This window comes from Ranitomeya variabilis, chromosome 4 (genome assembly GCF_051348905.1).
Source record: "Ranitomeya variabilis isolate aRanVar5 chromosome 4, aRanVar5.hap1, whole genome shotgun sequence".
In the NCBI taxonomy this organism is placed as follows: Eukaryota; Metazoa; Chordata; class Amphibia; order Anura; family Dendrobatidae; genus Ranitomeya; species Ranitomeya variabilis.
In genome coordinates, this window is record NC_135235.1 from 485032061 (window position 1) to 485104149 (window position 72089).

A 72089-nucleotide genomic window follows, 5' to 3' on the forward strand; every position below is an offset into this window, starting at 1 on the left:
AAAACAGGCTGCAAAGGAAAAAAAATGGCTCAGAACTTTTTTTTCCCCTCTTTTGAGATGCATTCAACACATTGCGGGCCAGCTGTACTGTTATGACCTGGTGGTTAAGGAGCAACACTGATATGATCTGGTGGTTAGAGAGCAACATGGGACGAGCTCTGAGGAGGTGGTATCTTTACTGACCGCAGTTCCTAATCCTAACACCAACACTAGTAATAGCCGTGGGATGTTCCTGTCACTCCCTAGACACCTCGTCACAGCCCGAGAACTAACTACCCCTAAAGATGGAAACAGAAAGCTATCTTGCCTCAGAGAAAACCGCCAAAGGAAAGATAGCCCCCCACAAATATTGACTGTGAGTGGAGAGGGAAATGACATGCACAGAAATGAAAACAGAATTCAGCAAAGGAGGCCAATACTAATCTAGATAGACAGAATAGGAAAGGTTACTGTGCGGTCAGTATTAAAAACTAAAAATCCACGCAGAGTTTACAAAAATGATCTCCACACCGACTCACGGTGTGGAGGGCAAATCTGCTTCCCCAGAGCTTCCAGCTAGCCTGAATATATCATGATGACAAGCTGGACAAAAAGAAACATAACATGGGCTGAGAAATAAAGTCCACAGCAAATGGACAACCAAAGAACTAGCAGAAACTTATCTTTTGCTGAAATGGACCGGCCATAGGAGAAATCCAAGGAGAGATCTGAATCCAACCCTGAAACATTGACAGCTGGCATGAACTGAAGACCAGAGCCAGGTTAAATAGCAAAGCCAGGAGAGACGATCAGTGAAAGCAGCTGCTACAGCTAAACTCAAAGAGCAGCAGTTCCACTCAAACCACCAGAGGGAGCCCAAGGGCAGAACTCACAAAAGTACCATTCACAACCACAGGAGGGAGCCCAAGAACGGAATTCACAACAGTGGAGGTTTGAGGGGCGGCACCTTACACTACTGAGTGTGGAGGTCTGAGGGGCGGCACCTTACACTACTGAGTGTGGAGGTCTGAGGGGCGGCACCTTACACTACTGAGTGTGGAGGTCTGAGGGGTGGCACCTTACACTGTGTTCCAAATTATTATGCAAATTGGATTTAAGTGTCATAAAGATTTAATTGTTTTGTTTTTCAAATAAACTCATGGATGGTATTGTGTCTCAGGGCTCAATGGATCACTGAAATCAATCTTAAACACATGTGATAATTGGTTTTCCAGGTGATTCTAATTAAAGGAAAACTACTTAAAAATGATGTTCCACATTATTAAGCAGGTCACAGTTTTTAAGTAACATGGGAAAGAAAAAGGATGTCTCTGCTGCTGAAAAGCATCAAATAGTGCATTGCCTTGGTGAAGGGATAAAAACATTAGAAATTTTCCAAAAACATAAGCGTGATCATCGTACTGTTAAGAGATTTGTGGCTGTATCTGAGCACAAATGTGTTTGTGCTGATAAAGGCATAATGAGGAAGATTTCTGCCAGGCAAGTTCATCGGATTAAGAGAGCAGCTGCTAAAAAGCCATTACAAAGCAGCAAACAGATATTTGAAGCTGCTGGTGCCTCTGGAGTCCCTCGAACCTCAAGGTGTAGGCTCCTTCAAAGGCTTGCTGTGGTGCATAAACCTACTATTCGGCCACCCTTAAACAGTGTTCACAAGCAGAAAGGGTTGTATTGGGCCCACACATACATGAAGACTAATTTCCAAACAGTCTTGTTTACTGATAAGTGTTGAGCAACCCTGGATGGTCCAGATGGATGGAGTAGTGGATGGTTGGTTGATGGCCACCATGTCCCAACAAGGCTGCAACGTCAGCGAGGAGGTGGAGGAGTCATGTTTTGGGCCAGAATCATGGGAAACAGCTGGTAAGGCCCTTTAAGGTTCCTGAAGGTGTGAAAATGACCTCTGCAAAGTATATAGAGTTTCTGACTGACAACTTTCTTCTATGGTCTAAAAAGCAGAAACGTGCCTTCAGGAGCAAAATCATCTTCATGCTGACAATGCCCCATCTCATGCTGCAAAGAATACCTCTGAGTCATTGGCTGCTATGGGCATAAAAGGAGATAAACTCATTGTGTGGCCACCATCTTCCCCTGACCTCAACCCTATAGAGAACCTTTAGAGGATCATCAAACAAAAGATCTATGAGGGTGGGAGGCAGTTCACATCCAAACAGTGGCTCTGGGAGGCTATTCCAACTTCATGCAAGGAAATACAAGCAGAAACTCTCAAAAAACTCACAAGTTCAATGGATGCAAGAATTGTGAAGGTGACATCAAAGAAGGGTCCTATGTTAACATGTAACTTGGCCTGTTGGGATGTTTTGGCGTTAAATAGCTTTTTTGTTCAGTGAATGTGACCTCCTAATGCTGCAAATTCCACATTCTACATTACTGCGGGGGTCTGAGGGGCGGCACCTTACATTACTGCGGGGGTCTGAGGGGCGGAATCTTACATTACTGCGGGGGTCTGAGGGGCAGCACCTTACATTACTGCGGGGGTCTGAGGGGCGGCACCTTACATTACTGCGGGGGTCTGAGGGGCGGCACCTTATGTTACTGGGTGGTCTGAGGGGCAGCACCTTACATTACTGCGGGAGTCTGAGGGGCGGCACCTTACATTACTGCGGGGGTCTGAGGGGTGGCACCTTACATTACTGGGGGGTCTGAGGGGCGGCACCTTACGTTACTGGGTGGTCTGAGGGGCGGCACCTTACATTACTGCGGGGGTCTGAGGGGCGGCACCTTACATTACTGCGGGGTCTGAGGGGCGGCACCTTACGTTACTGGGTGGTCTGAGGGGCGGCACCTTACATTACTGCGGGGGTCTGAGGGGCGGCACCTTACATTACTGCGGGGGTCTGAGGGGCGGAATCTTACATTACTGTGGGGGTCTGAGGGGCAGCACCTTACATAACTACGGGGGTCTGAGGGGCGGAACCTTACATTACTGCGGGGGTCTGAGGGGCGGAATCTTACATTACTGCGGGGGTCTGAGGGGCAGCACCTTACATTACTGCGGGGGTCTGAGGGGCGGCACCTTACATTACTGCGGGGGGGTGAGGGGCTGCACCTTACAATTACTAGGGGGGGTCTGAGGGGCGGCACCTTACATTACTGGGGGGGTCTGAGGGGCGGCACATTACATTACTGCGGGGGTCTGAGGGGCGGCACCTTACATTACTGCGGGGGTCTGAGGGGCGGCTCCTTACATTACTGCGGGGGTCTGAGGGGCGGCACCTTACATTACTGCGGGGGTCTGAGGGGCGGCACCTTACACTACTGCGGGGGTCTGAGGGGCGGAACCTTACATTACTGTGGGGGTCTGAGGGGTGGCACCTTACGTTACTGGGTGGTCTGAGGGGCGGCACCTTACATTACTGCGGGAGTCTGAGGGGTGGCACCTTACATTACTGCAGGGGTCTGAGGGGTGGCACCTTACATTACTGGGGGGGTCTGAGGGGCGGCACCTTACATTACTGCGGGGTCTGAGGGGCAGCACCTTACATTACTGCGGGGGTCTGAGGGGCAGAATCTTACATTACTGTGGGGGTCTGAGGGGCAGCACCTTACATTGCTACGGGGGTCTGAGGGGCGGCACCTTACATTACTGCGGGGGTCTGAGGGGCGGAATCTTACATTACTGCGGGGGTCTGAGGGGCAGCACCTTACATTACTGCGGGGGTCTGAGGGGCGGCACCTTACATTACTGCGGGGGGGTGAGGGGCGGCACCTTACAATTACTAGGGGGGTCTGAGGGGCGGCACCTTACATTACTGGGGGGGTCTGAGGGGCGGCACATTACATTACTGCGGGGGTTTGAGGGGCGGCACCTTACATTACTGCGGGGGTCTGAGGGGCGGCTCCTTACATCTCTGCGGGGGTCTGAGGGGCGGCACCTTACATTACTGCGGGGGTCTGAGGGGCGGCACCTTACACTACTGCGGGGGTCTGAGGGGCGGAACCTTACATTACTGTGGGGGTCTCAGGGGCGGCACCTTACATTACTGCTGGGGTCTTAGTGGCAGCGCCTTACATTACTGTGGGGGTCTGCGGGGTGGCAACCTACATTACTTTGGAGTGCTGTCAGCTCTCCTGTACTGCACCTCTCCATATTGGCTGCTTGAGATGGAATCTACTGCAAATGGCCTTGTAATGAGACAAGCTTTACTACTGCGCTGTATTCTAATCTCACTTAGGCCAGGTTCACACTGCGCTGCGTTGCAGGCGTCCGTTAGACGGACTACGTTACACTGTGGCATAACGCGGTGTAACGCAGTCCGTTAACGCCGCCATTAATTCCTATGTCGGATGCATTGCTAGCGCACGCCCACAATGGGCGTGCGCTAGCGATGTGCCTTCATTGAGTGATGGACCCTGGGACGCGGGCTGCAGCGTTTCCGGGTCCTTCACTGCTAGTGCAGATATAGCATCTGCTAGCTCTATCTGCGCTAGCCCGCTGACATACTGGCACTTGCGTTAACAGCAGCCCGTTAACGCATGTGTTGAACGGGCTGCTGTTAACGCAGTGTGAACCTGGCCTTACTGATGGGTCTTGCGTGACCAATCTGAGACAAAGATCCGCTTCCTGCTGGAAATGACGGGATCCAACACCCCACTGAGAGCCAGTGAATTCTCTGAATATCTCTCATTGGGCATAAAATGATGTTGATTGCCCTCTAGTGATGAGCGAGCACTAAAATACTCAAATTATACGCAATTGTACGCAAATCGTAATGCTCAACCCAAGTAACAGGTATAATGAAAGTTAATGGGAAAGTCAAGCGTTTTTCGGTGCCCCTCCTCCTAGGAGCTTTGCAGTGGGTCTAACAATTGCTGAAAACAATGGAAACAGTACTGAAATGGGATGGAAACAGCAAGGGGAAGACCCCTGGAAGCATCTCTGAAGTAACTGCGGGAACAGTGTTGTCAAGAGTATTATGCCACTTTTACAGACTGACAATAAAACGTACAAAACCGCGGTTAAATTGGATTTGACTTAGAAAAAATGCTAAGACACATTCTTCGTAGAATAATGACTTGTATAATAAAAAGTGAAAAAAATGCTCCTACACACCTTGGGCTACGTTCACATGCAGTGTTTTTGCACATTTGCAATGCTTTCAATGGTGAACAAAATATTCAAGAAATATAATTTTATCATTTTTATACCTTATCTGGCCATGTAGTGTATGAGACTTGATTAGAGACATCCTGTTTCATTTATGTAGGGACTCTGAAAGGCACAATTTTTTTTTCAGGGCCGTCAGGCAGCCATCGCTATTTGTATAGGGCCATCAGCTGGCCCTTACTATTGTTACAGGACCAGCAGGTAGCCCCCACTATTGTAAGGGGGCCATCAGGCGGCCCTCATTCTAATTTTAGAGGGCCAGCAGCCAGCCCTTCCTAAGCATTTTTGGAAGGCCTGCAAATGGCATTTTTTTTTCATGTTAATACTGTAAAGTTTGAAACTTGGAGGGCAAGCAGGTGGCCCTCACAAATTATAGAAGGCCAGCAGGCGTCTTGTGGACAGATAAGACCAAGATAGAGTTTTTTGGTGAAGCACATCATTTTACTGTTTACTGTAAATGGAATGAGGCCTACAAATAAAATAACACAGTAGTTTCAGTCAAATATGGTGGAGGTTCAAACAAATTGTGGGGTTTACTGCCTGTGGCCTTGGGTGCCTTGACTGTGTGCAAGGCATCATGAAATGTGAAGATTCTCAAGGGATTTTGGGTCGCAATGTAGTTCCCGGGGTCAAAAAGCTGGGTTTGCAGTCTAGGTCATGGGTTTTCCAGCAGAACCACCCAGAAAAAGATGGAAAAAAATCGCTGGAGAGTTCAGAAGTGGTAATTCCAGCTCCGGTAGCGTAAAGTCTCCCACCACTACCTCTTACATACAGTTCAGATGCTACAGAGAAACTGCGAATGGACACATTAAATCAGTAAATTTTGCCTGCTTTGATGAATTTCTGAGTACATATCACCGTAAAAAACATGAATCTGTCAATGAGTGCATGGACAAAAGCAGCAGCAAGGATTAGAATTTTTGGGGAAAGGATATTTTCTGATGATTCATAAAGGGCTACCCAGAGTCCTAATCAAGAGTGAAAACTTTAATGTTACATTTTTTTTAGTTTCAAGGATTTTTATTAAGTTTTCAATTAAACGGTTGGGGAGTACAGAGAAAAAAAGGGGAGGAAGTAAGGGGTAGGATACAAGGGAGGAAAAGGACCAGGGGGATGGCATCACTAGTTAACATTCGCATACATAATATTCCACAATGAAAACATTTTCAAAAAATCACTATATTTAACACAAATTGAGGGATTACACTGGCGGTCTATCCATGGATACCATATATTAAAAAATTGTTCAAAGCTGTCAGTTCTTGTAGCTTCTATACGTTCATACAACATTAATGCGTTTACTCTATTTATAACCTCAGAAAAGGATAGTATTGAAGCCCTCTATTTAGAAGTTATGTGTATCCATGAGGCCATAGATATGAAGCTAATGAGCCTATTAGTTTTAATATTAGTGGAATATTGAAGTATTCCCCCAAAGTATATATTCAAATTGCCTCTTCAGAGAGGAAGAGGACTTGAACTCTATAGCGCCACCTATTAGAAGTAGCGATCCTACAAGTCACAATCAACCCTTTAATGAGTCTTGCAATATGACTTAGGATAAGAGCCAAATCAGTATCTCAATTTGCAGACACGGTGTTTCGGGCTGTTGGCCCTCATCAGTGCGAAGCATGAGAACTAATTTGGCTAGGTGAGAGGCTCTGGACTGAGGTCTAAGGGGTAAGGTTTCTCCTTATGGAGAGTGACATACCAGCTCTGGCTTGTCAAGGTAAGAAGGCTTATTCGCCCTGTAAAGCTCCTCTAGGAAATTTAACCCCTTCATGACCCAGCCTATTTTGACCTTAATGACCTGGCCGTTTTTTGCAATTCTGACCAGTGTCCCTTTATGAGGTAATAACTCCAGAACGCTTCAACGGATCCTAGCGATTCTGAGATTGTTTTTTTTTTACATATTGGGCTTCATGTTAGTGGTAAATTTAGGTCGATAATTTCTGCGTTTATTTGTGAAAAAAACAGAAATTTGGCGAAAATTTTGAAAATTTTACAATTTTCACATTTTGAATTTTTATTCTGTTAAACCAGAGAGTTATGTAACACAGAATAGTTAATAAATAACATTTCCTACATGTCTACTTTACATCAGCACAATTTTGTAAACAAAATTTTTTTTTGCTAGGAAGTTATAAGGGTTAAAATTTTACCAGTGATTTCTCATTTTTACAACAAAATTTACAAAACCATTTTTTTTAGGGACCACCTCACATTTGAAGTCAGTTTGAGGGTTCTATATGGCTGAAAATACCCAAAAGTGACACCATTCTAAAAACTGCACCCCTCAAGGTGCTCAAAACCACATTCAAGAAGTTTATTAACCCTTCAGGTGTTTCACAGCAGCAGAAGCAACATGGAAGGAAAAAGTGAACATTTAACTTTTTAGTCACAAAAATGATCTTTTAGCAACAATTTTTTTATTTTCCCAAGGGTAAAAGAAGAAACTGGACCACAAACGTTGTTGTCCAATTTGTCCTGAGTACGCTGATACCTCATATGTGGGGGTAAACCACTGTTTGGGGGCACGGCAGGGCTCGGAAGCAAAGGAGCGCCATTTGACTTTTTGAATGAAAAATTGGCTCCAATCTTTAGCGGACACCATGTTGCGTTTGGAGAGCCCCCGTGTGCCTAAACATTGGAGCTCCCCCACAAGTGACCCCATTTTGGAAACTAGACGCCCCAAGGAACTTATCTAGATGCATAGTGAGCACTTTAATCCCCCAGGTGCTTCACAAATTGATCCTTAAAAATGAAAAAGTACTTTTTTTTTCACAAAAAATTTCTTTTAGCCTCAATTTTTTCATTTTCACATGGGCAACAGGATAAAATGGATCCTAAAATTTGTTGGGCAATTTGTCCTGAGTACGCCGATACCTCATATGTGGGGGTAAACCACTTTTTGGGTGCACGGCAAGGCTCGGAAGGGAAGGCGCGCCATTTGACTTTTTGAATGAAAAATTATCTCCATCGTTAGCGGACACCATGTTGCGTTTGGAGAGACCCTGTGTTCCTAAACATTGAAGCTCCCCCACATGTGACCCCATTTTGGAAACTAGACCCCCCAAGGAACTTATCTAGATGCAAAGTGAGCACTTTAAACTCTCAGGTGCTTCACAAATTGATCCGTAAAAAATGAAAAAGTACTTTTTTTTCACAAAAAAATTCTTTTAGCCTCAATTTTTTCATTTTCACATGGGCAGCAGGATAAAATGGATCCTAAAATTTGTTGGGCAATTTCTCCTGAGTACGCCGATACCTCATATGTGGGGGTAAACCACTTTTTGGGTGCACGGCCAGGCTCAGAAGGGAAGGCGCGCCATTTGACTTTTTGAATGGAAAATTAGCTCCAATCGTTAGCGGACACCATGTCGCATTTGGAGAGCCCCTGTGTGCCTAAACATTGGAGCTCCCCCACAAGTGACCCCATTTTGGAACCTAGACCCCCCAATGAACTTATCTAGATGCATAGTGAGCACTAAACCCCAGCTGCTTCACAGAAGTTTATAACGCAGAGCCGTGAAAATAAAAAATAATTTTTCTTTCCTCAAAAATGATTTTTAGCCCGGAATTTTTTATTTTCCCAAGGGTAACAGGAGAAATTGGAACCTAAATGTTATTATCCAGTTTCTCCTGAGTACGCTGATAATTCATATGTGGGGGTAAACCACTGTTTGGGCGCACGGCAGGGCTCGGAAGGGAAGGCACGCCATTTGGCTTTTTGAATGGAAAATTAGCTCCAATCATTAGCGGACACCATGTCGCGTTTGGAGAGCACCTGTGTGCCTAAACATTGGAGCTCCCCTACAAGTGACCCCATTTTGGAAACTAGACCCCCCAAGGAACTTATCTAGATGCATAGTGAGCACTTTAAACCCCCAGCTGCTTCACAGAAGTTTATAACGCAGAGCCATGAAAATAAAAAATAATTTTTCTTTTCTCAAAAAATGATTTTAGCCCCCAATTTTTTATTTTCCCAAGGGTAACAGGAGAAATTTGACCCCAAAAGTTGTGGTCCAGTTTCTCCTGAGTACGCTGGTACCCCATATGTGGGGGTAAACCACTGTTTGGGCACATGCCGGGGCTCGGAAGGGAAGTAGTGACGTTTTGGAATGCAGACTTTGATGGAATGGTCTGCGGGCATCATGTTACGTTTGCAGAGCCCCTGATGTGCCTAAACAGTAGAAACCCCCCACAAGTGACCCCATTTTGGAAACTAGACCCCCCAAGGAACTTATCTAGTTGTGTGGTGAGCACGTTCAACCCCCAAGTGCTTCACAGAAGTTTACAACGCAGAGCCATGAAAATAAAAAATCATTTTTCTTTCCTCAAAAAAGATGTTTTAGCAAGCAATTTTTTATTTTCCCAAGAGTAACAGGAGAAATTTGACCCCAAAAGTTGTTGTCCAGTTTCTCCTGAGTACGCTGATACCCCATATGTGGGGATAAACCACTGTTTGGGCGCACGTCAGGGCTCGGAAGGGAAGTAGTGACATTTTGAAATGCAGACTTTGATGGAAGCTCTGCGGGCATCACGTTGCGTTTGCAGAGCCCCTGATGTGCCTAAACAGTAGAAACTCCCCACAAGTGACCCCATTTTGGAAACTAGACCTCCCAAAGGAACTAATCTAGATGTGTGGTGAGCACTTTGAACCCCCAAGTGCTTCACAGAAGTTTATAACGCAGAGCCGTGAAAATAAAAAATCATTTTTCTTTCCTCAAAAATAATTTTTTAGCCTGCAATTTTTTATTTTCCCAAGGGTTACAGGAGAAATTGGACCCCAAAAGTTGTTGTCCAGTTTCTCCTGAGTACGCTGGTACCCCATATGTGGGGGTAAACCACTGTTTGGGCACACGTCGGGGCTCGGAAGGGAGAGAGCACCATTTGACTTTTTCAACGCAAGATTGGCTGGAATCAATGGTGGCGCCATGTCGCATTTGGAGACCCCCTGATGTGCCTAAACAGTGGAAACCCCTCAATTCTAACTCCAACACTAACCCCAACACACTCCTAACTCTAATCCCAACCCTAACCCCAACACACCCCTAACCCTAGTCTTAACCCTAATTCCAACCCTAACTCTAATTCCAACCCTAACCCTAAGGCTATGTGCCCACGTTGCGGATTTTTGAAAAATCCGTAGGTAAAACGCACTGCGCTTTACCTGCTGATTTACCGCAGATTCCCAGTGTTTTTTTGTGTGGATTTCACCTGCGGATTCCTATTATGGAGCAGGTGTAAAACGCTGCGAAATCCGCACAAAAAATTGACATGCTGCGGAAAATACAACGCAGTGTTTCCGCGCTGTATTTTCCGCACCATGGGCACAGCGGATTTGGTTTTCCATAGGTTTACGTGGTACTGTAAACGTGATGGAAAACTGCTACGAATCCGCAGTGACCAATCCGCTGCGGATCCGCAGCCAAATCTGCACCATGTTCACATAGCCTAATTCTAACCCTAATTCCAACCCTAGCCCTAAGTGCAACCCTATCCCTAAGTGCAACCCTAAGTGCAACCCTAAGTGCAGCCCTATCCCTAAGTGCAGCCCTATCCCTAAGTGCAGCCCTATCCCTAAGTGCAGCCCTATCCCTAAGTGCATCCCTAAGTGCAACCCTAAGTGCATCCCTAAGTGCATCCCTAAGTGCAACCCTAAGTGCATCCCTAAGTGCATCCCTAAGTGCATCCCCAAGTGCATCCCTAAGTGCATCCCTAAGTGCAACCCTAAGTGCATCCCTAAGTGCAACCCTAAGTGCAACCCTAAGTGCAACCCTAAGTGCATCCCTAAGTGCATCCCTAAGTGCAACCCTAAGTGCATCCCTAAGTGCATCCCTAAGTGCATCCCTAAGTGCAACCCTAAGTGCATCCCTAAGTGCATCCCTAAGTGCAACCCTATCCCTAAGTGCAACCCTATCCCTAAGTGCAACCCTAAGTGCATCCCTAAGTGCAACCCTAAGAGCATCCCTTAGTGCAACCCTAAGTGCATCCCTAAGTGCATCCCTAAGTGCAACCCTAAGTGCAACCCTAAGTGCATCCCTAAGTGCATCCCTAAGTGCAACCCTAAGTGCATCCCTAAGTGCAACCCTAAGTGCATCCCTAAGTGCATCCCTAAGTGCATCCCTAAGTGCAACCCTAAGTGCATACCTAAGTGCATCACTAAGTGAAACCCTAAGTGCAACCCTAAGTGCAACCCTAAGTGCAACCCTAAGTGCAACCCTAGCCCTAAGTGCAACCCTAGCCCTAAGTGCAACCCTAAGTGCAACCCTACCCCTAACCCTACCCCTAACCCTAACCCTAATGGAAAAACAAAAATAATTATATTTTCTGTATTTTATTATTGTCCCTACCTATGGGGGTGATAAAGGGGGGGAGTTATTTACTATTTTTTTTATTTTGATCGCTGTGATAGAACTTATCACAGCGACCAAAATGTGCAGGAACGAATCTGCCGGCTGGCAGATTCGGCGGGCGCACTGCGCATGCGCCCGCCATTTTCCAAGATGGCGGCGCCCATGAAGAAGACGGCCGGACACCGGAAGGGACATTGGAGCTAGGTAAGTATGGGGTGGTGGGATCGGAACACGGGGGGGGGGATCGGAGGACCTGGGGAGCGGACAGGAGGGAGGAGGGGAGCGGAACGGAGATCGGGGCAAAAAGGACGACTGGGGAGGTGATCGGTGGGGTGGGGTGGGGGCAGATCGGGGTCTCCAGCCATGGCAGATGCTATTGCAGCATCGGCCATGGCTGGATTGTAATATTTCACCATTTTCATAGGTGAAATATTACAAATCGCTCTGATTGGCAGTTTCACTTTCAACAGCCAATCAGAGCGATCGTAGCCACGGGGGGGTGAAGCCACCCCCCCTGGGCTGAAGTACCACTCCCCCTGTCTCTGCAGATCGGGTAAAATGGGAGTTAACCCTTTCACCCGATCTGCAGGGACGCGATCATTCTGTGACGCGATCATTCTGTGACACAGCATATGCGTCACAGGTCGGATTGGCACCGACTTTCATGACGCATACGCTGTGTCACAGGTCGGGAAGGGGTTAATGTGCAAATTGCCTCTTCAGAGAAAAAGAGGACTTAAACTCTATAGCGCCACCTATTGGAAGCAGCGATCCTACAAGTCACAATCAACCCTTTAACGAGTCTTGCAATATGACTTAGGATAAAAGCCAAATCACTATCTCAATTTGCAGACACGGTGTTTCGGGCTATTGGCCCTCGTCAGTCCAAAAGTAGGAATGCAAGATCAAGTTGCAGAGATTTATTGAATGTATTGTTAATTAGGGTAATGATATTTTGTGAAGATATTTCACAAGTGGGCAGGTCCACCAAATATGCACTCTATCACTTGGAACATGGCAACCCCTAAAACATCTGTCTGATACATTATTAGAAATCTTATGCATTTTCGTGTGGACATAGTATGTTCTATGTAACATTTTGAGAGCTGTTTCGGTTAAAGAAGTTTGATTGCTGCCTCTCGATAGGTTTTCACAGCAACGTGACCAGGTCTCACTACCTAACACACAACCCAAATCTTCTTCCCATTGCATCATAAAATCCATTTTTTTATTCTTAGGCAGAGTGTTAAATATAGAGTAAAGTAAGGAAATGATCCCATACCCAAGCGGGTTGGGAAGACATTTAAGTACAAAAACTGTAGGGGTATGTCTGTTTGAGCTACTTGAGTTTTTTCTAGCAAAATATAAAACTTGATTGATATGCATCATTTCTGTTAAGGGTGGGCTGTATTTCTGAATAAATTCTGACCTAGTCATAACAGTATTAGTTGGTGACCAGAGATGTTTCAAGATTATAATCATTTTGGATAACCACCATTAACTTCTAACCCAGTGATAAACATAGGATTGTAGAACAGAGACAATAGAGGGGGGCTTTTGATTGTAAGCGAAATCAGAACGTCAATTTTTTCCATAAAATTAGTGAGTGGTGGGTATACGCAAGGCTGCCACTAGGAATTTTGGGGCCCCATACAGGCAAAATTTTCAGGCTCCATTGAGACTCCACCCCAGCTCCACCTCCAACCCTCGAACATTCCACATTCCCACTGCCCACTCATAGTAAAACTCCTCATCTGCGCCACAATCTCAACCAATCACACATTAACTCCACATCTGCACCACGTCCTCACCAATTACACATTATCAGTTCCAATCTAACACCAGATCACATGCAAAGACAGCAGCTTTTGTTTTGGCTAATAGATTTTTTTTAAGCCTCCACCACGACAAGCTAGACTCTTTTGGCCGGGCCCTACTCTACTCTAAATTATGAAACATTTGTTAAAATATCCTGTCCTCTTTTTAGGTATATTTTTATTTTTGTTTCTTTAAGAAAATGTGTTACATACACTTTTTTAAAATGAGCAATAATACCATCACACCATGACCAGACAGGTGAATATCTTACAAAGTCTACTGGATGAACAGACACAAACTAAACCAGAAAAATCCATCATCCCAACGTTTTCCATCCATTTCAATGAATCCGAACATTGAACTGTTCATTAAATGTGGTATTGTGGCCCACACTGCTGTATGAGAAAGAGGCAAAGCGTCTTCTATGTGATTCTGATTGGGAAAATTGTGGTAAATGTCTGCACTGCTGAATCAATAGAATTCCAGAATTATTAGTACATGTGGCTTTATAATAATAAAGAATAATAAAGCTACATGTACTAATAATTCTGGAATTCTAGTGATTCAGCAGCGCAGAAATGTAACACAATTTTCACAATCTGCATCTAACGGCTGGTCCTTTCTGGACTCGTGGTTCAGCTGCAGCAAATCCTTTTAATGCTTCAACTCAGCTACATCTGGTGAGTGCAATCCTATGGATTAACCTTTTAACCTTCTCAGATAAGACACTATTTGCGCTCTTTCCTTCAACAGTTTTCATAGGATTTCTATGTGATTCTGTCACATATAAAAATTAACATTTCACCCATTATCCAGTTATCCGTCTCAAATTCAATCAATTTTGTTCAGCGTTTAATTAATGGGAATTATTAATAAACAAGAAATGGAGTGTTTAAGAAAAATCCAAGAATAGCAACATTCTACCTACTACCCAAAATTCATAAGAACATGGAAAATGCACCTGGCAGACCTATCATTTCAGGTATTGATAACATTTGTGAGCCCATCTGTAGATTCATATACCATATTCTGAGACTATTAGTAGAAGCCTTACTGTCATATCTAAAAGATACCTTGGATATACTCCGAAAGATGGATGGTATACAAGTCAATGCTGATCTATAATGGCAATCTGTGCTGTTGAATCACTATATACCTCCATCAGACTTGATGACGGCATTAGATTGGTGATATTCTTATTGGAAATGTCCAATGTAGGGGAAGAAATTATCAAATTTATCCTTGAACATCTCCGGTTTACACTTACCCATAGTTTTTTCTTGTTTAGGGGTTCCTTCTTCCTACAGCTCCATGGAACAGCTATGGGGGTGTCCTGTGTGCCCTCATACACTAACCTTTTCCTGGGGCTGTGGGAGAGGGACATATTTTCATCTGACCATATACCCCAGACTGACAAAGTTCTGTGCTGGAGTTGTGTTGTGAGTTCCGTTCTCGAACTCCCTCCTGTGGTCATGAATGGTACTTCGGCGAGTTCTGTCTGTGAACTCCCTCTGGTGGCTGTGAGTGGAGCTACTAGCCATTGAGGTGCCTTCCTCACCTGCTCCTCATTTGTTGCTAGACTGCCTTCTCTATTTAACTCCACTCAGATCGTTAGTGTATGCCAGCTGTCGATGTCTTAGCCTTGGTTCAGATCTCTCTGGGACCTTTCTGAGGACCTGTCTATTCCAGCAGAAGCTAAGTTCCTGCTAGTTTATTAGTTGCTCATTGTTTTTCTTGCTTAATTTCTAATCCAGCTTGTTACCATGATATTGTCTTGCTAGCTGGAAGCTCTGGGAGTGCAGAGTGGCACCACCGCACCATGAGTCGGTGCGGGGTTTTTTTTGCTCACTCTGTGTGGTTATTTGTAGTTTTTTGTGTTGACCGCAAAGATTCCTTTTCTGTCCTCAATCTGTTTAGTTAGACTGGCCTCCTTTGCTGAAACCTATTTCATTCCTGTATTTGTGTATTCCTCTTAACTCACAGTCAATACTTGTGGGGGGCTGCCTTTACCTTTGGGGAATTTCTCTGAGGCAAGGTGAGGCTTTGTTTTCTATCTTTAGGGTTAGTTAGCTCTTAGGCTGTGAAGAGGCATCTAGGCAGAGTCAGGCACGCTCCACGGCTATTTCTAGTGTGTGTGATAGGAGTAGGGTTTGCGGTCAGCAGAGTTCCCACTTCCCAGAGCTAGTCCCGATTCCGTGTATAACTATCAGGTCATTCCGGGTGCACCTAACCACCAGGTCCATAACAGTACAGCTGGCCCACAAAGTGTTAATGCATCTCAATAGAGGGAAAAGAGAAGTTCTGAGACCATTTTTTTTTTCCTCTGCAGTGTGTTTTGTCTCTCTTTTCCCCTTAACCTCTGGGTGGTTCAGAACTGAGGTGCAGATATGGACATTCAGGGTCTGTCCTCTAGTGTGGATCAACTCACTGCAAGGGTACAAAGCATTCAAAATTATGTGGTTCAGAATCCGATGTTAGAGCCTAGAATACCAATTCCTGATTTGTTTGCTGGGGATAGATCTAAGTTTCTGAATTTCAAAAATAATTGTAAACTGTTTCTTGCTCTGAAACCCCGCTCTTCTGGTGATACCATTCAGCAAGTAAAAATCATTATTTCTTTGTTACGTGGCGACCCTCAAGACTGGGCATTCTCCCTGGCGCCAGGAGATCCTGCATTGTGTAATGTAGATGCGTTTTTTCTGGCGTTGGGATTACTTTATGATGAACCGAATTCTGTGGACTAGGCAGAGAAAATTTTGCTGGCTTTGAGTCAGGGTCAGGATGAAGCGGAGGTTTATTGCCAGAAGTTCAGAAAGTGGTCTGTGCTTACTCAATGGAATGAGTGTGCCCTGGCAGCAATTTTCAGAAAGGGTCTTTCTGAAGCCCTTAAGGATGTTATGGTGGGGTTCCCCACGCCTGCTGGTCTGAGTGAATCAATGTCCTTAGCCATACAGATCGATCGGCGTTTACGTGAGCGCAAAATTGTGCACCATTTGGCAGTATCCTCTGAGCAGAGGCCTGAGCCTATGCAATGTGATAGGACTTTGACCAGAGCTGAACGGCAAGAACACAGACGTCAGAATGGGCTGTGTTTTTACTGTGGTGACTCCACTCATGCTATCTCTGATTGTCCTAAGCGCACTAAGCGGTTCGCTAGGTCGGTCACCATTGGTACTGTACAGCCTAAATTTCCTTTGTCCGTTACTCTGATTTGCTCTTTGTCGTCCTACTCTGTTATGGCATTTGTGGATTCAGGCGCTGCCCTGAATTTGATGGACTTGGAGTTTGCCAGGCGCTGTGGTTTTTTCTTGGAGCCATTGCAGCATCCTATTACTTTGAGGGGAATTGATGCTACGCCTTTGGCCAGGAATAAGCCTCAGTACTGGACCCAGTTGACCATGTGCATGGCTCCTGCACATCAGGAGGATATTCGCTTTTTGGTGTTGCATAATCTGCATGATGTGGTCGTGTTGGGTTTGCCATGGCTACAGGTCCATAATCCAGTATTGGATTGGAAATCAATGTCTGTGTCCAGTTGGGGTTGTCAAGGGGTACATGGGGATGTTCCATCGTTGTCAATTTCTTCCTCCACTCCTTCTGAAGTCCCTGAGTTTTTGTTGGATTACCGGGATGTATTTGATGAGCCCAAGTCCAGTGCTCTACCTCCTCATAGGGATTGTGATTGTGCTATTAATTTGTTTCCTGGTAGCAAATTCCCTAAGGGACGACTTTTCAATTTGTCTGTACCAGAACATGCCGCTATGCGGAGTTATATAAAGGAGTCCTTGGAAAAAGGGCATATTTGCCCGTCGTCGTCACCATTGGGAGCAGGGTTCTTTTTTGTGGCCAAGAAGGATGGTTCTCTGAGACCTTGTATAGATTACCGCCTTCTCAATAAGATCACGGTCAAATTTCAGTACCCTTTGCCTCTACTGTCTGATTTGTTTGCTCGGATTAAGGGGGCTAGTTGGTTCACCAAGATAGATATTTGAGGGGCGTATAATCTGGTGCGTATTAAACAGGGCGATGAATGGAAAACAGCATTTAATACGCCCGAGGGCCATTTTGAGTACCTGGTAATGCCATTCGGGCTTTCTAATGCCCCCACTGTTTTTTCAGTCCTTTATGCATGACATCTTCTGAAAGTATCTGGATAGATTCATGATTGTATATTTGGATGATATTTTGGTCTTTTCGGATGATTGGGAGTCTCATGTGAAGCAGGTCAGAATGGTGTTCCAGGTCCTTCGTGCTAATGCCTTGTTCGTGAAGGGATCTAAATGTCTCTTTGGAGTTCAGAAGGTTTCCTTTTTGGGCTTCATTTTTTCCCCTTCTACTATCGAGATGGACCCTGTTAAAGTTCAGGCCATTTTTGATTGGACTCAGCCTACATCTGTGAAGAGCCTTCAGAAATTCCTGGGCTTTGCTAATTTTTACCGTCGCTTCATCGCTAATTTTTCTAGTGTTTTTAAACCGTTGACCGATTTGACCAAGAAGGGTTCTGATGTGGTGAATTGGTCCTCTGCGGCCGTTGAAGCTTTTCAGGAGTTGAAACGTCGTTTCTCTTCGGCTCCTGTGTTATGTCAGCCAGATATTTCGATCCCTTTTCAGGACGAGGTTGATGCTTCTGAGATTGGAGCAGGGGCTGTTCTGTCTCAGAGAAGTTCTGATGGCTCTGTAATGAAGCCATGTGCTTTCTTTTCTAGAAAGTTTTCGCCTGCTGAGCGTAATTATGATGTTGGCAATCGGGAGTTGTTGGCTATGAAGTGGGCATTCGAGGAGTGGCGACATTGGCTGGAAGGAGCCAAGCATCGCGTGGTGGTCTTGACGGATCACAAGAATCTGGCTTATCTCGAGTCTGCCAAGCGGTTGAATCCTAGACAGGCTCGTTGGTCGCTGTTTTTCTCCCGTTTCGATTTTGTGGTTTCATACCTTCCGGGTTCTAAGAATGTGAAGGCTGATGCCCTTTCAAGGAGTTTTTTGCCTGATTCTCCTGGAGTTCCTGAACCGGCTGGTATTCTTAGAGAAGGGGTAGTTCTGTCTGCCATCTCCCCTGATTTGCGGCGAGTGCTGCAGGAGTTCCAGGCTGATAGACCTGACCGTTGTCCAGCGGAGAAACTGTTTGTCCCTGATAAATGGACTAGTAGAGTTATCTCTGAGGTTCATTGTTCGGTGTTGGCTGGTCATCCTGGGATTTTTGGTACCAGAGATTTGGTGGCTAGGTCCTTTTGGTGGCCTTCCTTGTCGCGGGATGTGCGTTCTTTTGTGCAGTCTTGTGGGACTTGTGCTCGGGCTAAGCCCTGCTGTTCTCGTGCCAGTGGGTTACTTTTGCCCTTGCCGGTCCCGGAAAGGCCCTGGACGCATGTTTCCATGGATTTTATTTCAGATCTCCCTGTTTCTCAAAGGATGTCGGTCATCTGGGTGGTTTGTGATCGTTTCTCTAAAATGGTCCATTTGGTACCCTTGCCTAAGTTGCCTTCCTCCTCTGATTTGGTTCCATTGTTTTTCCAGCATGTGGTTCGTTTGCATGGCATTCCGGAGAACATCGTGTCTGACAGAGGTTCCCAGTTTGTTTCAAGGTTTTGGCGGTCCTTTTGTGCTAAGATGGGCATTGATTTGTCTTTTTCTTCGGCCTTCCATCCTCAGACAAATGGCCAAACCGAACGAACCAATCAGACTTTGGAAACATATCTGAGATGCTTTGTTTCTGCGGATCAGGATGATTGGGTGACCTTCTTGCCATTGGCTGAGTTCGCCCTTAATAATCGGGCCAGTTCGGCTACTTTGGTTTCGCCTTTTTTTTGTAATTCTGGTTTTCATCCTCGTTTTTCTTCAGGGCAGGTTGAGTCTTCGGACTGTCCTGGTGTGGATTCTGTGGTGGACAGGTTGCAACAGATTTGGACTCATGTGGTGGACAATTTGACCTTGTCCCAGGAGAAGGCTCAACGTTTCGCTAACCGCCGTCGCCGGGTTGGTCCCCGACTTCATGTTGGGGACTTGGTTTGGTTGTCATCTCGTCATGTTCCTATGAAGGTTTCTTCTCCTAAGTTTAAGCCTCGTTTCATTGGTCCGTATAAGATTTCTGAAATTCTCAATCCTGTGTCATTTCGTTTGGTTCTTCCTGCTTCTTTTGCCATCCATAATGTGTTCCATAGGTCGTTGCTGCGGAGATATATGGCGCCTATGGTTCCCTCCGTTGATCCTCCTGCTCCGGTGCTGGTCGAGGGGGAGTTGGAGTATGTGGTGGAGAAGATCTTGTATTCTCGTATTTCGAGACGGAAACTTCAGTACTTGGTCAAATGGAAGGGCTATGGTCAGGAGGATAATTCCTGGGTTGTTGCCTCTGATGTCCATGCTGCCGATTTAGTTCGTGCCTTTCATTTGGCTCGTCCTGATTGGCCTGGGGGCTCTGGTGAGGGTTCGGTGACCCCTCCTCAAGGGGGGGTACTGTTGTGAGTTCCGTTCTCGAACTCCCTCCTGTGGTCATGAATGGTACTTCGGCGAGTTCTGTCTGTGAACTCCCTCTGGTGGCTGTGAGTGGAGCTACTAGCCATTGAAGTGCCTTCCTCACCTGCTCCTCATTTGTTGCTAGACTGGCTTCTCTATTTAACTCCACTCAGATCGTTAGTGTATGCCAGCTGTCGATGTCTTAGCCTTGGTTCAGATCTCTCTGGGACCTTTCTGAGGACCTGTCTATTCCAGCAGAAGCTAAGTTCCTGCTAGTTTATTAGTTGCTCATTGTTTTTCTTGCTTAATTTCTAATCCAGCTTGTTACCATGATATTGTCTTGCTAGCTGGAAGCTCTGGGAGTGCAGAGTGGCACCACCGCACCGTGAGTCGGTGCGGGTTTTTTTTTGCTCACTCTGTGTGGTTATTTGTAGTTTTTTGTGTTGACCGCAAAGATTCCTTTTCTGTCCTCAATCTGTTTAGTTAGACTGGCCTCCTTTGCTGAAACCTATTTCATTCCTGTGTTTGTGTATTCCTCTTAACTCACAGTCAATACTTGTGGGGGGCTGCCTTTACCTTTGGGGAATTTCTCTGAGGCAAGGTGAGGCTTTGTTTTCTATCTTTAGGGGTAGTTAGCTCTTAGGCTGTGAAGAGGCGTCTAGGCAGAGTCAGGCACGCTCCACGGCTATTTCTAGTGTGTGTGATAGGAGTAGGGTTTGCGGTCAGCAGAGTTCCCACTTCCCAGAGCTAGTCCCGATTCCGTGTATAACTATCAGGTCATTCCGGGTGCACCTAACCACCAGGTCCATAACAGAGTTGCTTTATTGATTACATCTTTTTATGGCAGGGCACGAGTGAGGATCTCAAGTTTTATTGAAACACTTAACAACAATGATCTAAATATTAGACTTACATTTAAGTCTGGGAGACATAAGATCGATTTCTTGGATGTCCTTATCGACATTGATGATTCTGGCTTGATTCAGAATGATGTACATCGGAAACCCACTGCTGTTAACACCTTGCTTCATGTCGACTCATCTCATCCTAAAAACCTCATCGGCAGCATCCCAACAGGTCAGTTCTTTAGGATGCGCATGATATGGTCTAATGATGCCAACTTTGAACTATAAGCTGACAACCTTAGAGACAGATTTCTAAACAGAGGTTACTCTGAAAATATTGTTCAGAGAGGCTACCGCAGGGCCAAATTCTCTATGGCTATGTTCACACTGGGTGCTTTTGCTGCTTTTTTTTCTGCAGCAAAACGTGATTTCTTGGCAGGAAAGAAGCTGCGGCAAAAACACATTTTTGGTGCGTTTTTGTTGTGGTTTTGGTGCGTTTTTTCATGTGTTTTGGGGGCTAACTTGGGTCTCTTTGTGCATGCTAATAAAGTTGAGCGCCCCCAGAGAAAAAAACTACTTCCTGTAGAACCGTACCTCCTTTGAAAAGCTGTCAATTCAAGGGCCGCTACAGTAAAATCACACTGACAGTTTAGAATAGAATGGATAGAATAGATATATACACATAGAATACATATATATATATATAGATGTCAGTGACACACACATATATATGTATTTATATTGCAAATATAGATAGAAGAAAAGCCGGTAATACATCTGCCGGTTTCTGTAAAATCACTACAGGAGCCGACAGGATAGAAAAGATGGATTACATAAAGTATATACATATAGAATAGGTAGATACAGTGGGGCAAAAAAGTATTTAGTCAGTCAGCAATAGTGCAAGTTCCACCACTTAAAAAGATGAGAGGCGTCTGTAATTTACATCATAGGTAGACCTCAAGTATGGGAGACAAACTGAGAAAAAAAAATCCAGAAAATCACATTGTCTGTTTTTTTATCATTTTATTTGCATTTTATGGTGGAAAATAAGTATTTGGTCAGAAACAAAATTTCATCTCAATACTTTGTAATATATCCTTTGTTGGCAATGACAGAGGTCAAACGTTTTCTGTAAGTCTTCACAAGGTTGCCACACACTGTTGTTGGTATGTTGGCCCATTCCTCCATGCAGATCTCCTCTAGAGCAGTGATGTTTTTGGCTTTTCGCTTGGCAACACGGACTTTCAACTCCCTCCAAAGGTTTTTTGTAGGGTTGAGATCTGGAGACTGGCTAGGCCACTCCAGGACCTTGAAATGCTTCTTACGAAGCCACTCCTTCGTTGCCCTGGCGGTGTGCTTTGGATCATTGTCATGTTGAAAGACCCAGCCACTTTTCATCTTCAATGCCCTTGCTGACAGAAGGAGGTTTGCACTCAAAATCTCACGATACATGGCCCCATTCATTCTTTCATGTACCCGGATCAGTCGTCCTGGCCCCTTTGAAGAGAAACAGCCCCAAAGCATGATGTTTCCACCACCATGCTTTACAGTAGGTATGGTGTTTGATGGATGCAACTCAGTATTCTTTTTCCTCCAAACACGACAAGTTGTGTTTCTACCAAACAGTTCCAGTTTGGTTTCATCAGACCATAGGACATTCTCCCAAAACTCCTCTGGATCATCCAAATGCTCTCTAGCAAACTTCAGACGGGCCCGGACATGTACTGGCTTAAGCAGTGGGACACGTCTGGCACTGCAGGATCTGAGTCCATGGTGGCGTAGTGTGTTACTTATGGTAGGCCTTGTTACATTGGTCCCAGCTCTCTGCAGTTCATTCACTAGGTCCCCCCGCGTGGTTCTGGGATTTTTGCTCACCGTTCTTGTGATCATTCTGACCCCACGGGGTGGGATTTTGCGTGGAGCCCCAGATCGAGGGAGATTATCAGTGGTCTTGTATGTCTTCCATTTTCTAATTATTGCTCCCACTGTTGATTTCTTCACTCCAAGCTGGTTGGCTATTGCAGATTCAGTCTTCCCAGCCTGGTGCAGGGCTACAATTTTGTTTCTCGTGTCCTTTGACAGCTCTTTGGTCTTCACCATAGTGGAGTTTGGAGTCAGACTGTTTGAGGGTGTGCACAGGTGTCTTTTTATACTGATAACAAGTTTAAACAGGTGCCATTACTACAGGTAATGAGTGGAGGAAAGAGGAGACTCTTAAAGAAGTTACAGGTCTGTGAGAGCCAGAAATCTTGATTGTTTCTGACTAGTGTTGAGCGATACCGTCCGATACTTGAAAGTATCGGTATCGGAAAGTATCGGCCGATACCGGCAAAGTATCGGATCCAATCCGATACCGATACCCGATACCAATACAAGTCAATGGGACTCAAGTATCGGACGGTATCCCTGATGGTTCCCAGGGTCTGAAGGAGAGGAAACTCTCCTTCAGGCCCTGGGATCCATATTAATGTGTAAAAGAAAGAATTAAAATAAAAAATATTGCTATACTCACCTCTCCGACGCAGCCTGGACCTCACCGAGGGAACCGGCAGCGTTCTTTGCTTAAAATTCGCGCATTTACTTCATTCCGTGAAGTCCCGGCTTGTGATTGGTCGTGTGCCGCCCATGTGGCCGCGACGCGACCAATCACAGCAAGCCGTGACATAATTTCAGGTCCTTCAGGATTTTAAAATTACGTTCTGGCTTGTGATTGGTCGCATCGCGGTCACATGGGCGACGCGACCAATCACAAGCCGTGACGTCATGGGAGGCAGGACACGCGTGCATTTTAAAATACCTCTCTTTTTTCACTGTGAGGCAAGTTTAATTAAAGTCCCTGTTATATATTTTATATGTGCCATCCATATGTTGCCAGGAGACACACCTGTGGTATCATTAGTCTGAAAATTATTATGGAGTTCTTCCTTAATATGATTATTATTAATAGGGTCAGAGAGAAGGGATTAATTCAATTTCAATATAAATAACCTAGTTGTCATTGTATTAAAATGAAAAACTGTAAGATCAGAATCATGATCTGACCATGCAGAGGGAATATAGCGTGTATATACAGTAGAAGTGATGGTTGTTAGAATCAGATCTATCCTAGAATATGGGAAAAGTAAGTAAAGCCTCTATTAGTTCCATGTGATTCTCTCCAAGAGTCCGTAAGAAGGGGGTTTTTCAATAGATGTAATTTTTTTCCTATCTGATTTAGTGATATCTGATCTTCTTATTGCTGTGCTATCTGAATTGGGACATAATGTCATGTTGAAGTCACCACACCATATTAAACTACTAAAGGAGTATTCTGATAGCTTAGTAAGTATGGCTTAGTCTCCTGTAAACATAATATATTGGGCGACACATACAAATATCTCTCTTGTTAAAGAAGTTGTCCACTACTATAACCTTTTTTTTTTTCTTTCATAAATCTTGCTATTATGTGCCACTGAAAACATCTACTGTGTTTATTTTAGCAATATTACCTTTTATCATGCTGTAGCAGCACATTTTAGTGCTGGATTCAGCTCTCATGGAGTTAATCGACAACTTCCTTTCTCCTGAGTCATTGTGCTCTAATACTACAAGTTCCATGATGCATTGCACTGCTACTAAGCCTGAACCTAGCACACCCACTCCAAAACACACCCAACCCCTCCCTCCTCTCCCTCCTCTATCTTCAAACAGATTTGTGATGTCATTTCTGTCCAACCTCCTCTTTTACATTTGTCCAACCCACACTCCATTACAGATAGATAGAGGGAAAGATAGATAGATAGATAGATAGATAGATAGATAGTTAGATACATACAGATATATCTATGTCTATTTCCATAGATATGTCCATATCCATGTTTCTAAACCCCTTCACCCCCTGGAGCTTTTTTGTTTTTGTTTAGCGCTCCCCTTCTTTCCAGAGCCATAATTTTTCTGTCAATATGGCCATATGAGGGCTTATCTTTTGCGGAACAAGTTCTACTTTTGAACGCCATCATTGGTTTTAGCATGTCGTGTAGCAGGAAATGTGAAAAAAATTCAAAGTGCAATGAAATGGCAAAAAAGTGCAATCCCACGCTTGTTTTTTGCTTGGCTTTTTGGCTAGGTTCACTAAATGCTAAGGCTATGTGCACACATTGTGGATTTGATTGCAGATCCGCAGCGTTTTTTGCTGCACTGAATTGCATCAAATCCGCAGTGTAGTGTACAACCAATGTAAGTCTATGGGAGCCGCAGACTTGTGCACATGCTGCGGAAAAAGCCGCACCAAAACCACACCAAGAACTGCATCAAAACCGCACCAAAAACTGTATCAAAACCGCACCAAAACTGCGAAACTGCACCAGGTTTTGATGCAGTTTTTGGTGCAGTTTTGATGCAGTTTTTGGTGCAGTTTTGATGCTTTTTTTGGTGCGGTTTATGCGCGGTTTTAATGCCGTTTTTGGAAATAAGTAAATAAACGGAAAATGTGCATGATTTGAATGGAAACATGCATGAAAAAACGGATTCCAAGGCCGGATTCATCATTTCACAGCTCAGTTTCATACTTTTTTTGCCGGATCCGTCGCTGTGCGTTTTTTCGCCGGACAGAAAAAACGTTCCTCTGTATGTGTTTTCCATCCGGCGGAAACAGCTTTTTTTGACGGATCCGGCAAAAAACGGATGAAACTCTATGAGAAAAAGACGGATCGTCGGAAAAAAATGGATCCGTTTTTTTTCAAAACTCGCCGGATTGTGCCTCACGGCAAAAACCTGATGTGTGAAAGCACCCAAATATATGGATAGATACAGCTATGTATCTATAGATATATCTATAGATAAATATATCTATAGATAGATATATCCATAGATATATAATAGAAAGGCCGATGTTTCTATAAGGCTACTTTCACACTTGCGTTTTTCGCAATCCGTCTTTTTGGGAAAAAAACGGATCCTGCAAATGTGCTCGCAGGATGCGTTTTTTACCCATAGACGTGTATTAGTGAAGGATCGCGACGGATGGCCACACGTCGCGTCCATCGTGCAACGGATGCGTCGTGTTTTGGCGGACCGTTGGCACATCCGTCACGTCTGCCATTTTCTACCGCGCATGCGCGGCCAAAACTCCGCCCCCTCCTCCCCGGACTTCAGAATGGGCAGCGGATGCGTTGAAAAACTGCATCCGCTGCACACGACGTGCACAAATTTCACAATGTGCGTCGGTACGTCGGCCCAACGCATAGCGATGGACCCGTGCCGACGCAAGTGTGAAACAGGGCTTAATGAGCGTTTAATTTAATAAAAAACTGAAAAAAATGGCGTGGGCTCCCGCGCAATTTTCTGTGCCAGAGGGGGAAAGCCGACGGCCGAGGCCAATATTTGTAGCCTGCTATGAATATCAGCCCGCAGCTGTCTGCGTAGCCTTTACTGGCTATTAAAATAGGGGGACCCCCCCAAAAAAATGACGTGGGGTCACCCTATATTTTATAGCCAGAAAGGCTACGCAGACAGCTGCGGGCTGATATTCATAGCCTAGAGAGGGGCCATGGATATTGGTCCCCCCCCCGGCTACAAATACCAGTCCGCAGCCACCCCAGAAATGGCGCATCTGTAAGTCTACGTTCACATTAGCGTTCGGCGCCGCAGCGTCGCCGCATGCGTCATGCGCCCCTATATTTAACATGGGGGCGCATGGACATGCATTGTGCTGCGTTTTGCGACGCATGGGTTTTTTTGGCCGCAAGCGTTGGGCGCAGAGGACACAGCAAGTTGCATTTTTTTTGCGTCCAACTTTCGGCCAAAAAGGACGCATGCGTCATTTTAGCGTGCGTTTTGTTGCATTTTTGTTTGCGTTGCGTCTCCGACGCTGCGGCGCACAACGCAAATGTGAACGTAGCCTTAGATGCGCCAATTCCGGCACTGAGGCTGGTTTCACACTTGCGTTTTTGGACGCTGCGTTTTAGCGCTAAAAAACGCATGCATTTTTTTCCTATACTTAACATTAAAAACGCATGCGTTTTTTCACATGCGTTTTGACGCGTTTTCGGCAACGCATGCGTTTTTGAACGCGCGCGTTTGTTTGCGTTAAAAACGCATGTGTTTTTATAGAAAAAAAACAGAAAAAACACTGAAAAACCACCCACCACCATCAGGGTGATAAAGGGATCCAAACCCTAACCCTACCCCTATAACCTCACCCCTAACCATGTAATGAACATTTTATGACATAGTGCCACGATATTTAAGTGCCACGTATGTAAGTGCCACGTATGTAAGTGCCACGTATGTAAGTGCCACGTGTATAAGTGCCACGTATGCAAGTGCCACGTGCCACGTATATAAGTGCCACGTATGTAAGTGCCACGTGCCACGTATATAAGTGCCACGTATGTAAGTGCCACGTATGTAAGTGCCACGTATGTAAGTGCCACGTGCCACGTATATAAGTGCCACGTATGTAAGTGCCACGTGCCACGTATTTAAGTAAGTGCCACGTATGTAAGTGCCACATGCCACGTATATAAGTACCACGTATGTAAGTGCCACGTGCCACGTATCTAAGTGCCATGTGCCACGTATGTAAGTGCCACGTATGTAAGTGCCACGTGCCACGTATGTGTCACGTATGTAAGTGCCACGTATATAAGTGCCACGTATGCAAGTGCCACGTGCCACGTATATAAGTGCCACGTATGTAAGTGCCACGTGCCACGTATATAAGTGCCACGTATGTAAGTGCCACGTATGTAAGTGCCACGTGCCACGTATATAAGTGCCACGTATGTAAGTGCCACGTGCCACGTATTTAAGTAAGTGCCACGTATGTAAGTGCCACATGCCACGTATATAAGTACCACGTATGTAAGTGCCACGTGCCACGTATCTAAGTGCCATGTGCCACGTAAGTGCCACGTATGTAAGTGCCACGTGCCACGTATGTAAGTGTCACGTATGTAAGTGCCACGTATATAAGTGCCACGTATGCAAGTGCCACGTGCCACGTATTTAAGTAAGTGCCACGTATGTAAGTGCCACATGCCACGTATATAAGTACCACGTATGTAAGTGCCACGTGCCACGTATCTAAGTGCCATGTGCCACGTAAGTGCCACGTATGTAAGTGCCACGTGCCACGTATGTAAGTGTCACGTATGTAAGTGCCACGTATATAAGTGCCACGTATGCAAGTGCCACGTGCCACGTATATAAGTGCCACGTATGTAAGTGCCACGTGCCACGTATTTAAGGACAATGGCTCCTGCAGTGCATCACTGAGGTTACTATACACTGGTCTCACTTTATGGCAAAAAGCTGCGTGGGAACTTTCTCATACAGCATACCATAAAGTGAGACTAGGGACTATTTTCTCACAGGGGCGTAGGAATACATTGTGGGGAATACATTGTGGAAGGATACCTTCCTCCCCTCATTGTGTTCCTGGAGCCCCTAGAGAGTGGTTGCATCACCTGATGCTCCTGCTCTCTACGGGAGATCGTCGTGGGACACTCGTTTTAATTGGATTTCTGCGGATCAGGGAGTATAGTGTTTGTTTATTATTTTAATATTTTTTACAGATGACAATGGCTTCGGGGATCAAAGTGACAAGTGATGGTGAGTATGTACTCTATGTTATATGTACTGTATGTATGTTGTATGTATGTACTGTATGTGGCATGTCACATGAAGTCACATGTTGCATGTTGTCGCATGCTGCATGTCGTCGCATGGCGCATGTTGTCGCATGACGCATGTTGTCGCATGCTGCATGTCGTCGCATGTCATCACATGCTGCATGTCGTCGCATGGTGCATGTTGTCGCATGCTGCACGTTGGCGCATGTCGTCACATGCTGCATGTCGTCGCATGGCGCATGTCGTCGCATGGCGCATGTTGTCGCATGGCGCATGTTGTCGCATGCTGCATGTTGTCGCATGGGCATGTTGTCGCATGCTGCACGTCGTCGCATGGTGCATGTTGTCGCATGGTGTCGCATGCTGCATGTCGTCGCATGCTGCACGTCGTCGCATGGCGCATGTTGTCGCATGGCGCTTGTTGTCGCATGCTGCATGTTGTCGCATGCTGCATGTTGTCCCATGGCGCATGTTGTCGCATGGCGCATGTTGTCGCATGCTGCACGTCGTCGCATGGCGCATGTTCTGTATGTGTGTATGTACTGTATATGTGTTTTTTTTTTTTACATTCAACACATTAGCCGGATGATGGGACTACTACTGTCCCATCATTGGCTAATGTGTCACTCACTGTCACTGTAGCAGGTAGAGCCCGATGGGACTTGTAGTCCCATCGGACGATGCCTGCACAGAGACACTGGGGCTCTGCATGCCGGTATGTGCGGGCGGCGCCGGTACGTGCGGACCGTGGCTCTGCGTGCCAGCATGTGATGGCCGGCGCCGCCGCCCGCACATACCGGCACCGGCACCGGCACGCAGAGCCACGCACATCACATCGAGGATTCCCTGCCTAGCCCCGCCCCCAGCACATGCACAGCCCCGCCCCCCCCCAGCACAGCCCCGCAGGCAGCGGGGCCGGGGCTCTGCATGCCGCGCCGGTATGTGCGGGCCGGGGCTGTGCGGGCCGGCGCTGCCCGCACATACCGGCGCCGGCCCGCACATACCGGAGCCGGCACGCAGAGCCCCGCACATCACATCGTGTATTCCCTGCCTAGCCCCGCACATCACATCGTGTATTCCCTGCCTAGCCCCGCCCCCAGCAAGTCCCGCCCGCCCCTAGCACAGCCCCGCAGGCAGCCCACAGTCCCGCCCACAGCCCAGTCACTCTTGAGTGACTGCTGACTGTGCGGCTGGGACACGCCTGCTGCTGACGTCACGTCAATTTCCAGAGCCTGGAAATTGACGTGACGTCGGCGGAAATAAGCGGCGGCTGCAGCCTGGGGGTCACGTGACCCGGACTCAGCCGCCGCTACAGCGCCGCTCACAGGCGAAAACGGCAACGGAAGGTAATCACACAATTCATCAGGGGCCCCGGGGGGATACATTGGGGGGTTAATTGAAAGTAGTGGACAACCCCTTTAACAAAGGAACATTAAAGTGCCCATATGGCGTGAACACTTTCTTAACAATAAAACAAACTCGTGGGTATGCAAAATAATTTTGAAAGCATATCTTGATTGTGCCATAGAACAAAGATAAGGGAGGGGGTGGCAGGAAAAAAGAAAAAGGGAGAAAAAGAAAGAAAAAAAAACAACACATATTAACAAATAGGGTACTAGACCCTTTTGGGTCAGAGAGGGGAGGTGTCATAATAGTAAAAGGCCTCCCAGAACTCACTGAACTTGGGCAACATGTGAAATCTCTGTTACAAAAAAGAGGGCTAAACAGTCTTATCGGCGATATTATTATAGCCTATTAACTGGCTGCACCTAATACATCCTAGTATGCTAATGAGGAATCATTATGATAGTATCCGCCTGTAAACCTATATGCAACCAAGTTATAGGTCCAAAACCAATATTACACTTAAAGTCTCAATTTACCATCCACTATAAGGTCCACGTCCGATAACAGATGAAGTATGGTTCCTCCTGGTAATAGCATCCTACCATTATCTTGTTGGACGTGGGCTGCATGTTGGAGGTTGCTGGTATAGGGTAACCCTTCTTTTTCTAGGATCTTCTTTCCTTCCAGGTTGAGGACAACATATGAAGTGCTGATGTAGGTAAATAACAATGCGAAGTGGAATCCCCATTTGTATTTATTCTGTGACTAAATAATCGATGACTAGATGCCTGTCATAAGCTATACCTAGTGTCACACCTCAATGTAGATGATTTGCAATTAAGAGCGGTATTATTGTAGAATATACAAGGGATTTCAACTGGACCTAAAAAGATATTTTCTTGTACATGGCAGCAACAAACTGTGGAGGAATGCAGCTAACACTGCCATCTTTGATGAATTTCTGAGTACAGAGCACCGTAAAATACATGAATCGGTCAATGAGTGCATGGAAAAAAGCAGCAGAAATTATTCGAATTTATAAGGCAGTAATCCCTGACTGGATGCCTGTCATACGCTATACCTGCTGTCACACCTCACCGTAGACAAAGTGCATATAAGAGCAGTATTATTATAACAGAAAAGAATCTACTTGAAATAGCTCTGAAGAAAGCAATTAGCTTAATGTAGCAGCATCATCAAGGACTGGTATTTCATCCCTTCTGGGGAATATAGTGCATCTACTCAGCCTAATATGGAAGATACCAGTATCTTCTGTTCTTACTGTACAAACTCTCCTGTGCCAGCTAGAAAATTCTGTTTGCAGTGTGAGAACCCCCTGGGTGACGACCACCTGACAGCACATAACAAAGCACTGGATCATTTAATAATAGAACCCACCAGCTCTATTTGTTTCCAAAATTTTTACCTCAACTAGAAGGTGGAGCCTCAGAAAAGTATTTTTTCCATTACTAAGGAGTGGGTATCTTACACTAGTAAAGCATATGCAAGGGATGCAAAAAAAATTATAAGGAGACACCCCAATACCCCTTTGAAGAGACATAGTGGAGGGCCTCAGAAATTTTTTCCCATTATTAAGGGGTGGGTACCCTAGACTAGTAATGCACTTGCACTACCTACATGGGCTGAAAAACCTTAAGCTCTGGGGGGTATACATATATAACAAAGAAACTTCTGTGATCGCACTATGAGGAGTTATTGCATAAGTTGGGAGTGCCTAAAATCATGAAGGACTGAGACCAGTCCACAACCGTGCCTTGTGAGGTCATCACCGAAGGGGGGGGGACTCAGGGTCTGATAAAAGATAAATCCAAATTATCATATTTTATCAGTGGCCAAATCAAATCCCTCTTCTTCTGTTAAACTGAATCATCTATGCGATCGGTGTAGTAAGTTCTCCTTTTAATCCTTTTTATTTTCTGTAACTGTTCATGCTGATTTGTTTTGTCCCCCTTGTAAAATCTTTGTATATTTTTCATAAACACTGCCTCCCTTTGGATTAAATATTACATTTAGTAGTTCTGTTCCTTCTGTTCTGTAAATTACACCTCAAAGCCATAAACTAAATGTACGGTGTCCATTCGACCGAGACAGAGTGGTGGTGGCGGCGAATAGTCTGGGGATATCAGAGAGTTAGCTGTGACCGTACCGGGGTGTGTACACATATTCCAAGTGTTGGAATTCAGAGGTATACATGCCATATGCTCACCGTTAATTTTCCGATAGCCAGCCTAGTGGTGTGAACAGGCTGTGGCCTTCTCTGTTGATCGTCGGCCAATCGCGTAGTTGTCTGGACGATAGGTCAGCAGAGAGCGGTTCGCTTCAAAGATCACAGCGGGTGATACTCGTGACCTTCCCTGCTTGTGATATCAGGGATTCTTGGGATTAAGAAAGTGATGACAAATTAAATATCCCTGACACTGATTATGGTGTCTTCTATACAAGACATAGGACGTGGACACCTAATCGATGGGGTATAATATCGAGAAGTAATCTAGGAAGTAAGACTACCAGATACATGAATGGTGCAGAGTAAGTTAGATATCTAGAAAATACTATTGCATAATATAGCTATATAGTCTGCACTTACCAGGTAACACTGTGGCAGGAGACTCCCAAGAATGAGTGGCATCCATCCCGACATGCGTTTCGGCAAATGCCTTCTTCAGTAGAGGCATCATCAAGGAGGCTTGGGATTAAAACTATGGCAATGGCCATTGGGAAAAGACGAGGCTTGGTATGACGCATGACTCTCCCTAGAAACCAGGAAGCTCGCCGGAGCCTGTATCATGTGACCCAACATCACGGGGCAACATCAAGATACAGGCGATGTAGAGAATCCAGGCACCAGGTTAAGCATTTGTGACACCAAATCAACTCGCAATGGAAATGCAGGGAGTGTATAGAACTCTGGCCATGTGGGGAAAGTAAAAAGCAATCAACCATAAGATATGGTTATTGCAATATATAAGACTGGCCACAAGATGGAGACATACACTCACCGGCCACTTTATTAGGTACACCTGTCCAACTTCTTGTTAACACTTAATTTCTAATCAGCCAATCACATGGCGGCAACTCAGTGCATTTAGGCATGTAGACATGGTCAAGACAATCTCCTGCAGTTCAAACCGAGCATCAGTATGGGGAAGAAAGGTGATTTGAGCGCCTTTGAACATGGCATGGTTGTTGGTGCCAGAAGGGCTGGTCTGAGTATTTCAGAAACTGCTGATCTACTGGGATTTTCACGCACAACCATCTCTAGGGTTTACAGAGAATGGTCCGAAAAAGAAAAAAAATCCAGTGAGCGGCAGTTCTGTGGGCGGAAATGCCTTGTTGATGCCAGAGGTCAGAGGAGAATGGGCAGACTGGTTCGAGCTGATAGAAAGGCAACAGTGACTCAAATCGCCACCCGTTACAACCAAGGTAGGCCTAAGAGCATCTCTGAACGCACAGTGCGTCGAACTTTGAGGCAGATGGGCTACAGCAGCAGAAGACCACACCGGGTACCACTCTTTTCAGCTAAGAACAGGAAACTGAGGCTACAATTTGTACAAGCTCATCGAAATTGGACAGTAGAAGATTGGAAAAACGTTGCTTGGTCTGATGAGTCTCGATTTCTGCTGCGACATTCGGATGGTAGGGTCAGAATTTGGCGTAAACAACATGAAAGCATGGATCCATCCTGCCTTCTATGGAGCATCTTTGGGATGTGCAGCCGACAAATCTGCGGCAACTGTGTGATGCCATCATGTCAATATGGACCAAAATCTCTGAGGAATGCTTCCAGCACCTTGTTGAATCTATGCCACGAAGAATTGAGGCAGTTCGGAAGGCAAAAGGGGGTCCAACCCGTTACTAGCATGGTGTACCTAATAAAGTGGCCGGTGAGTGTATATGTAAGGGACAAAGAAATATAAAGTGCAAAGTGCTGTGCAATGCAGTATATGAAAAATAGATGATCGGCGTGTGTATGTACCACAACTAGGAAAGCAAAATGTGTATGTACCACAACTCTAAAATTAGGCTGTCAGATAACTACATATATACAAAATACATATATCAATATACAAATAGATCACATTGAAAATACCGTATATACTCGAGTATAAGCCGACCCAAGTATAAGCCGAGACCCCTAATTTTGCCACAAAAAAACTGGGAAAACGTAATGACTCGAGTATAAGCCTAGGGTGGAAAATGCAGCAGCTACTGGTAAATTTCAAAAATAAAAACAGGTACCAATAAAAGTAAAATTAATTGAGACATCAATAGTTTAAGTGTTTTTGAATATCCATATTGAATCAGGAGCCCCCATATAATGCTCCATACAGTTCATGATGGCTCCATAAGATGCTCCCTACAAAATACGCCCCATATAATGCTCCATACAGTTTATGATGGGCTCCATAAGATGCTCCATATTAAAATATGCCCCATATAATGCTGCACAAATGTTGATTATGACCCCATAAGATGCTCCATAGACTCATTTGCCATGTATAATGCTCCACAAATGTGGATTATGGCACCATAAGATGCTCCATACAGATATTTGCCCCATATAATGCTGCACATGGCCCCATAAGATGCTCCATACAGATATTTGCTCCATATAATGCTGCACATGGCCCCATACAGATATTTGCCCCATATAATGCTGCACATGGCCCCATACAGATATTTGCCCCATATAATGCTGCACATGGCCCCATACAGATATTTTCCCCATATAACACTGCACATGGCCCCATAAGATGCTCCATACAGATATATGCCCCATATGCTGTTGCTGCGATTAAAAAAATTAAAAATTACATACTCACCTCTCAGGCCCCCGGCACTTGCTATACTCACCTATCCCGTTCCACCGCCGACCGCGGCTGTGTCTTCCCCGTCCTGTGCACTGACGCTCAGGCAGAGGGCGGCATGCACTAATCGCGTCATAACGCCCTCTGACCTAAGCGTCAGTGCAGAGGACACAGAAGACGCAGCGGTGCCGATGGTGGAACGTGGAGCAGGTGAATATCCGCACTGCGTTATACTCACCTGCTCCTGGCGCGGTCCCTGCACGTCTGTTCCCCGGCGCCGGCAGCTTCTTCCTGTAGTGAGCGGTCACATGGTACCGCTCATTACAGTAATGAATATGCGGCTCCACCCCTATGGGAGTGGAGTGGGATCCATATTCATTACTGTCATGAGTGGTACCATGTGACCGCTCACTACAGGAAGAAGCTGCCGGCGCCGGGGAACCAGGGACGTCCAGGGACCGCGCCAAGAGCAGGTGAGTATTATTACACAGCTCCGCTCCCCCTCCCCTGCCGACCCCTGGGTATGACTCGAGTATAAGCCGAGAGGGTAACTTTCAGCCCAAAAAAGTGGGCTGAAAATCTCAGCTTATACTCGAGTATATACGGTATATCAAATTAAAAGTGCATGGTACTATGCAAGCCTATATACTGACAGTACATAATTAGTCAATGATACTAGCATACAAATTAATGCAGAAAAAAAGTGTGCAGTGCAGTGCAACACAGTACAGAAAATACGTAATCATTGGAATATACAGTCTTGGCTGAAAGTGTTGTCACTAGTGTTGAGCGATACCGTCCGATACTTGAAAGTATCGGTATCGGATAGTATCGGCCGATACCCGAAAAATATCGGATATCGCCGATACCGATACCTGATACCAATGCATTTCAATGGGACGCAAAGTATCGGAATGGTTCCCAGGGTCTGAAGGAGAGGAAACTCTCCTTCGGGCCCTGGGATCCATATTCATGTGTAAAATAAAGAATTAAAATAAAAAATATGGATATACTCACCTCTCCGGTGGCCCCTGGATCTTACCGCTGTAACCGGGAGCCTCCGTTCCTAAGAATGAGCGCGAGAAGGGCCTTCAATGACGTCGCGGCTTCTGATTGGTCGCGTGACCGCTCACGTGACCATTTAGAAGCCGCGACGTCAGCCGCGACGTCATCGAAGGTCCTTCACGGGCTCATTCTTAGGAACGGAGGCTGTTATGGACCTGGTGGCTAGGTGCACCTGGAAAGACCTGATGGTTAAACTAAAAGACAGGACAAGCTCTGGGAAGTGGGAACTCTGCTGACCGCAAATCCTAATCCTAACACACACACTAGAAATAGCTGTGGAGCGTACCTAACTCTCCCTAGACGCCTCTTCACAGCCTAAGAGCTAACTACCCCTAAAGATAGGAAAATAAGCCTTACCTTGCCTCAGAGAAATTCCCCAAAGGTAAAGGCAGCCCCCCACATATATCAACTGTGAGTTAAGAGGAAAGTCACAAACACAGGGATGAAACAGGTTTCAGCAAAGGAGGCCAGACTTACTAGATAGACTGAGGATAGGAAAGGGATCTATGCGGTCAGCACAAAAAACTACAAAAAGCCACGCAGAGTGTGCAAAAAGACCCCCGCACCGACTCACGGTGCGGAGGTGCCACTCTGCAACCCAGAGCTTCCAGCTAGCAAGGCAATATCATGTTAGCAAGCTGGATTAGAACTTAGCAAGCACTAAGAAGCATATTCAGTACACAATGAACAACAAATGAACTAGCAGGGACTTAGCTTTTGCTGGAGTAGACAGGTCATCAGAAAGATCCGAGAGAGATCTGAACCAGTACTGATACATTGACAGCTGGCATGGAGTAACGATCTGAGTGGAGTTAAATAGAGAAGCCAGCCTAGCCGCAAACGAGGGCAGCTGAGGAAGCAACCTCAGAACCAGCAGTTCCACTCACAGCCACCAGAGGGAGTCCACGGACAGAACTCGCCGAAGTACCATTCATGACCACAGGAGGGAGTTCGAGAACGGAATTCACAACAGTACCCCCTGTTGTGAAATTGGATTCTGGGCTCCCCCGGTGGCCACTTGTGGAATTGTACTTGTGTGCATCATCCCCTCTGTTCACCTGCTCCTATCAGGATGTGGGAGTCGCTATATAACCTTGCTCCTCTGTCAGTTTCATGCCGGTCAACAATGTAATCAGAAGCCTTCTGTGCATGTTCCTGCTACTAGACAACTCCTAGCTAAGTTGGACTTTTGTCCTTGTGTGTTTTTGCATTTTGTTCCTGTTCACAGCTGCTGTTTCGTTACTGTGTCTGGAAAGCTCTTGTGAGCGGAAATTGCCACTCTGGTGTTATGAGTTAATGCTAGAGTCTTAAAGTAATTTCTGGATGGTGTTTTGATAGGGTTTTCTGCTGACCATGAAAGTGCCCTTTCTGTCTTCATGCTATCTAGTAAGCGGACCTCGATTTTGCTAAACCTATTTTCATACTACGTTTGTCATTTCATCTAAAATCACCGCCAATATATGTGGGGGCCTCTGTCTGCCTTTTGGGAAAATTTCTCTAGAGGTGAGCCAGGACTGTCTTTTCCTCTGCTAGGATTAGGTAGTTCTCCGGCTGGCGCTGGGCATCTAGGGATAAAAAACGTAGGCATGCTACCCGGCCACTTCTAGTTGTGCGGCAGGTTTAGTTCATGGTCAGTATAGTTTCCATCTTCCAAGAGCTAGTTCTCATATATGCTGGGCTATGTTCTCTCGCCATTGAGAATCATGACAGTTTGACCGGCCCAAAAAAGGGTTAAATTACTGGCTGAGAAAGGAGAGAAAAAAGAAGTCTGCTACAATTTTTTTTTTTTTTTTTTTTTTCTCTAGTTCTGAGTGTGCTCTTAATTGAATCACTTGCTAGTTTGCCTATGCTGCAGCCTTCCTCTCTTTCTCTCCTTCTAATCCTTGAATGGCTCTGTGTTCACCTGTTTCAAATGGATCTTCAGAGTGTAGCTACAGGTTTGAATAATCTCGCCACAAAGGTACAAAATTTGCAAGATTTTGTTGTTCATGCACCTATGTCTGAGCCTAGAATTCCTTTGCCTGAATTCTTCTCGGGGAATAGATCTCACTTTCAAAATTTTAAAAATAATTGCAAATTGTTTTTGTCCCTGAAGTCTCGCTCTGCCGGAGACCCTGCACAGCAGGTCAGGATTGTAATTTCCTTGCTCCGGGGCGACCCTCAGGACTGAGCTTTTGCATTGGCACCAGGGGATCCTGCGTTGCTCAATGTGGATGCGTTTTTTCTGGCCTTGGGGTTGCTTTATGAGGAACCTCATTTAGAGCTTCAGGCGGAAAAGGCCTTGATGTCCTTGTCTCAGGGGCAAGATGAAGCTGAAATATACTGCCAAAAATTCCGCAAATGGTCTGTGCTTACTCAGTGGAATGAGTGCGCCCTGGCGGCGATTTTCAGAGAAGGTCTCTCTGATGCCATTAAGGATGTTATGGTGGGGTTCCCTGTGCCTGCGAGTCTGAATGAGTCCATGACGATGGCTATTCAGATCGATAGGCGTCTGCGGGAGCGCAAACCTGTGCACCATTTGGCGGTGTCTACTGAGAAAACGCCAGAAAATATGCAATGTGATAGAATTCTGTCCAGAAGCGAGCGGCAGAATTTTAGACGAAAAAATGGGTTGTGCTTCTATTGTGGTGATTCAACTCATGTTATATCAGCATGCTTTAAGCGTACTAAGAAGCCTGACAAGTCTGTTTCAATTAGCACTTTACAGTCTAAGTTTATTCTATCTGTGACCCTGATTTGTTCTTTGTCATCTATTACCGCGGACGCCTATGTCGACTCTGGCGCTGCTTTGAGTCTTATGGATTGGTCCTTTGCCAAACGCTGTGGGTATGATTTGGAGCCATTGGAGGCTCCGATACCTCTGAAAGGGATTGACTCCACCCCATTGGCTAGTAATAAACCACAATACTGGACACAAGTGACTATGCGTGTTAATCCGGATCACCAGGAGGTTATTCGCTTTCTGGTGCTGTATAATCTACATGATGTTTTGGTGCTGGGATTGCCATGGCTGCAATCTCATAACCCAGTCCTCGACTGGAGAGCTATGTCTGTGTTAAGCTGGGGATGTAAAGGAACTCATGGGGACGTACCTTTGGTTTCCATTTCATCATCTATTCCCTCTGAGATTCCTGAATTCTTGTCTGACTTTCGTGACGTTTTTGAAGAACCCAAGGTTGGTTCACTACCTCCGCACCGGGAGTGCGATTGTGCCATAGACTTGATTCCGGGTAGTAAATACCCTAAGGGTCGTTTATTTAATCTGTCTGTGCCTGAACACGCGGCTATGCGAGAATATATAAAGGAGTCCTTGGAAAAGGGACATATTCGTCCTTCGTCATCTCCCTTAGGAGCCGGTTTTTTCTTTGTGTCTAAGAAAGACGGCTCTTTGAGGCCGTGTATTGATTATCGACTTTTGAATAAAATCACGGTTAAATATCAATATCCGTTACCACTGCTTACTGATTTGTTTGCTCGTATAAAGGGGGCCAAGTGGTTCTCTAAGATTGATCTCCGTGGGGCGTATAATTTGGTGCGAATCAAGCAGGGGGATGAGTGGAAAACCGCATTTAATACGCCCGAGGGCCATTTTGAGTATTTGGTGATGCCTTTTGGTCTTTCAAATGCCCCTTCAGTCTTCCAGTCCTTTATGCATGACATTTTCCGCGATTATTTGGATAAATTTATGATTGTGTATCTGGATGATATTCTGATTTTTTCGGATGACTGGGACTCTCATGTCCAGCAGGTCAGGAGGGTTTTTCAGGTTTTGCGGTCTAATTCCTTGTGTGTGAAGGGTTCTAAGTGTGTTTTTGGGGTTCAAAAGATTTCCTTCTTGGGATACATTTTTTCCCCCTCTTCCATCGAGATGGATCCTGTCAAGGTTCAGGCTATTGGTGATTGGACGCAACCCTCTTCTCTTAAGAGTCTTCAGAAATTTTTGGGCTTTGCTAACTTTTATCGTCGATTTATTGCTGGTTTTTCTGATGTTGTAAAACCATTGACTGATTTGACTAAGAAGGGTGCTGATGTTGCTGATTGGTCCCCTGATGCTGTGGAGGCCTTTCGGGAGCTCAAGCGCCGCTTTTCTTCCGCCCCAGTGTTGCGTCAGCCTGATGTTGCTCTTCCTTTTCAGGTTGAGGTCGACGCTTCTGAAATCGGAGCTGGGGCGGTGTTGTCGCAGAGAAGTTCCGACTGCTCCGTGATGAGACCTTGTGCCTTTTTTTCCCGTAAATTTTCGCCCGCCGAGCGGAATTATGATATTGGGAATCGGGAGCTTTTGGCCATGAAGTGGGCTTTTGAGGAGTGGCGTCACTGGCTTGAGGGGGCCAGACATCAGGTGGTGGTATTGACTGACCACAAAAATTTAATTTACCTTGAGTCTGCCAGGCGCCTGAATCCTAGACAGGCGCGCTGGTCGTTGTTTTTCTCTCGGTTTAATTTTGTGGTGTCTTACCTACCGGGTTCTAAGAATGTTAAGGCGGATGCCCTTTCTAGGAGTTTTGAGCCTGACTCCCCTGGTAATTCTGAGCCCACAGGTATCCTTAAAGATGGAGTGATATTGTCTGCCGTTTCTCCAGACCTGCGGCGGGCCTTGCAGGAGTTTCAGGCGGATAGACCTGATCGTTGCCCACCTGGTAGACTGTTTGTTCCTGATGATTGGACCAGTAGAGTCATCTCTGAGGTTCATTCTTCTGCGTTGGCAGGTCATCCTGGAATCTTTGGTACCAGGGATTTGGTGGCAAGGTCCTTCTGGTGGCCTTCCCTGTCACGAGATGTGCGAGGCTTTGTGCAGTCTTGTGACGTTTGTGCTCGGGCCAAGCCTTGTTGTTCTCGGGCTAGTGGATTGTTGTTACCCTTGCCTATCCCGAAGAGGCCTTGGACGCACATCTCGATGGATTTTATTTCGGATCTGCCTGTTTCTCAGAAGATGTCTGTCATCTGGGTGGTGTGTGACCGTTTCTCTAAGATGGTCCATCTGGTTCCCTTGCCTAAGTTGCCTTCTTCTTCCGAGTTGGTTCCTCTGTTTTTTCAAAATGTTGTTCGTTTGCATGGTATTCCGGAGAATATCGTTTCTGACAGAGGGACCCAATTCGTGTCTAGATTTTGGCGGGCATTCTGTGCTAGGATGGGCATAGATTTGTCTTTTTCGTCTGCTTTCCATCCTCAGACTAATGGCCAGACCGAGCGGACTAATCAGACCTTGGAGACATATTTGAGGTGTTTTGTGTCTGCGGATCAGGATGATTGGGTTGCTTTTTTGCCTTTGGCGGAGTTCGCCCTCAATAATCGGGCCAGCTCTGCCACCTTGGTGTCCCCGTTTTTCTGTAATTCGGGGTTTCATCCTCGATTTTCCTCTGGTCAAGTGGAATCTTCGGATTGTCCTGGAGTGGATGCTGTGGTGGAGAGGTTGCATCAGATTTGGGGGCAGGTGGTGGACAATTTGAAGTTGTCCCAGGAGAAGACTCAGCTTTTTGCCAACCGCCGTCGTCGTGTTGGTCCTCGGCTTTGTGTTGGGGACTTGGTGTGGTTGTCTTCTCGTTTTGTCCCTATGAGGGTTTCTTCTCCTAAGTTTAAGCCTCGGTTCATCGGCCCGTACAAGATATTGGAGATTCTTAACCCTGTGTCCTTCCGTTTGGACCTCCCTGCATCCTTTTCGATTCATAATGTTTTTCATCGGTCATTGTTGCGCAGGTATGAGGTACCGGCTGTGCCTTCCGTTGAGCCTCCTGCTCCGGTGTTGGTTGAGGGTGAGTTGGAGTACGTTGTGGAAAAGATCTTAGACTCTCGTGTTTCCAGACGGAAACTCCAGTATCTGGTCAAATGGAAGGGATACGGTCAGGAGGATAATTCTTGGGTCACTGCCTCTGATGTTCATGCCTCCGATCTTGTCCGTGCCTTTCATAGGGCTCATCCTGATCGCCCTGGTGGTTCTGGTGAGGGTTCGGTGCCCCCTCCTTGAGGGGGGGGTACTGTTGTGAAATTGGATTCTGGGCTCCCCCGGTGGCCACTTGTGGAATTGTACTTGTGTGCATCATCCCCTCTGTTCACCTGCTCCTATCAGGATGTGGGAGTCGCTATATAACCTTGCTCCTCTGTCAGTTTCATGCCGGTCAACAATGTAATCAGAAGCCTTCTGTGCATGTTCCTGCTACTAGACAACTCCTAGCTAAGTTGGACTTTTGTCCTTGTGTGTTTTTGCATTTTGTTCCTGTTCACAGCTGCTGTTTCGTTACTGTGTCTGGAAAGCTCTTGTGAGCGGAAATTGCCACTCTGGTGTTATGAGTTAATGCTAGAGTCTTAAAGTAATTTCTGGATGGTGTTTTGATAGGGTTTTCTGCTGACCATGAAAGTGCCCTTTCTGTCTTCATGCTATCTAGTAAGCGGACCTCGATTTTGCTAAACCTATTTTCATACTACGTTTGTCATTTCATCTAAAATCACCGCCAATATATGTGGGGGCCTCTGTCTGCCTTTTGGGAAAATTTCTCTAGAGGTGAGCCAGGACTGTCTTTTCCTCTGCTAGGATTAGGTAGTTCTCCGGCTGGCGCTGGGCATCTAGGGATAAAAAACGTAGGCATGCTACCCGGCCACTTCTAGTTGTGCGGCAGGTTTAGTTCATGGTCAGTATAGTTTCCATCTTCCAAGAGCTAGTTCTCATATATGCTGGGCTATGTTCTCTCGCCATTGAGAATCATGACACCCCCCCTTGAGGAGGGGTCACCGAACCCTCACCAGAGCCCCCAGGTCGATCAGGACGAGCCAAATGAAAGGCACGAACCAACTCGGCCGCATGGACATCGGAGGCAAAAACCCAGGAATTATCCTCCTGACCATAACCCTTCCATTTGACCAGGTACTGAAGTTTCTGTCTCGAAATACGAGAATCTAAAATCTTCTCCACCACATACTCCAACTCCCCCTCGACCAACACCGGGGCAGGAGGGTCAACGGAGGGAACCATAGGCTCCACATATCTCTGCAACAACGACCTAGGGAACACATTATGGATGGCAAAAGAAGCTGGAAGGGCCAAACGAAATGACACAGGATTGAGAATTTCAGAAATCTTATAAGGACCAATGAAACGAGGCTTAAACTTAGGAGAAGAAACCTTCATAGGGACATGACGAGACGACAACCAAACCAAATCCCCAACACGAAGTCGGGGACCAACACAGCGACGGCGGTTGGCGAAACGTTGAGCCTTCTCCTGGGACAATGTCAAATTGTCCACTACATGAGTCCAAATTTGCTGCAACCTGTCCACCACAGAATCCACACCAGGACAGTCCGAAGGCTCAACCTGCCCTGAAGAAAAACGAGGATGAAAACCAGAATTACAAAAAAAGGCGAAACCAAAGTAGCCGAACTGGCCCGATTATTAAGGGCGAACTCAGCCAATGGCAAAAAGGTCACCCAATCATCCTGATCAGCAGAAACAAAGCATCTCAGATAGGTCTCCAAAGTCTGATTAGTTTGTTCGGTTTGGCAATTTGTCTGAGGATGGAAAGCCGAAGAGAAAGACAAATCAATGCCCATCTTAGCACAAAAGGACCGCCAAAACCTTGAAACAAACTGGGAACCTCTGTCCGACACGATGTTCTCCGGAATGCCATGCAAACGAACCACATGCTGGAAAAATAGTGGAACCAAATCAGAGGAAGAAGGTAATTTAGGCAAGGGTACCAAATGGACCATCTTAGAGAAGCGATCACAAACCACCCAGATGACCGACATCCTTTGAGAGACAGGGAGATCTGAAATAAAATCCATGGAAACATGCGTCCAAGGCCTTTTCGGGACTGGCAAGGGCAAAAGTAACCCACTGGCACGAGAACAGCAGGACTTGGCCCGAGCACAAGTCCCACAGGACTGCACAAAAGAACGCACATCCCATGACAAGGAAGGCCACCAAAAGGACCTAGCCACCAAATCTCTGGTACCAAAAATCCCAGGATGACCAGCCAACACTGAACAATGAACCTCAGAGATAACTCTACTAGTCCATCTATCAGGGACAAACAGTTTCTCTGCTGGACAACGGTCAGGTCTATCAGCCTGAAACTCCTGCAGCGCCCGCCGCAAATCAGGTGAGATGGCAGACAGAATTACCCCCTCTTTGAGAATACCAGCCGGCTCAGGAACTCCCGGGGAATCAGGCACAAAACTCCTTGAAAGGGCATCGGCCTTCACATTCTTAGAACCCGGAAGGTATGAAACCACAAAATTGAAACGGGAGAAAAACAGCGACCATCGAGCCTGTCTAGGATTCAACCGCTTAGCAGACTCGAGATAAGTCAAATTCTTGTGATCCGTTTAGTCCACTATGCAATGCTTGGCTCCCTCAAGCCAATGTCGCCACTCCTCGAACGCCCACTTCATAGCCAACAACTCCCGATTGCCAACATCATAATTACGCTCAGCAGGCGAAAACTTTCTAGAAAAGAAAGCACATGGCTTCATCACAGAGCCATCAGAAGATCTTTGAGACAAAACAGCCCCTGCTCCAATCTCAGAAGCATCAACCTCGACCTGAAAAGGGAGCGAAACATCTGGCTGACACAACACAGGGGCCGAAGAGAAACGACGTTTCAACTCCCGAAAAGCCTCAACGGCCGCAGAGGACCAATTCACCACATCAGCACCTTTCTTGGTCAAATCAGTCAATGGTTTAACAACACTAGAAAAATTAGCGATGAAGCGACGGTAAAAATTAGCAAAGCCCAGGAATTTCTGAAGGCTCTTCACAGATGTAGGCTGAGTCCAATCATAAATGGCCTGAACTTTAACAGGATCCATCTCGATAGTAGAAGGGGAAAAAATGAAGCCCAAAAAGGAAACCTTCTGAACTCCGAAGAGACATTTAGACACCTTCACAAACAAAGAATTAGCACGAAGAACCTGGAACACCATTCTGACCTGCTTCACATGAGACTCCCAATCATCCGAAAAGACCAAAATATCATCCAAATATACAATAATGAATCTATCCAAATACTTTCGGAAGATGTCATGCATAAAGGACTGAAACACAGATGGAGCATTAGAAAGCCCGAATGGCATCACCAGGTACTCAAAATGGCCCTCGGGCGTATTATATGCTGTTTTCCATTCATCGCCTTGTTTAATACGCACGAGATTATACGCCCCTCGAAGATCTATCTTGGTGAACCAACTAGCCCCCTTAATCCGAGCAAACAAATCAGACAGTAGAGGCAAAGGGTACTGAAATTTGACCGTGATTTTATTGAGAAGGCGGTAATCTATACAAGGTCTCAGAGAACCATCCTTCTTGGCCACAAAAAAGAACCCTGCTCCCAATGGTGACGACGACGGGCGAATATGCCCTTTCTCCAAGGACTCCTTTATATAACTCCGCATAGCGGCGTGTTCCGGCACAGATAAATTGAAAAGCCGTCCCTTAGGAAATTTACTACCAGGAATCAAATTAATAGCACAATCACAATCCCTATGAGGAGGTAGGGCACTGGATTTGGGCTCATCAAATACATCTCGGTAATCCGACAAAAACTCAGGGACTTCAGAAGGAGTAGAAGGAGAAATTGACAACAACGGAACGTCACCATGTACCCCTTGACAACCCCAACTGGACACCGACATTGATTTCCAATCCAATACTGGATTATGGACCTGTAACCATGGCAAACCCAACACGACCACATCATGCAAATTATGCAACACCAAAAAGCGAACATCTTCCTGATGTGCAGGAGCCATGCACATGGTCAACTGAGTCCAGTACTGAGGTTTATTCTTGGCCAAAGGCGTAGCATCAATTCCCCTTAATGGAATAGGATGCTGCAAGGGCTCCAACAAAAAACCACAGCGCCTGGCAAACTCCAAGTCCATCAAATTCAGGGCAGCGCCTGAGTCCACAAATGCCATAACAGAGTAGGACGACAAAGAGCAAATCAGAGTAACGGACAAAAGAAATTTAGGCTGTACAGTACCAATGGTGACAGACCTAGCGAACCACTTAGAGCGCTTAGGACAATCAGAGATAGCATGAGTGGAGTCACCACAGTAAAAACACAGCCCATTCTGACGTCTGTGTTCTTGCCGTTCAGCTCTGGTCAAAGTCCTATCACATTGCATAGGCTCAGGCCTCTGCTCAGAGGACACCGCCAAAGGGCGCACAACCTTGCGTTCATGCAAGCGGCGATCGATCTGAATGGCCAAGGACATTGATTTATTCAGACCAGCAGGCGTGGGAAACCCCACCATAACATCCTTAAGGGCTTCAGAAAGACCTTTTCTGAAAATTGCTGCAATGGCACACTCATTCCATTTAGTAAGCACAGACCACTTTCTAAACTTCTGGCAATATACCTCCGCTTCATCCTGACCCTGACACAAAGCCAGCAGGATTTTCTCTGCCTGATCCACAGAGTTAGGTTCGTCATAAAGCAATCCAAGCGCCAGAAAAAAACGCTTCTACATTAAGCAATGCAGGATCTCCTGGCGCAAGGGAGAATGCCCAGTCTTGTGGGTCGCCACGTAACAAAGAAATAATGATTTTTACTTGCTGAATGGGGTCACCAGAGGAGTGGGGTTTCAAAGCAAAAAACAGTTTGCAATTATTTTTGAAATTCAGAAATTTAGATCTATCTCCAAAAAACAAATCAGGAATTGGAATTCTAGGCTCTAACATAGGATTCTGAACTACATAATCTTGAATGCTTTGTACCCTCGCAGTGAGGTGATCAACACAAGAGGACAGACCTTGAATGTCCATATCTACACCTGAGTCCTGAACCACCCAGAGGTTAAGGGGAAAAGAAAGGCAAAACACACTGCAGAGAAAAAAAAATGGTCTCAGTACTTCTCTTATCCCTCTATTGAGATGCATTAACACTTTGTTGGCCAGCTGTACTGTTATGGACCTGGTGGTTAGGTGCACCTGGAAAGACCTGATGGTTAAACTAAAAGACAGGACAAGCTCTGGGAAGTGGGAACTCTGCTGACCGCAAATCCTAATCCTAACACACACACTAGAAATAGCTGTGGAGCGTACCTAACTCTCCCTAGACGCCTCTTCACAGCCTAAGAGCTAACTACCCCTAAAGATAGGAAAATAAGCCTTACCTTGCCTCAGAGAAATTCCCCAAAGGTAAAGGCAGCCCCCCACATATATTAACTGTGAGTTAAGAGGAAAGTCACAAACACAGGGATGAAACAGGTTTCAGCAAAGGAGGCCAGACTTACTAGATAGACTGAGGATAGGAAAGGGATCTATGCGGTCAGTACAAAAAACTACAAAAAGCCACGCAGAGTGTGCAAAAAGACCCCCGCACCGACTCACGGTGCGGAGGTGCCACTCTGCAACCCAGAGCTTCCAGCTAGCAAGGCAATATCATGTTAGCAAGCTGGATTAGAACTTAGCAAGCACTAAGAAACATATTCAGTACACAATGAACAACAAATGAACTAGCAGGGACTTAGCTTTTGCTGGAGTAGACAGGTCATCAGAAAGATCCGAGAGAGATCTGAACCAGTACTGATACATTGACAGCTGGCATAGAGTAACGATCTGAGTGGAGTTAAATAGAGAAGCCAGCCTAGCCGCAAACGAGGGCAGCTGAGGAAGCAACCTCAGAACCAGCAGTTCCACTCACAGCCACCAGAGGGAGTCCACGGACAGAACTCGCCGAAGTACCATTCATGACCACAGGAGGGAGTTCGAGAACGGAATTCACAACAGGAGGCTCCCGGTAAGGTCCAGGGGCCGCCGGAGAGGTGAGTATATGGATATATATGGATATACTCACCTCTCCGGCGCCCCTGGACCTTACCGCTGTATCCGGGAGCCTCCGTTCCTAAGAATGAGCCCGTGAAGGACCTTCGATGACGTCGCGGATTCTGATTGGTCGTGTGAGCGGTCACATGAGCGGTCACGCGACCAATCAGAAGCCGTGACGTCATCGAAGGCCCTTCACGCGCTCATTCTTAGGAACGGAGGCTCCCGGTTACATCGGTAAGATCCAGGGGCCGCCGGAGAGGTGAGTATATCCATATTTTTTATTTTAATTCTTTATTTTACACATGAATATGGTTCCGATACCGATTCCCGATACCACAAAAGTATCGGAACTCGGTATCGGAATTCCGATACCGCAAGTATCGGCCGATACCCGATACTTGCGGTATCGGAATGCTCAACACTAGTTGTCACCCTTGAAATTGTTTTGGAAAATGAAGTATTTCTCCAAAAAAGTGATTGCAATTACACGTTTTATTATACAGATGTTTATTTCCTTTGTTTGTATTGGAACAACAGAGCAAAAAAAACAGAGAAAAAAGGCAAGATGGACGTAATTTCACACAAAACCCCCACTAAGGGCCAGATATAATTGTTGGCACCTTTCCAAAATGTGGATAGACTTTGTTTCATGCATGTGATGCTCTTTAACCCCTTAGTGACGGAGCCAATTTGGTACTTAATGACCGAGCCAATATTTACAATTCTGAACACTGTCACTTTATGAGGTTATAACTCGGGAACGCTTCAACGGATCCTGCTGATTCTGAGAGTGTTTTTTCGTGACATATTGTACTTCATGATAGTGGTAACATTTCTTCGATATTACTTGCGTTTATTTATTAAAAAAATGGAAATATGGCGAACTTTGAATTTTTATGCCCTTATATCAGAGAGATATGTCACACAAAATGGTCAATAAATAACATTTCCCATATGTCTACTTTACATTAGCACAATTTTGGAAACAAAATTTTTTGTTATTAGTGAGTTATAAGGGTTAAAATTTGACCAGCAATTTCTTATTTTTACAACAAAATTTACAAAACCATTTTTTTTAGGGACCACCTCACATTTGAAGTCATTTTTAGGGGTCTATATGGCAGAAAATACCCAAAAGTGACACCATTCTAAAAACTGCACCCCTCAAGGTGCGTGAAACCACATTCAAGAACTTTATTAACCCTTCAGTTGCTGCACAGGAGCTGAAGCAATGTGGAAGGAAAAAATGAACATTTAACTTTTTTTCACAAACATTTTACTTCAGAACCAATTTTTTTATTTTCACAAGTGTAAAAAGAGAAAATGAACCACAAAATTTGTTGTGCAATTTGTCCGGAGTATGCTGATACCCCTTATGTGGGGGGGGGGGGGACCACTGTTTGGGCGCACCTCAGAGCTCAGAAGGGTAGGAGAGCCATTTGACTTTTTCAACACAGAATTCCTTGGAATTGAGATTGGACACCATGTCGCGTTTGCAGAGCCCCTGATGTGCCTAAACAGTGGAAACCCCCCACAAGTGAAACCATTTTGGAAACTAGACCCCCTAAGGAACTTATCTAGGTGTGTGGTCAACACTTTGAACCCCCAAGTGCTTCACACAAGTTTATAACGTAGAGCCGAAAAAATAAATCATATTTTTTTTCACAAAAATGATCTTTTCGCCCCCAATTTTTTATTTTCACAAGGGTAGCAAGAGAAATTGGACCCCAAAAGTTGCTGTGCAATTTGTCCTGAGTATGTCGATACCCCGTATGTGGGGGTGAACCATTGTTTGGGTGCACAGTAGAGCTCAGAAGGGAAGGAGCGCCATTTGACTTTTTCAACACAAAATTCCCTGGACTTGAGATCGGACACTATGTCGCGTTTGGAGAGCCGCTGATGTGCCTAAACAGTGGAAACACCACACAAATGACACCATTTTGGAAACTAGACCCCCTAAGGAACTTATCTAGGTGTGTGGTCAACACTTTGAACACCCAAGTACTTCACACAAGTTTATAACGTCGAGCTGAAAAAATTAAAAATCATATTTTTTTCACAAAAATGATCTTTTCGCCCCCAATTTTTTATTTTCCCAAGGGTAGCAAGAGAAATTGGACCCCAAAAGTTGTTGTGCAGTTTGTCCTGAGTATGTCGATACCCCATATGTGGGGGAGCTTGGAAGGGAAGGAGCGTCGTTTGATTTTTTAATCTCTTAATTGTGAGAGCGGACGCCATTTTGGGTTTGTAGATGTGCCTAACAGCAGAAACCCCCCACAACTGACCCCATTTTGGAATCTACAACCCTCAAAGATTTTAATCAGGGGTATATTGAGCAATTTGAACCCACATGTACGACACAGAGTTTGATAACATTAGGTCGTCATATTGAAAAAATTCATTTTTTTCACGAAAATCTTGTTTTAGCCTGGAATTCTCACTTTTTTCAGAAACAACACCAAAAAGTGGACCCCACAATTCGTTACCCACTTTATTGTGAGCGCAGCGATATCCCATATGTGGTCAAAAAGTTCTGTTTGGACAAATGGCAGGGCTTGGACAGAAAGAAGCACAATGTGACAAATTTGGCTTTATTTGAAATAGATTGTTATACTGGCAGAGCCTGTGAGGTTCAAGAGCAACAGAAATCCCCCATAAATGTCTTTTTATAAATTGTACCCTCTAATCAATTTATCTAGGGAGGTAATGAGTAGTTTGATGCCACCATTTTTTATGCAGTTGATGCAACACAAGCTTGAAAATTTACAATTTGCATTTTTTTCACTGTCTCTTTCATGATTCTTTTTTGTAAGTTCTGAGGAACAAACCTCAGATTTTATTTCACTAGTTTTTAAGTGTTCAGAAATATATCCAATATGGCACCAATGTGAGTACTAGTGACAAAGCAGTGTCTATAATAGATGGCACACCATTTAGTCTTTAGGGTGAAATTGAAGATCCAGGACCCATTCAAAGCTTCTAGAGACATTGAGCAAGCAAGAAATCCTTCGAGGACCTGGTCTTCCTCTTGACAAGGTATGGTTGCAGAACCTGGTCTGACAAGTCTACGCCACCCATATATTTGTTATAGTCTGTGACGCAGACTGGTTTTTCCTTGTCCCTGGTGGCACCCCTCTCTCTGACCGTCACAGTGGTGTCCGCATGCAGTGTGGAAAGCATGTAGACGTCCTTCCTGTCTTTCCACTTTACTGCAAGAAGTTGGTCACTTGCGAGTGAGAATGACGTCCCCCTCTCCAAACGTCTGGACACCAACTGTGACGGAAACCCCACTCTGTTTTTCCTGACTGTCCCACAGGCCCCTCTATTTGCAGCATGGAGCAATTTATATAGGGGGATGCTCGTGTGGTAGTTGTCAGTATACACGTGGTACCCTTGATAGAGAAAGGGCGTCATTAGCTCCCAGACAATTTTGCCTGGGATACCAATTGTCTGGGGGCAGTTTGGGGGGTTTATTTGGCGGTCCCTACCTTCATAAATTAGGAAGGTGGACGTGTACCCCGATGAGCTCTCGCAAGTTTTGTATAATTTTATGCCGTATTTGGCTCTCTTGGAGGGAATAAATTGGCGGAATGACAGACGGCCCTTGTAGCTCATCAAGGACTCGTCGACTGCCACATTTTGCTCTGGGGTATAGGAACTTAGAAATTAAGTTTTTAGGAGGGAAATTAGGGGTCTCAATTTATTTAGCCGATCGTAGTAGGGGTCAGTTCTTGGGAGGGCTTGGGAATTGTCACTGAAGTGGAAGAATCTCATCAGGGCTTCGAAACGGACTCGGGACATGACGGCTGCAAATACAGGGGTCCTGTGGACAGCTTTTGTTGCCCAGTAAGAGCGGAGTGTGTTTTTTTTTTACTAAACCCATATTCAGGGTGAGCCCTAAGAATTTTTTTATTTCGGGGACTTTTGTGGGGATCCAGGAACGGGAATGAAAGGCAGTGGGTTTTTGGGAAATATATTGTCGGGAATATAGGTTTGTTTGGTGGACGATTAATTGCAGGACTTCGGGGCTAATGAAAATTTGAAAAAAATCAATGGGGGTAAAATTGGCGACATCTACTCTTATTCCAGGGACTGCAGAAAAAGGGGGAATTTGAGGGGAAAATGAGGTGTCATTAAACCACAGCGGTGGGGGGACTGCGGTACTTGGTCCTGCCTCTGAAGCTTCAACAGTGACGACCGACTCCGCTACCATCGGCCTGGGGAATCCCGTGGAGGAAGAGTCATCATCACTGTCTGAAAGCTGCTCAGCTTCAGAGGCAGATTCTGTTTCACTGCCGGAGCTACCGGAGCAAAGCAGGCTGTAAGCTTGCTCCATGCTGACAGTTCTGTGGGCCATTTTATTTATTTCCTCTGCTAACCCTAATATGTGTAACCCTAACCCTGATATATGTAACCGTAACCCTAATGTGTAACCCTAGCCCTAATATGCGTAACCCTAACCCTAATATGCGCAACCCTAACCCTAATATGCGTAACCCTAACCCTAATATGTGTAACCCTAACACTAGCCCTAAAAAATTATTTTAAAAAATTATTAGAAAAAAATTATATAAAAAAAAGGTTTTTTTTGTCACTGACAGGGCAGCACTTCAACTGTAGTCTCTCTCTCTTCTCTCCCAGATCAACTACAAGGAGAGAAGAGAGGGGTACAGCCCAAGTGCTGCCATGTTTGTCAAACATTAGGGGTTTTGATCACTGTGATAGGACATATTACAGTAATCAAAACACAGCAGCCAATGAGAAAATTCTCACTGGTTGCCGGGTGTCCGCTGGCAGATCTTGGCGGGCGCACTGCGCATGCGCCCGCCATTTTCTTCCAGCCAAGAAGAAGAAGGAGAGCCGGGGGCTGTGGGCCGGGGACCGGGGTACCGTGGGGGGCTCGATGGGACCCTATTTCTCTCCCCTCTAATGTGCGATCACATCAGAGGGGAGAGAAAATAAATGCAAAACCGGATTTTTGGTTTGTGACCGCCGGTAAATGGTTAATTACCAGCGATCGCAAAAGCGGGGTCGGTAAAAACTTCATCAGAAAATCGCACTCTGGGGGGGCGCTATTCACTTTTTCCACAGCTCCGTTAATTAACGGCGCTGTGGTTTAAGTACTCTTGATGACCACCGTTAAAAGGCGTATCGGCGGTCGTTAAGGGGTTAAAACTCATCTGTGGCAAGTAACAGGTGAGGGCAATATGAAAATCACACCTGAAACCAGATACAAAGGGAAGAAGTTGACTTAATCTTTGCATTGTCTGTCTGTATGTGCTACACTAAGCATGGAGAACAGAAAGAGAAGAAAATTGTTTGAGGACTTGAGAACCAAAATTGTTGAGCAATATCAACAATTTCAAGGGTACAAGACCATCTCCAGAGATCGTGATGTTCCTTTGTCTATGGTGCGTAACATAATCAAGAAGTTTAGAACCGATGGCAGTGTCGCTAATCTCCTTGGACATGAGTGGCAGAGAAAAACTAATGAAATGTTACAAAGCAGGAAAGTCTGGATGGTGGATAAGCAGCCACAATCAAGTTTGAAAGAAACTCAAGCTGACCTGCAAGCTCAGGGTGCATCAGTTTCAGCGTAGACTATCCATTGATATTTGAACTACATGAAATGCGATGGCAGGAGAATCAGGAGGATCGCACTGCTGACACAGAAACATAAAAAAGCTAGACTGCAGGTTGCCAAAATGTACTTGAGAAAGACAAAATCCTTCTGGGAAAGTGTCTTGTTAATAGATGAGTCCAAGATAGAGCTTTTTGGCACATCACTCTACTGTTTACCATAATTGGAATGAGGCCTACAAAGAAAAGAAGACAGCACCTACAGTCAACTATGGTCTTGGTTCAGCAATCCTTTGGGGTTGTTTTGCTGCCTCTAGCACTTTGTGTCTTGACTGTGTGCAAGGCTTTATGAAATCTGAAGATTACCAAAGGACTTTGGGTCACAATATAGTGCCCAGTGTCAGAAAGCTGGGTTTGCGTCATAGGTCTTCCAGCAGGACAATGACTCCAAAGATACTTCAAGAAGCACCCAGGTATGGATGGAAGCTAAGCGCTGGAGAGTTCTGAAGAGGCGAAGTCACAGAAAAAGACCCAACTGAACTATATTGCACTATATTAAAAGATAACTTTTATTAAAACATTTTAAAATATTCAACTGATGCATAAAAAACAAATACCATCACCAAATATAAGACGAAAAAAAGCTAAATAGGAAAGGCCACAGGAGGTGCCTCGTCCTACTCTACAGCTGTCTGCACCCTACCTACCAGCGGAGGTAGGCACCATATTCCTGTGCAAATGGCGCCCCCGCTCACCGTCGACTGTCCCTTCTAGCCCTGAAATGCCCTATATAGGAAGGTGGAAAACTACCAACCGAAAAAATATCCACTATTAGAATGTGGCAACAAATTGCAAAGCGCAGGAGGGAGGGGGAATTTCTAAGATGTCTGATATAGGCCAGGGCTGTGGTGTAACTGAGCTTATATAGACATAGAAAACCGTGAGCTCAAATACCAGATGCCACTGGAGCTCACCAAGGGAAGTTCTGTTGTGCTTAATGCTATGAAATCAATTTAGTAGATGTAAACACATGCATCATTTATAGTATAACAGAGAAAAGTCCCCCTTGTTATCCTCCGTCCAACTCCCCAGACCATAACATCATTAGCATAATAGAAACAAATTCATAAACCATCAAAGCATGTATATCCACATGTTGGTTTATGAATTTGTTTCTACCGTGAAGGGAGCTCCTCTATTATGATATTATGACTGGGGTTTTTTTACCATTTTTCTTTTTCAGAAAAAAATACAAAATTTATTGCTTGGAAATTCGGAGACATGTTGTCAGAAGTTTATTGTCATGTCGGACGCTGTTCATACTAGGGCGTTCGACAGACAGCAGTAATTCCGCTTTTGTCCACTATGCGCTCAGTGGCGTTGGCTAGATTTTGTCTAGCTGGTCCGGGGTTAATTTAGCTGGTGCTAGGATTGGAAGCTGGGTCACGCCCACTGCCTTTAAATTGTTCTTCTGAACATTGGGCGTCGCCGATTATAGCTTCTGTCTTGTGCTTGGTTATCTCGGTCTGGAGTGGTGGTCTAGGAAAAGGAGTATCGTATCTGGTGGTGTATATTTCCCTTTGTCATATTTTCCTCCTTCCTATATTTGTATTTGTTTTGCCCTGTGCATTTATTGTGTATTCCTGAGTGACTGCGGCGTGGTGTATATTTTCCGTTATTCTTGTCTGTGCTAACTGTGGGTATTGGTTAGTGGTCTCTTCACTGGGTGGTGGGTGGAGGTTTCAGCCTAGGGTTGAAACAGGAGACAGGGTGAGGGTGAAGGCCCAGACATGCACACCATCAGTGTAAACTCTGGGAGAGGGTCAGTCAGGGTTTCCCAGAGTTGAGGGAAATCGCAGGGGCCTGGGTTATTAGCTCTTGCCTACCTAGGCTTCCCGTGACATTATAATCGGCCAACATTATTTGAATTCCATGGATTCCATGACTTCCGTAACCCGCCAGTTGAGGGCGCTGTTCCTACAGGTCACTGAGTTGAGGGGGGCAGTGCAGCAACAGGGACTAGCAGTATCTAATGTGCAAGCTGGAGCGGCAGGTAGAGTTGCTGAGCCTAAGTTTCCTTTGCCTGAAAGGTTTGCTGGGGAACGCAGTAAATGTGTTACTTTTCGGGAAGATTGCAAACTTTATTTTCGTATGCGCCCGATCTCCTCAGGTAATGAGGCTCAGCGTGTGGGTCTGGTGTTGTCATTACTAAACGGGATCCTCAAGCATGGGCGTTTTCTTTACCTTCTGATTCTGCTGCATTTAACTCAGTGGAGAGTTTTTTTTCTGCTCTTGGAGACATTTACTATGATCCTGACAGAATGGCTCTAGCATAATCTAAGATACGCACTATTCGACAGGGGGAGCGTGTTGCTGAGGATTACTGTTCTGAATTTCGCCGCTGGGCGGTCGACACTCAGTGGAATGATCCCGCGCTGCAGAGTCAGCTTATTCATGGGGTTTCTGGAAGGGTTAAAGAAGCCCTCCTGATGTACGAGGCTCCTGCTTCTCTGGATTCCGCTATGAGTCTTGTTGTCCGCATTGATCGCCGTTTGCGTCAGGGGGAGCTTGAGACGCCGCCTATGGGAGAAGGTGTAGGTTCACGTGAGGTTGCTGCAGGTGAGCCCATGGAGCCTGTGCAAATCTCAGGGGTGTCACATGTTAAGCATCGAACCCCTGTGCTCAAGAAGCAGGGAGCCTGTTTTTACTGTGGTAAAACTGGTCATTTTATTAACATTTGTCCTCTGCTGTCTAAGGAAAAACGCAACGGCGGAAAACTTCTAAGCTCAGAGGGTGTGGAGGAGACCAATCTGAGTTTATGCATATCCTCCATGGTGGTTTCTCAATGCATGCTCCCTGCCAAAGTTATTATCGCTGGCAGAGAGCTGCCAATCACTGTTTTTGTGAATAGTGGTTCTGCCACAAATCTCATTGATGAGGAGTTTGTTCGCACAGCAGGTTTTAGGATTGAAAAACTGCCTCATCCTATCCGCGTGGTCACCATCAATGCAGCTCCTCTCTCACAGGGGGAGATTACTGAGTTTGTGGCTGAGGTGAAACTCCACATTGGGGTTCTACATTTCGAGCAGGTTACATGTAAGGTGCTCAGGAATCTTCCTGCACAGGTGGTTTTGGGTTTCCCATGGTTGTCTATGCACAACCCGGTTATTGATTGGAAAACTCAGGACATAATTCAGTGGAACGAATTCTGCCAGGAGAATTGCCTGGCCACATGTGTGTCTGCTGTGACTTCAAGTGTTCCTGAGTCACTTCTGGATTTTGCGGATGTGTTCTCTGAGAAGGGTTGTTCAGAGTTGCCACCACATCGCTCCTATGACTGTACTATCAGGTTTAAACCAGGGGCCAAATTGCCTAAAGCAAGGATGTTTAACATCTCCGGTCCGGAGAGACAAGCGTTAAAGGATTACATTGCTGACAGTTTGAGCAAAGGGCACTTCAGGCCTTCGTCCTCGCCTGTGGCAGCGGGGTTCTTCTTCGTTAAGAAGAAAGATGGCGGACTACGCCCGTGTCTGGATTTCAGGGAGTTGAACCAGATTACTGTTCGTGATCCATACCCTATGCCACTGATACCAGATTTGTTCAACCAGGTGGCAGGTGCTAAGTGGTTTACCAAGCTTGACCTCAGGGGTGCGTATAACCTCATAAGAGTCCGTCAAGGTGATGAGTGGAAGACGGCTTTTAATACCCCTGAGGGTCATTTTGAAAATTTGGTGATGCCATTTGGGTTGACAAACGCACCAGCAGTGTTCCAACATTTCATAAATGATGTGTTCTCGCATGTTTTGGGGAAATTCGTTATTGTATACCTGGATGACATTCTCATATATTCTTGCGACGTGTGATACTCGTTTAGATCATGTCAGGCAGGTGTTACAGCTTCTCCGTGAGAATAAGCTCTATGCAAAACTTGAGAAATGTGTATTTTCGGTTCAGGAGTTGCCTTTCTTGGGTTATATTGTGTCAGCTTCTGGGTTTAAAATGGACGCCGCTAAAGTGCAAGCGGTGTTGCGTTGGGAACAGCCTGATAACCTAAAAGCACTTCAGCGGTTCCTTGGGTTTTCTAACTACTATAGGAAGTTTATCAAGGATTTTTCTATCATTGCTAAACCGCTGACATGACTAAAAAGGGTACCAATTTCTCTGTTTGGCCTGAGGCCGCTGTACGCGCATTTGAATTTCTTAAGAACAGTTTTGTTTCGGCCCCCATTCTTGTGCAGCCAGACTTATCGAAACCTTTTGTTGTGGAAGTTGATGCATCTGAGGTTGGTGTGAGGGCGGTGTTGTCACAAGGCTCATCCTTGAGCGATTTGCGTCCTTGCGCCTATTTCTCCAAGAAACTGTCGTCTGCCAAACGTAACTACGATATCGGCAACAGGGAGTTGTTGGCAATCAAGTTGGCTTTGAGGAATGGCGACACTTCTTGGAGGGGTCGGTTCATCAGGTTACTGTAATTACCGACCATAAGAATTTGCTTTATTTGGAGTCTGCCAAGCGTCTATCTCCCAGGCAGGCTCGCTGGGCATTGTTTTTCACGCGGTTCAACTTTGTTGTCACTTACAGACTTGGGTCTAAAAACACTAAGGCGGATGCTCTGTCCAGGTGTTTTCCGGGGGGAGAACCTCGGGAAGATCCGGTACCCATCCTCCAAGAGGGTGTTGTGGTTTCGGCTCTCACAACCGAGGTTGAGGCTGAGATTGCCGAGGCTCAGGAGGAGGTACCATCTGAGCTTCCCACCAACAAATCGTTTGTACCGCTTCATCTCCGCTTAAAGGTTTTGGCGGAGCATCATGATGCTGTCCTGGCTGGCCACCCAGGGGTCAGGGGTACTTTGGAGTTGGTGTCACGTCGGTTTTGGTGGCCCAAAATCCGACAGGACGTGGTCTCATACGTGTCAGCTTGCACCACGTGCGCTAGGGCTAAGACACCCCGGTCCCATCCTGTTGGCACACTACTTCCTCTCGAGGTACCTAGTAAGCGTTGGACGGAGATCTCCATGGATTTTATCACTGACTTGCCTCCCTCAGCTGGGAACACGGTCATTTTGGTGATTGTTGATCGGTTCTCAAAAATGTCGCACTTTGTGTCTTTGCCTTCGTTGCCTAACGCTAAGACTTTGGCTCAGGTATTTGTGCAGGAGGTGGTCAGACTTCATGGGGTTCCGTCTGACATCGTTTCCGATAGAGGTACTCAGTTTGTGGCAAAATTTTGGAAAGCGTTTTGCTCAAGGCTGGGGATCAAGTTGTCTCATTCTTCGGCGTTTCATCCTCAGTCGAATGGTCAGACCGAACGTATGAACCAAAATTTGGAGCAGTACTTACGCTGCTTTGTTTCTGATAACCAGAAGGAGTGGTCGATGTTCCTTCCTTTGGCTGAGTTTGCCATCAATAATCACCACCAGGAGTCTTCTGGGGAGTCTCCGTTTTTTTGTGTTTACGGGCTACATCCTCAATTTTGTACTTTGAGTCAGGAGGGCTCTTCCGGCGTTCCGGAGAAAGACCAGTTAGGAGCACAACTGTCATCAGTCTGGAGGAGAGTTAAGCAGCGCTTGTTGAGCGTGGGTGCTAGGTACAAACGTGTGGCTGACAGTAGGTGTGTGCCAGGTCCGGACCTGAGTGTGGATGACTGGGTGTGGTTATCCACAAAAAACATAAGACTCAAAATACCATCCCTTAAATTGGGTCCTAGGTTTATTGGTCCATTTAAGGTCACCGCTGTCATTAACCCAGTAGCTCACTGATTGGAGCTTCCTACGGTGTATAAGATACACAACGTGTTCCACAGATCGTTGCTAAAAAAGATGGTGGGTCTTGTGGACGCGACACCGATGCCTCCTCCAGTCTTGGTGGATGGTAATTTGGAATTTGAAGTCTCCAAGGTGGTTGACTCTCGTGTAGTGTGCCGCACCTTACAGTACTTGGTACACTGGCGTGGTTATGGGCCGGAGGAGAGGTCTTGGGTACCAGCCTCGGACATTCATGCGGATCGGCTGGTCAGTATGTTTCATTGCCGCCATCCGGACAAGCCGGGTCCTATAAGTTGTGAGGGCCCTGGGGTCCCTCGTAGAAGGCGGGGTACTGTCATGTCGGACGCTGATCATACTAGGGCATTCGACAGACAGCGGACACTTTTGTCCACTATGCGCTCAGTGGCGTCGGCTAGATTTTGTCTAGCTGGTCCGGGGTTAATTTAGCTGGTGCTAGGATTGGAAGCTGGGTCACGCCCACTGCCTTTAAATTGTTCTTCTGAACATTGGGCGTCGCCGATTATAGCTTCTGTCTTGTGCTTGGTTATCTCGGTCTGGAGTGGTGGTCTAGAAAAAGGAGTATCATATCTGGTGGTGTATATTTCCCTTTGTCATATTTTCCTCCTTCCTATATTTGTATTTGTTTTGCCCTGTGCATTTATTGTGTATTCCTGAGTGACTGCGGTGTGGTGTATATTTTCCGTTATCATTGTCTGTGCTAACTGTGGGTATTGGTTAGTGTTCTCTTCACTGGGTGGTGGGTGCAGGTTTCAGCCTAGGGTTGAAACAGGAGACAGGGTGAGGGTGAAGGCCCAGACATGCACACCATCAGTGTAAACTCTGGGAGAGGGTCAGTCAGGGTTTCCCAGAGTTGAGGGAAATCGCAGGGGCCTGGGTTATTAGCTCTTGCCTACCTAGGCTTCCCGTGACATTTATAGACTAAAAGAACAATTTACATTTTACTCAAAAATATACCTATAAAGAGAAAAATCAGACAAACTGAACATTTTGCAGAGGTCTCTTAGTTTTGCCAGAGCTGTATATAAAACATATGTAGTGTGGGCCGAACAATGTAGAATGCGTACATGAAAAAAATAATAAACAGACAATGAATAAATGGTGCTGTGCATTACAAAGTGTAGAAAAAATATGAAACGAAAAAATAAATTCATACTGTATAAACAGTATACAGTTCACTAGTAAAAACACAAAGTGTGGTCAATAAGTTAATATCGTGGAAGAATGCATAGATAATATGCAGAAAATACGTAAAAAGGTGTACAATAATGAATGAAGATATAAAAAATAAGGTAAGTATTATATAGCCATATCGAACAGGTGAATGCTTATAAGAGTATAAGATTGTGAAAGGATGCAGGGTGAAAGTGTATATGTAAATACAGTGTTCAATGGCAGTGCGAAAGTGAGAGTGCATATTCTATAGGAAAGGACGTGATGTAAATGAAGATGTCCAGATACAAGGGTGTTGGTGGTAAAAATTAAGAAAACCACACAGAGATGAATACACTATGAACACACAGAATATATAGTAGTAATATATGCGCCATAGGATTCGGCAAAAACAAATCTGACAGTTGCCACGCCCCTATCAAATTGATATCAATACGCATGCATTCCCATAGACAGTAATGCCCTTTTTTAACGCACTCATTCGCATGTGCATATTTGATGAATTTTTGACTCCTCCAAAAATGCAACATGTTGCATTTGCCGAATCCCGCTGCACACCGCGAAACGACGCATGCGTACGTAAAAGCAGGCGAAAGCATGCAAACTCATGTCCATGCGTGCACCATGTTAAATATACAGTATGTACTCATGACGCATGCAGATGTATGCGGATCAAACGCTGCACGAACAGACGCAAATGTGAAAGCAGCCTTAGAGACAATGTTTATTTAGGTCTCTCAGCGCCTACAATAGGCAACAGGCGATACCTCAGTAGGTCGTCGACGAACACATCAGCTGTGGCAATAAGCTCTAAACAAAATTAGCTACAGGACATTGGCCTTTGTATTCAGCTCCCTAATGGATCTACATGTGTTTGTATTCATTTGTAGCTTCCTAACGGATCTACAATATGCAATCTATATGATTGTAATACTACTAGCAATGAGTAGTCAGGGATAATTGATTTGATTTGTGTAATTGAGGTGTATTGTGGAGTTCAAGAAATGTGATGTAACTGATTGAATAATAATTGGTACTTAGCATCAATATAAATAATAGGTACAATGAAACAATTCTGATTAACTTATCAATTGGATTATAAAAGAGATATCGCACTTTGTTTCACTTACTGGGAGTCGTGTCAGTAATCAATTTAATACATTATGATATCTATATGATATCTATTTAATACACTTTAATATCGATTTGATAGGAGTGTGGAAACTGTCAGATTTCTTTTTGACGAATCATATAGCCCCCTTACTACTACCGTGACTGATGAGCACTATACACAATAAATAATGAGTACTATATAAAGAAACTGATGATCACTATATACAGTGACAGATGAGCACTATATACAGTGACTGATGAGCACTATATAGTGACTAATGAGCACTATATACAGTGACTAATGAGCACTATATACAGTGACTGATGAGCATTATATACAGTGACTAATGAGCACTATATACAGTGACAGATGAGCACTATATACAGTGACAGATGGGCACTATATACAGTGACTGATGGGCTCTCTGTACAGTGACTGATTAGCACTATATACAGTGACTGATGGGCACTATATACAGTGACTGATGAGCACTATATACAGTGACAGATGAGCACTATATACAGTGACTAATGAGCACTATATACAGTGACTGATGAGCACTATATACAGTGACTGATGAGCACTATATACAGTGACTGATGAGCACTATATACAGTGACTGATGAGCACTATATACAGTAAGTGATGAGCACTATATACAGTGACTGATGAGCACTATATACAGTAACAGATGAGCACTATATACAGTGTGTTAGGGCTAGCGGAACGCACCAAATAATAAGAAAGATAGAGTAAGGTGCGTTCGCAGCCCGGGGTCCACCGAGCAGATATGGAACCTGCTGCCAAGTAATGACGGACTATATGGCGGTACAATGTGGATACATACACGGATTAACTTCACCCTGTGTGAAGGAAGAGAACCCTGTTGCGTCACAGGGCCGCGGTACCGCACCAAGAGCGCAAGCAAGGAGTCTCAGAACTCAATCCCAAGACACAGGATTTGAGTTCATATAGACCTCTTGCGCTCGACACCGCAACTGAGGTGTCAGAGTGAAAGAAATAATAATAAAGATGCACGAGAGTGCGTGCGGTGCCGCACTGGTGGACGCCACTAACCACCCAGACTTGGGTCAGGAAAGCGCTGTGAAAGCGCACGGCGCCGCACTGGCGGTCAAAGCAATTAGACGCTGTTTTGTGTGTTACGTGCTGATGGCTAAGTCGGGCGCTAGATAGCAATCATCCACCTTACGCGAGCAGTCATACACAAGGGAGGGGATAATTAATGAACGACACACACCAACACACACACGTTTACAAGTTTACACTAGTTTTTAACTTTGTTAATGTTGGTTATTAATAAAGATGTTTTTGTACTAACACCCATGTATGGTCGTTTCTTATGTGGTTTTCCACATTCCCGTCTTAAGTTTACACTAGCGCATGGCCGTGCAATCATGCGAACCTTTTATAGCTGCAGCATGTACAGGACCTTCCCAGAAAGACCAATGGGAGGCTGCCACAGAAGTTGAGCACCTTCAGGACCTTCCTGGAGGACCAATGGGATCTGCTGCAGTATCTGAGCATGTGACCCTCGATCTCCAATGGGAGATCTTGCCCTGGGCATGCTCAGAAGGGGAAAAGCAGGACTTAGTCCCAAAAGCGTATGCTCGCCGCTGCCCAGCACTGGTTTCAATGGCAGAAGCTGGAAAAGCAGCAGTAACTCTATGCACAGAGTGAGACTGAGCAAGATGCTGGGACCGACGTCTCCGCTGAGCAGACTGCACTGCGGCTGGAGAAGAATGGGAGACTGCAGCGGAGATGGTTCGAGATTCCCCCTGTGCAGAGGCAGGAACTTGACACCTAATATTAGTCCCCCTCCTTGGACCTTGCTACGCTTGAAGGCAGCTTTGAGCTGTGGAGCTCGATTGTGTTTAGCAGGCTCACAGGACCTGCCCTCTGGGCCATAACCCTTCCAATCCACCAAATAGATTTTTTTGCCACGTACCACCTTGCACCCCAAAATAGCGTTCACCTCATAATCATCCGTAGATGAACCCGATGTCCTGGCAGATGACTCGGAAAACCGGGACATGTATACGGGCTTCAAGAGGGACACATGAAAGGTGTCAGTGATACCCAGGTGTGAAGGAAGGGCCAGACGGTAGACCACAGGGTTAACCTGTTCGAGGACCTTGAAGGGACCCAAGTAGTGAGGTGCAAACTTAGTGGACTCAACACGCAGCCTGATGTTACATGCTGAGAGCCACACTAAGTCGCCAGGAGCAAAGGTCGGAGTGGGGCACCGATGAGCATCGGCGGAGGACCTCATTCTCTCCTTGGAGGCCCGAATGGCATCCTGAGTGCGGTCCCAAATGTCCCGTGCCTCCACAGCCCAGTCTGCCACCCTGGAGTCGGCAGAAGACACGGGCATGGGCACAGGAACACGCGGATGCTGGCCGTAATTTAGGAGAAATGGAGTTTGACCGGTGGAGTCGGCTACGGCGTTGTTAAGCGCAAACTCTGCCCAAGGTAGCAAGGATGCCCAGTCATCCTGCCTGGCAGAAACAAAATGTCCTAAATATGTGATCAGGGTCTGGTTGGCCCTCTCTACCAACCCATTCGTCTCGGGATGATATGCCGAAGAGAGATTCAACTCAATAATGAGTAGACGACAAAGCTCTCTCCAGAATCGAGACGCAAACTGGGGACCCCGGTCACTGACAATTTTGTCCGGCATACCGTGTAGGCGAAAGATATGTTTGATGAACAATGCAGCCAGCGCCCGTGCAGAAGGTAGCCGTGGAAGAGGCACCAAGTGCACCATTTTGGAAAAATGGTCGGTGATCACCCAGATAATGGTGCAGCTACGAGACTTGGGTAAGCCCACCACAAAGGCCGTTGCCGAGGAGACTTGTTCTTGGCGCAGGAGACACACGCCCGAACATGGTCTGTGATGTCACGAGCCATATGCGGCCACCAGTACATCTTCGCCAAGAGCTAAGATGTCCTCTTGGTCCCAAAGTGTCCACCCACCCTGGACGACTGAGCCCAAGAGAGAACCTCCGGTCGCAAATTAGATGGAACAAAAGTCTTGCCTGGGGGCACAGACTCTAGCGAAACCGGAGCCACAGTTCTCAGGCTCTCTGAAGGGACAATAAGCCGAGGCTCCTCCTCCTCTGTTGACACTACAGAGCAAGAGAGAGAGTCAGCACGAATGTTCTTCTCCCCGGAAAGAAAATGGAGGGTGAAATGGAACTGGGAGAAGAACAGGGACCATCTAGCCTGGCGAGAATTTAGCCGCTGGGCTGTCTGTAAATACACCAAGTTCTTGTGGTCTGTGAACACCTGGAAGGGAAAGTGAGCTCCCTCCAGAAGATGTCTCCACTCTGAGAAAGCCAACTTCATAGCTAGCAACTCCCTGTCCCCGATGGAATAATTCCTCTCCGCTGGTGAAAAGGTCTTAGAGAAGAAGAAGCAAGGATGCTTCCGACCTTGAGCATCCTTTTGGAAGAGGACTGCTCCAGCACCAATGGATGAGGCATCCACCTCCATAATAAATGGCCTATCTACATCGGGGCGATGTAGGATGGGAGCGCTAGCGAAGTGTGACTTAATCGAGAGAAAGGCCTTGGAGACCTCCTCCAACCACAACTTGGAATTTGCCCCCTTCTTGGTGAGGGCAACCAAGGGAGCTACCAAAGTTGAGAAGTGGGGAATGAACTGGCGATAGTAATTAATGAACCCCATAAAGCGCTGCACCGCTTTGAGAGAATGGGGTTCCTGCCAGTCCATCACAGCCTGTAGCTTGGCAGGATCCATAGCCAATCCCTGGGCAGAGATGATATAGCCAAGGAAAGGCAAGGACTCCTGCTCAAATACACACTTCTCCAACTTTGCATAGAGGGAGTTAGCCTGTAGGAGGTCGAAGACCTTGCAAACATCTCTTCGGTGGGAGTCTATATCTGGAGAGTAGATGAGAATATCATCCAGATAAACTACGACCGAGGTGGAAAGCATATCCCGGAAGTTGTCATTTACAAAGTCTTGGAAAACGGCTGGGGCATTACAGAGGCCAAAGGGTATCACCAGATGTTCATAGTGCCCATCCCTGGTGTTAAAAGCCGTCTTCCATTCGTCCCCCTCACGGATGCGAATCAGGTTGTAAGCAACCCGCAGATCTAATTTAGTAAATACCCTTGCTCCCCGTAGCCTATCAAAAAGCTCAGATATCAGGGGTAGTGGGTACTTATTTTTAACGGTGATGGCGTTAAGACCCCTGTAGTCTATGCATGGACGCAGTTCTCCACTCTTCTTCTGTATGAAGAAGAACCCAGCCCCTGCAGGTGACACTGACTTCCTAATGAATCCTCTTGCCAGATTCTCTCGGATATACTGTGACATTGCCTCCGTCTCTGGGAGAGACAATGAATAGGCTCGACCCCGGGGAGGCTCAACACCAGGCAAGAGGTCAATAGGACAGTCATAGGGGCGGTGAGGCGGGTCTCTGCAGCCCTTTTGGAGAACACGTCCGCATAGGGCCAATATTGCTTGAGAAGAGAGGATAAATCTGTGGGTACCTCAGTAGTAGCAACCTGAATGCTCTCCCTCTGACATCTACCCCCACAAGATTCACCCCATCCTAAAATTCTGCCTGAGGACCACGCTGTTGTGAATTCTGCTTTTGGGTTCCCTCCGGTGGTAGTAGGTGGTAATGCAGTTGTCCCTGGGTTGCAGTCCTGGTCAGGTGTGTCTGCTGATTGCAGTTCTGACTGGGGTATGTAGGTGTGCAGGATTCATTAGTCCTTGCCAGTTGTCAATTGTTGTTGGGAGGTGTTGGACCTCTGCCTGGTTCCTCCTGCCTTTCTGCCAAATCAGCAAAGATAAGTGTCTGGGTTTTTTTTCCTGTGGCACACATGCTGTGTGCTTCACAATTCAGTGCTCTTCTTTGTGTTTTCTTGTCCAGCTTAGACTGTGTCAGTATTTTCTCAGTCTTGTTGGATTCTCTGGAGTGGCAGATATACATTCCATGTCTTTAGTTAGATTGTGGAACTTATTGTATTATCTGCTGTGGATATTTTTGGAAGGGTTTTAATACTGACCGCCTAGTAATCTGTCCTATCCTTTCCTATTTAGCTAGAGTGGCCTCTTTTGCTAAATCCTGTTTTCTACCTGCGTGTGTCTATTCTTCTCCTACTCACAGTCATTATTCGTGGGGGGCTGCCTATCCTTTGGGGGTCTGCTCTGAGGCAAGATAGCATTCCTATTTCCATCTATAGGGGTATTTAGTCCTCCGGCTGTGTCGAGGTGTCTAGGGTTGTTAGGCACACCCCACGGATACTTCTAGTTGCGGTGTTAGTTCAGGATTTGCGGTCAGTACAGGTTCCACCGACTCCAGAGAAAGTTTTCATGCGGCTCCAAGGTCACCAGATCATAACAATACAACTGGCCCGTAATGAGTTAAATGCATCTCAGAAGAAGGGAAGAAAGGTGTTGAGCCATTTTTTTTCTGCAGCCTGTTTTGTCTTTTCTTCCCTCTTTATTTATGGGTGGCTGAGGAGTCTTGTGCCAGCATGGATGTTCAGGAATTATCTTCTCGTGTAGACCAGCTTGCTGCTAGGGTACAGGGTATTTCTGATTATATTGTTCAGACTCCTGCTTTAGAGCCGAAGATTCCTACTCCTGATTTGTTTTTTGGTGATAGGTCCAAATTTTTGGGTTTTAAAAACAATTGTAAACTGTTTTTTGCTCTGAGACCACGATACTCCGGTGATTCCATTCAGCAGGTTAAAATTGTCATCTCCCTGCTGCGTGGCGATCCACAGGATTGGGCATTTTCCCTGGAATCTGGGAATCCGGCCTTGCTTAATGTAGATTCCTTTTTTCAGTCTTTAGGATTATTATATGATGAACCGAATTCTGTGGATCAAGCGGAGAAAACCTTGTTGGCCCTGTCTCAGGGTCAAGAGGCGGCAGAATTGTATTGTCAGAAATTCAGAAAATGGTCTGTGTTGACTAAATGGAATGATGATGCTTTGGCGGCAATTTTCAGAAAGGGTCTTTCTGAATCCATTAAAGATGTTATGGTGGGGATTCCCACGCCTTCCGGTCTGAGTGATTCTATGTCTCTGGCCATTCAGATTGATCGGCACTTGCGGGAGCGTCAAACTGTGCGCGCTGTGGCGTCGTCCTTAGAGCAAAGTCCTGAGCCAATGCAGTGTGATAGGATTTTGTCTAGAACGGAACGACAAGGATTCAGACGTTAGAATAGGTTGTGTTATTATTGTGGCGACGCTTCTCATGTCATTTCAGTCTGCCCTAAGCGGACAAAAAGGATCGCTAGTTCATTTACTATCAGTACTGTACAACCTAAATTTCTGTTATCGGTGTCCTTGATCTGCTCATTGTCATCATTTTCTGTCATGGCGTTTGTGGATTCAGGCGCCGCCTTGAACTTAATGGATTTTGAGTTTGCCAGGCGTTGTGGTTTTCCCTTGCAGCCTTTGCAGAACCCTATTCCTTTAAGGGGGATTGATGCTACACCTTTGGCTAAAAATAAGCCCCAGTTTTGGACACAGGTGACCATGCACATGGCGCCAGCCCATCAGGAAGATTGTCGATTTCTGATGTTGCATAATTTGCATGATGTTATCGTGCTGGGTTTTCCGTGGTTGCAGGTACATAATCCTGTGTTGGATTGGAAATCTATGTCTGTGACTAGTTGGGGTTGTCAGGGGGTTCATAATGATGTTCCTTTGATGTCAATCTCCTCTTCTTCCTCTTCTGAAATTCCAGAGTTTTTGTCTGATTTTCAGGATGTATTCGATGAGCCCAAGTCCAGTTCCCTTCCACCGCACAGGGACTGTGATTGTGCTATTGACTTGATTCCAGGCAGTAAGTATCCTAAGGGCCGACTTTTCAACCTGTCTATGCCTGAACATACCGCCATGCGGAGTTATGTTAAGGAGTCTTTGGAGAAAGGGCATATTCGGCCATCTTCTTCACCGTTGGGAGCAGGTTTTTTTTTTGTTGCTAAGAAGGATGGCTCCTTGAGACCTTGTATTGATTATCGCCTCTTGAATAAGATCACGGTCAAGTTTCAATACCCTTTACCTTTGCTTTCCGATTTGTTTGCTAGGATTAAGGGGGCTAGTTGGTTTACGAAGATTGACCTTCGGGGGGCATATAATTTGGTTCGTATTAAGCAGGGTGATGAATGGAAAACTGCGTTTAATACGCCTGAAGGCCATTTTGAATACCTTGTGATGCCATTCGGGCTCACTAACGCTCCATCTGTTTTTCAATCCTTCATGCATGATATCTTCCGGACTTATATTGATAAATTCTTGATTGTATATTTGGACGATATTTTGATTTTTTCTGATGATTGGAAGTCTCATGTGGAACAGGTCAGGATGGTATTTCAGATCCTTCGTGACAATGCTTTGTTTGTGAAGGGGTCTAAGTGTCTCTTTGGAGTGCAGAAGGTTTCTTTTTTGGGCTTTATTTTTTCTCCCTCATCTATGGAGATGGATCCGGTTAAGGTTCAGGCCATTCATGATTGGATTCAACCCACATCCGTGAAGAGCCTTCAGAAATTGTTGGGTTTTGCAAATTTTTATTGCCGGTTCATTGCTAACTTCTCCAGCGTGGGTAAACCCTTGACTGATTTGACGAAAAAAGGCGCTGATGTGGCGAATTGGTCCTCTGCGGCTGTCTCTGCCTTTCAGGAGCTTAAACGCCGATTTACTTCTGCTCCGGTGTTGCACCAACCAGATGTTTATCTTCCGTTTCAGGTTGAGATTGATGCTTCTGAGATTGGGGCAGGGGCCGTTTTGTCTCAGTGGGATTCTGTTGGTTCTTTGATGAAACCGTGTGCCTACTTCTCCCGCAAGTTTTCGCCTGCTGAACGCAATTATGATGTCGGCAATCGGGAGTTGTTGGCTATGAAGTGGGCGTTTGAGGAGTGGTGACATTGGCTTGAGGGAGCTAAGCACCGTATTGTGGTCCTGACCGATCATAAGAATTTGATTTACCTCGAGTCTGCCAAACGGCTGAGTCCTAGACAGGCTCGATGGTCCTTGTTTTTTTTCCCGTTTTGATTTTGTGGTTTCGTATCTTCTGGGTTCTAAGAATATTAAGGCTGATGCCCTTTCTAGGAGTTTTTTGCCTGATTCTCCTGAGGTCCTTGAACCGGTGTGCATTCTGAAAGAAGGGGTGGTCTTTTCTGCCATTTCCCCTGATTTACGGTGGGTTCTTCAGGAATTTCAGGCTGATAGACTTGACCGCTGTCCTGTGGGGAAATTGTTTGGTCCTGACAGATGGACTAGTAGAGTGATTTCTGAGGTTCACTGTTCTGTGTTGGCTGGTCATCCTGGTATTTTTGGTACCAGAGATTTGGTTGGTAGGTCCTTTTGGTGGCCTTCGTTGTCACGTGATGTGCGTTCTTTTGTGCAGTCCTGTGGGACTTGTGCGCGGGCCAAGCCTTGTTGTTCCCGTGCTAGTGGGTTACTTTTGCCACTGCCGGTCCCTGAGAGGCCCTGGACGCATATTTCTATGGATTTTATTTCTGATCTTCCGGTTTCCCAGAGGATGTCGGTTATCTGGGTTGTTTGTGACCGGTTTTCTAAGATGGTTCATTTGGTGCCTTTGCCTAAATTGCCTTCCTCTTCAGAGTTGGTTCCGTTGTTTTTTCAGCATGTGGTTCGTTTGCATGGTATTCCGGAGAATATTGTGTCCGACAGAGGTTCCCAGTTTGTTTCTAGGTTTTGGCGGGCCTTTTGTGCTAGGCTGGGCATTGATTTGTCTTTTTCTTCTGCATTTCATCCTCAGACAAATGGCCAGACCGAGCGAACTAATCAGACTTTGGAGACTTATTTGAGATGCTTTGTGTCTGCCGATCAGGATGATTGGGTGGCCTTTTTGCCATTGGCCGAATTTGCCCTTAATAATCGGGCTAGTTCGGCTACTTTGGTTTTGCCTTTTTTTTTGTAATTTTGGTTTTCATCCTCGTTTTTCTTCTGGGCAGGTTGAGCCTTCTGACTGTCCTGGTGTGGATTCTGTGGTTGACAGGTTGCAGCAGATTTGGGCTCATGTGGTGGACAATTTGGTGTTGTCTCAGGAGGAGCTCAACGTTTTGCTAACCGTCGTCGGTGTGTTGGTTCCCGGCTTTGGGTTGGGGATTTGGTTTGGTTGTCTTCCTGTCATGTTCCTATGAAGGTCTCTTCCCCTAAGTTTAAGCCTCGGTTTATTGGTCCTTATAGGATTTCTGAGATTATTAATCCGGTGTCTTTTCAATTGGCGCTTCCGGCCTCTTTTGCTATCCATAATGTCTTCCATAGATCTTTATTGCGGAAATATGTGGTGCCCGTTGTTCCCTCTGTTGATCCTCCGGCCCCTGTTTTGGTTGATGGGGAGTTGGAGTATGTGGTTGAGAAGATTTTGGATTCTCGTTTTTCGAGGCGGAGGCTTCAGTACCTTGTCAAATGGAAGGGTTATGGCCAGGAGGATAATTCTTGGGTTTTTGCTTCTGATGTCCATGCTGCTGATCTGGTCCGTGCCTTTCATCTGGCTCGTCCTGATCGGCCTGGGGGTGCTGGTGAGGGTTCGGTGACCCCTCCTCAAGGGGAGGGTACTGTTGTGAATTCTGCTTTTGGGTTCCCTCCGGTGGTAGTAGGTGGTAATGCAGTTGTCCCTGGGTTGCAGTCCTGGTCAGGTGTGTCTGCTGATTGCAGTTCTGACTGGGGTATTTAGGTGTGCAGGATTCATTAGTCCTTGCCAGTTGTCAATTGTTGTTGGAAGGTGTTGGACCTCTGACTGGTTCCTCCTGCCTTTCTGCCAAATCAGCAAAGATAAGTGTCTGGTTTTTTTTTCCTGTGACATACATGCTGTGTGCTTCACAAGTCAGTGCTCTTCTTTGTGTTTTCTTGTCCAGCTTAGACTGTGTCAGTATTTTCTCAGTCTTGTTGGATTCTCTGGAGTGGCAGATATACATTCCATGTCTTTAGTTAGATTGTGGAACTTATCTGCTGTGGATATTTTTGGAAGGGTTTTAATACTGACCGCCTAGTAATCTGTCCTATCCTTTCCTATTTAGCTAGAGTGGCCTCTTTTGCTAAATCCTGTTTTCTATCTGCGTGTGTCTATTCTTCTCCTACTCACAGTCATTATTCGTGGGGGGCTGCCTATCCTTTGGGGGTCTGCTCTGAGGCAAGATAGCATTCCTATTTCCATCTATAGGGGTATTTAGTCCTCCGGCTGTGTCGAGGTGTCTAGGGTTTGTTAGGCACACCGCACGGCTAGTTCTAGTTGCGGTGTTAGTTCAGGATTTGCGGTCAGTACAGGTTCCACCGACTCCAGAGAAAGTTTTCATGCGGCTCCAAGGTCACCAGATCGTAACACCACGCGATATGAGTAGAGTGATACCGTAGCCAAGGCATCCCTAACAGGATCTCATCAATTCCCTCAGGAATGACGAGCAGAGATATAATCTCCTGATGAGATGGCGACAAGGACAGAGTGAAAGGGATGGTCTGGTGTGTTATCTGTGAGGGCAGTGTTGACCCATTCACCACTCATACAGTTACTGGTTGAGCTAGCATTACCAGGGGTATTGCGTGACGTTGGGCGAAGGCAGAAGACATAAAATTGCCCTCCGCCCCAGAATCCACGCAGAGCTCTACCGAGTGAGTGAATGTGCCTATTGTAATTGTCCCCTTAAAGGACAATTTGGAGGCAAACGTTGCCGTGTCTAGTACCTCCACCTACTACCACTAGACGCTGATGTTTCCTCGACCACTGGGGACATCTGGTGGCAAGATGTCCTGACTGCTGGCAAACATGAAAAACCTGGAGTGCACGAGCGGTCCGGGACTTAGATCCCGCTCGTGACACTTCCTCATGTGACTCAGGGGTCTGGACTGGAGATTCTACAGGTTTGGCGAGGGTGGGAGCCAGCCGAAACCTCTGCCTACACTGGGCTCGCTCTAATCTCTGCTCGTGAAAACGGAGGTCAATACGAGTGGACACTTCTATTAACTCCTCCAGTGTGGCGGGAATCTCCCTAGTGGCCAGGGCGTCCTTCACGTGGTCAGCCAGCCCCCTCCAAAATATTGGAATAAGGGCTTTATCCGACCACTCCAGCTCAGATGCTAGGGTGCGGAAGTGGACGGCAGTGGAGTCAGTGCCAACAGTTGGAGCGCCGTATCGTGGGTGACACGAGTTCCTAAAAAGACCTGTTTCAGAGTGCTCAGGAACAACGAAGCACT